Below are 72,089 nucleotides of genomic sequence, written 5' to 3' on the forward strand. Positions count from 1 at the left end.
TGGCTCTCTTACATCCAAAACCAGAGTGCTATTTATTCTTAAGCCCACACCGCCCTTATTTATTCAGGTTTATTTATTTCAATAAGTGAGCTATTATTGGAAAATCTTTTTAGTAATAAAGTATGAATTTGCTACTATGTTCCCTCTAATACAGGGGTAAAAATTTAACGGTGGCGTACCACCTTTCTTACAGTATGTTTTCTGTCACTAAAGTAATGGCAAGTGGAATAAGAGACAGGTGGTGGTATCTATAAACTCCGCTAATGGCCCCATCAACATATGTTTAATGTATTCTAAACTATACTTCACATCCTACTGATGCTAGTACATTTCCTCTGCCACCTCTTCCCGACAAAGAAATTTAGAGAGGAAAGGAAACATTAATAAACCTGAAGTGTTTAATTTAAAAGCAGATATAAAGTTTAACACTGCTCATAGGAAGGCTTATTTGACAAGAGATCAGCTCATTATAGACCTCAATAATTTTGTTGCCAGCATTAGTGAAAGGCTTTGACAAAGCAAAGGCTTTTTAGATACAGTTATGGCCTTTCTGCCTGTGTTTGGTGTTTGATCATGTCATGCAACAGCATCGCTTTCTAATGGATTACAAAAGTTGACCAGTCATGAGACTGCCCTGGGTAAATGTTAGTTGGGAGGAAAAAAGATCAGGTCTACAACAGGTTTTCCACTGCTTAGCTTTTTTAAACATAACTTCCTCTATTAAAAATGTATTTTGTTTTCTAATGCACAGGTATATTTCAGGCTGAATTCAGATCCCCTGCTTTTTTTGGTGAGGCCTTGAACAAGCCTGTGCTGCCATTTCACCTCCAAACTTTCAGAGGGTGGGCTTTGGGTGGTGACAACTTGCCTTCCTCCCCCTCCCTGTGCCCGAGGAGCTGCCAGCACTGCAGGGCCGTAATTCCTGGCAGCGTCACCAAGTGCTCTGAGAGCCCTGGTAACAGTGATGACAGCGCTGATAGTCCTTGTGCCGGCAGTACATATCCAAAACCTTGCCAATGAATTCATAGCAAAATCAGCCATCTCCAGGGTGCAGAGCTCCCACAAAAAAATTATTGCTGCAGGAAAAGTCTCCTGTGAGTGCGTGAAGTCAAGACTCTGGTCATTAGGACCAAATTCTGCCTGATCTACTCATGAAACCGCTACTGAAATTGACATCTGTTGTGGCAGAGAAAGGCAGAATTTGGATGCTATGGTTTCTAGCTAGACCACTGAGGTTATCCTGAATGTGCATTGTGTGACACAGCTACTGCCAGGCAGCCTGCCTTAGCACTACTGTACCTGATGACAGGGAGTAATTTCTTCCAAGGAGTTGTGTTTCTTGAAAATCACTGTAACTGCTGTGTTAGCATGCTTTCCCTGGTGATGTGCTTATTTAGCAATGACAGCCAAAATTCCCAGATGAACTATAGCATTCATAGCATGCCTCTGGTTAGCAGCATCTACCCTAAGCTGAAATCGCTCAAATCAACCTGTTTTCTTATATCCTGCTCAGGATACAAAGCCCTTTCCAAAAAGTGGACACTTGATTGGGGCAAAGAAACAGAGTCAGTTGTAAAGTGCTGGTGCAGGAGAGATGAGGAGTGCCTAGGTACCAACCCCAGCTGGACTTCAACTACTACCTGAACTCCTACATATGTGACCTGCCTAATGTACCTGTAGGAATCAGCTCCTCACAGACAGCAGCCTTGGTCCTTAGCTCCTGCTGGGGTTCAGAAGGAGAAGGAGGTGATGCTTTCTCTTCACACCTTCGCCCTCAAGGTATCTGCCTGGATCAGCTTCCTCCCCTGGTGCAGGAGAGTCCTGCTCCCAGAACTGGGGACTGAGCATCAGGCCCAGTGGTTCTGGGTGAAAGCAGTCATTAAAGAGTTACTGACTTAAACACAGAATCATCCCAAGAGCAGACGTGGCAATTGTGTCCCACATGCACTAAAGGGAGGCTGAGATCTGATACAAACCTGTGGGTGCTGCCCTGGGCTAAGGTTTTTTAAAATGCTGTGACCGTGTCTTATTTCTTTGGATTGATTTCCTAGTTACAAGTACATGCTTAGGGTAAAAAAGGAAGGCAAGCATGAGAATAAAAGAAATCACTAGAAGTTCAGAAGGCCTCTACAATATGCCTTAAAGAGCTATTTGTTATTATAGATAGTAACAAAACCATTTTTTATCATATTTCAGGAAAAAAATACAAATACCTTATATTCATATAAAAAATAATTCTAATTGCTTTGGTATTGTCAGTGTTATGTTGGAGTCATGCTATAGTTTCCAACAGAAAATTAGTTTATGTTTTTTTTCTGTTATTACAGAGGATCAGTTCCACGCTAACCAAATGAAGCACTTTAACCTGCACTTAATTGCAATTGAAAGTCAATGAATTTGCTTTTAAATTTGACAGAGCAGTGCAGTGCCTCGCAGCACTTTGTGCGTAGCGTGGATGGTGGGTATCTTGGACTGTGTCGTGGTGGAAGCAGATGGGACTGGATTTTAGTATATTGCTAATAAAGCAGAGCCGCAATTCCTCTGACTCTTCCGGCTCCATGTTTGAGTTGGTGTTTATAAGGGACACAAGCCAACAGAGGGAGGGTTTGTCACTGTTAAAGAATATATGGAATACATATGCACTCAGCAAAGATCAAGACCAAGGCTCCCAGCTGCAGGAGCACAGCTTAGTGGGACTTTGCTACAACACGCTGTACAGAGTTGCTGCTCTCCCTGCACGCGAAAGGGAAATGGGCTGTCTTTCTCTGTATCAGTAGAACAAATCTGTGCCATTTGCAATCATCCCCAAATTTTCCTTTCCCTGTGTCTTCCCCTGTCCTGTTATTTTTTCTATAAAATCCGTAGTCTTAAACAAAACGTTGCTTATTTCACTGGATTTTATTTCCATTTTATATGTGAATAACTTTACCTGCCCATGTTTTTTACCTCTGTATTCATTCCTGGCAAGATGCTAACCATTGTCTCAGTTGTACGCTTGCGATGTTGGACTTTACATACAACCTTGCCGAGCCTCAGCTTGCAGTATAGTATTGCAGTTTGTTTCCTTAGGGTTGTTTGTTGCACTCTCACAGCCGCCCATTGATACTGAAGCAGAGATGGTTAACAAATACAAGCTGGGAAAATCAGTTGATCTTCCGTTTGCTGAAGGCCTGATGGAGAGCTGTACTGCAGTAGCTAATGCAAAGTTCTGGTTAAATATTGTCCTGCCGTTTGCACTATACCGTCTGTTGTTTTTACACTAAAGGCTTAGCAGAGGTTGGAGGCAGTATTGACTTTGTAATTAAACTATTTTAACTTCAGGATTTTGTAATCACCGTACTTAAACCATCTGTTATGGTACATGGGCGATTCCCCAGCCCCCCTGCTCCACCCCTCCTCTCCAGGAACAAAACGCCATCATGTTTTTAATTGCAAAGTCTCTCTTGTGATGGGGGTAGAAAGGGAAAATGAGGATAATTTTCTAAGACAACGTGCAACAGCTCGTGGAGCTTTCACTCCTTGTGAGGGGAGGTGCACGTAGGACTTCTACTCCTGGCTCCTCCTGTTCCCTGATCCCAACAACAAAGTAGAGGGCTTCTTAGTGGGCCACCTCCATTTCCTGACTGACTGCTCAGCCCAGGGACTTCACTGGCAGAAGTAAGGAAATGGGATGGAGCCTTTGCTCTACCAGAGTAGAGCCTGGCCAACAGGGTTGCTTATGTGCAGAAACCCTGAGCAATTTGTGCTTGGGGAAAGAAATCAGAAGAAAGGGTTAAAGCAGAAAACAGAGCGGCAGATTTTGTGAAGCTGTTTGTGTATGTTGACCTACCTGTGTATCAGCCTTGCTGACCAGGACATCCAACAGCTTTTATCTGAACTTCTCAGTGTTGCTCAAACAGTAGCACCGCTGCCAGTATAATCTTGGACAAATCCCTCAAGGATTTGCCTGTTCCTACAAGTTGCACCAAGTCAGTATGGAGAAAGCCATAGCAAACTGTTCCAGTGGTATAATGATCTGGCATTCCCAGTGAAATGAGCCCTAGCACTTGTCAATACCAAATTCTGTACTTTCACCAGTGTAACTAAGTCAATGCAAGAAAGATGATCTTAGTCAACAAGAGTTATGATAGTAATACTGCTAGGTATTCAAATTGGGGCTGTGTTTCTCTGTATCAGTTGAACAAATGAACAGCATCTCTTCCTTTCTTCCAGTTGTGTGGGATTCTTTTGTTTTGTTTTCTTCTGTTTCACCAGGTTGGTTTAGTCTGCAGTTTCAGGAGATCCAAATGCATGCTGAACGTGTGCTGAGATAAATTAAGGGGGGTTGTATTTACACATATAAATTAATTAGAAGTCTGGATTCTTGATTCCCGGTTTGCTGTTCTGAATTTCAATCACTAGATCAGACATCTTTGTGCACACCTTAGTTAAAAATGTCATTTAGTTTTGCCTCATCTTGCCTCAGTTTTGTGTGTTTACCTACATTTTCTAACTGGCAGTCAGCTCGTCAGAGCTCTTGTGACCAGTGAATGAGAGAAATGCATTTTCACATTTTGTCACATAAACCTGAGGTATTGAAAAAAAAAAGAGAGATATACAAGTGGCAGGGAATCTTCCCAACTGTATTGACCAGAATTCACTTTCTTCTCTTGTTCTGGTTTGCCAAAGAAGAATTTTCTTTCAGGACAGATGAAAGTGCTAAATCAGACAGCAAATGTTCTATATACCTAAATATCAGCTCCAATTGTTCTCCCACATATCATGCCCGTCACGCACATTGTGCAGACTTACACTTTGATCTCAGGCCAAGTGTGTTTGGCATTATAGCTTCTGAAGCTCTTTTTTGGGGGCTGCAGATAAAGCAGTCCTTGAGAAAGACAGATTTTTTGCTGTTAAGCAGTGCAAGCACACCAGGACTCCTGAGGCTGCATCTGTGCGTGTAGGTAGAGGGCTGGCCACCCTTCGAAGTGTCACACATGGCCTGCCCCATCAATGTGCTTCATGAACCTCTCTCAGGAAAGTGGCAATTTCTTCAAAATTCCTGGAGGCTGAAAGAAAAACTGGTCAATGCAGCGTGATTGTAGGTGGGTGAGAAATATCCGTTTAATTCAATCCCATCTGACAGCAATAACCACTGCTATCCATGATACTGCATTTCACAAATTTCTGTGCCCCTTGTAAAGTAATGGCGTGTTTCTATTTATTTCCTTTCCTAAACAAGGACCCTGCTGTAGCTGCTGTGAAAAAGCGTAGCATTTTACCTGGTGCTGCCATAGCCCAGTGACATGAAGTAAGAGCAGTACCCTGCCATGCCCACCCCCACGCTGTGATTTTTGTTTGTGGCTCCGTGGCTCTTCAGCGTGCACTTGGCTGGCAAAGCCATTTTGTTAATGCCAGTCAGCAGGAACTGCTGAGTGTGCAACACTTCGGAAGAACTGTTTACTTACTTGAGAAGCTACATGCAGATGTGGAAGCCTTGCCTCACCTTTCAGATCGTCAATAAGCTGAAAGAACAGAAGTTAGCATTTTCAAGCATTGGACCCACAGTCTCATGGGGTTTTTTACATGTTTTCATGTGTTGTTTTGCTCAGCATTGCAAGGGTGAAGATCTGTTTCTTGAAAGATAAGTAAGTATTGCTATAGAAGTAAGTTTTCTAAAAATTAGATGCCTGAGTATTTTTAGAAGGTATCTTCTATTACAAGATTAAGGATTAGATCCTCGAAAGTATCAAAAGCTCTCTGCAGCCATCTGTGTTAATAAAGCTAAACTCCAAGCGCCATTCTCAAAAGCACTCGGGCACTTGTTAGCTTGTCTCTCTGGCCACCTCTCACCTTAGCCACCAGGACATGTAAGACATAGTGAGATGCTGATTAAACACACCTTCTCCACTGTGCACTATCCAATTTCAGCTGCGAGGCTGTGTGATGCCCAGTTCAACCTGCTCTGCTAAGCGACTGGTATTTCTTGGAGGTTGATATTAACTCTCACTGACTGCAGCCTGAGGCTGGGGCTCACAGAGTAGCCCAAGCAGGTGGGCAGACAACTCACCCTGACCTTGCAGACTGTACTGAGACTTTTCAGAGCCAACAGCCATGAAGGGATTTAACAGCTTGTCACATACTAACTGCATAACTACCACATGTCCTGTTGCCAACCAGACTTCTCAATCTCAACTGAGGCACCTAGGATCCCCATAGGATGTATGGAGAGGCTCATGTTTCACAAGGAAATCATGTGAGCCGCAACTCTAAGAATCTGTGTGAGCAACAAGTGCTAAGCAAAGGGATTTACTAAGCAAAAGCATCCCTCAGGGACAATCAACTGCCAAACTCTATTTTGCCTGGAGGTAGATGAGAGGGACGCAGTTCCAGGCCTAAATAGTTCAGCTTTGCTTGTGTCTGAGTTGTCCAGGACTGAAGGGCATATCACTTATGAGTGATAGATCATGCCTTGCCTGCCAGCAGAAGTGGCATGAACCTCATTCCCAGCTCCTTGCAGAGAGCAGGAGACCTGCAAGGCAACTCTTGGAAGATTGTGAAGGGCTGGGGAGGAAAATTGGTTCACATCAATGATGTGGACCCTGGAGTGGACAAACTTTTGAGTTTTTACTATTTTGCTGCAGAGGTAACTGCTTGGCTCAAGAGTGAAGCCAGGGTGTACTCCAGCAGTTATACAGGATGGACAGTATAATCCCAAGATAAAGACCACGCAGCAAAGTAGAGGAGCAAACCAAGATGACTATATAAATATGTCTTTAGTTTCTGCTGATGGCACTGTTCCACTCCACCTAAACTTTGGAGTGGGATCAGAGATCTGGTTTTATTCCAAATGAGCAAACACCATGATCAGCTGGAATAGCTCAATATCAAACTTAATCTGTGGCTGAGTTCATATTTATTTAAGCAAAGTGCTACATCTCCAGTACAATGGACTGTGTCCATTCCTGTCTCACCCTCAATATTTTACTCTTTTAAAAATAAATTTCCCTAGAATTTTCCACATAACCTTCATTTTGAATGAAATTCACCTTTCAGTTTTAGAAGGAACTTAATAGTGTAGGTAACTTTTTATATTCTTTTCTAAAATTCTTTCAAAATTACCCGTACTATCAATTATGCAATGATGAGAATTTTGGTAGCTTCAGAAATGGAACTGAAAGAGAGCTGTTGCATCTAGGGTGCTGAAGATAGCATCAACTCTTTTCAGGAGCCAGAAGATAGACAACTGCTGTCTTAAGCATGCCTGAAGATTGTCCATGTAGTTTCTAAAATTACAGTACTTACCAAGAATTGAAAGCTGGGGGCTGTCAGAAACTCACAGCCACTGCGGATTGGGTGTGGAGGAGGACAGATCCAGTATATCAGTCAGTGGATGTCACACCTACACGGAAGAAAATGCGTAAAGTAAAGGTGCTGTTAGAGGATGTTGTATGTCTGGGCTGGTTTTTGAGGACTGATCATACTTTGAAGATGGAGCTTGGTAAAGAACATATTAGGAAGGAAGGGAGGGATGTTTATTGTCCATCTCTCTATTATATACATTTGTTAGTTTTACTGTAGTGGAGATTTTCTAAAACATGTCATTTTAATTAGATTTTGAGTGACCTCTATGTATCTTGATGTGAAACAGGTGAGTAATCAATAGTCAGCTTCTGAACAAAACTGAATGGTATAAGAAAATTAAATATGGCAAGAATTAAAAAGGCATATAATGTCAAACTCTAAATGTACAATTTCACTGTATGTCTCTTTTTACTGTAGCAACCAGGGCACAAGGGCAGTATGAACATGTGGCCATTTATTTGATCAAGGATAATAATCAACTAAGCCAAAAGGAAGGGAAGTAGATTTTCCTAGTTCAGCTGCTAATATAATCTTTTACGTGTTTCCAATTGTGTAACCATTGTTCCATGCAGTGTTGTAACATGCAGCCATTGTTAAATGGGGAAGACCTGTGCAAATAACAAAGAACCCAAAATGTAGAGAAATGGTATTTGGTATCACTTATTATGTAATGAGCACAATATTTTGCCTCCCTCCATTTCAGATCCCAGCCCTGTTTTTCGCCTGTTTTGCCTGCTCATTTCTTCGTCGGCAAGCTCAGGTCCTGGTGAGAAGTGATTCTGCAGAGCCTTGTAATTGCTACAAATGTCTGGTGACCATGGAAGTGGCACAGCTTGTGGTGGGATCTCCTGCTTCCCTGATCTTTCACCATCCCAGTAATGTGGATTACTAGAGGTCTAATCATTAGCAATGGTGCAGCATCTCTCTAGAGGCAACAGGTCCTGCAGTCCTCCCATTAAGGATATCATTCTTAGACTGTGAAAGATGCACCTCTTTTCCACCAGAGAGGTTTCAGTTAATGGCTATCTAGACATGCATTGATCCCAGCTTACACAATTACTGATCTAGTTCCAGCCTTTTATTCCAACTTAGTCCTAGCCTTTTATTCCAAGTCTTAGCTGAAGCTAATGACTATGTTAGTGACTTTTATAATTTCAACAATGAGCATAGATCCTTGCAGGTCTTAAATCCATAATTAGTTCAGATTCATTGCTTCATGTGTGTCTGAACCCCAACCGCGACTTTAAATTCCCCAGTGCCAGTGTCAGAAGTATGATTGACAATGTGGTCTCCATCACCTAAAACCCCAAATTAGTCTCACTATATTCTTCTAGACCTGGCTTTAACCTAAATAGCTCATCTTCTTTCATTTCCAAATGTAAATTTCATATCAACTTTAAGTCTACTCTTAAGACTAGACCTTGAAGGAATCATAACTAGATTACCTGGTCTGGCAGTAGGTTCCACATAAACTCAACAACCCCTGCTAAATGCAGAAACAATCCATTTTCACCAGTCCCTGACCAGGTAAATCTTATTTTAAGTTCTGAATATAAAATTAATCTATACTGGTCTCCCAACATTCTGTTTTATCTAGAACTAAGCATAGTTTGTGGGCCCTTCTAAGCAGCAGCATTAAAGCCAAGCTTGATAGCCCCTTCTAAATCCAATATTGACTCATAGTCTCGGCTTCATGTCGACCCAGCCCCTGAAGTTAACCCTAATGCCAAAACTAACCCAGATGTAAGCACCACCCTGAGTACATCACTAAGAAGAAAACAGCAAACTTTCCTGAATTAACCATGTTACGTTAAACATACCATGCAGGCCCTACTGGCAAGAGCCATAAGCCAAGCTCAGGCATTATGCAGGCTCATCCAACATCGTAGCCTGAATACAAGCATGTAAACCCAGGTATAGCTATTCCCAAATCCTATGAACAATGTTCATCACAAAAACTAGACCTGTGACCTGTTTCAGACAAGCAATTTAGTACAGCTTTATAGGCCCTTATTCACAACAGCCATAAGGCCCATACTAACCAGCCCACCCTTGCCCGGACTCCATCCCCAAGGCTAATATCAAATTTAATCCAATCCCTAAAGCTAGATTAGTGATTCCAATTAAACCATAGCCCAAAAATATTCATACAGAAAGCTGTTACTTATAACCTGGGGCCTATCAGCCCTAAAACTAACTAATCTCTCCTCAGTTTTCAAAATGAGGTAAGGCCTCCTGCATTACCTAGATCTGATTGCTACCAGGCAGCCTCAACAATTTCCAGTTTAGCTTGATGGCCCCTTTCATTTTAGCGCAGTAGTATTGGCTGCTGAGGTACTTCCACCCTGTAGCAGTACATCTTCGTCCAGAGGTATGGCACTAATGACCTGCATTGGTTTTCTCTTGCTTTTACAGATTCTTGCATTTCTATGCCTGATATTTGGTTCTGTTCCTAACAGATTTAATTTCTTTAATATCAAATCCCTGGTTTTCCAAGAGTGGTAACATCTCAATGGGTTGGTTTTTTTAAGTGCTCTGAGAGCAGGGGGGTTTGTCATTGTTTCTTCTCTGGGCCACTGGCTCCATAAGCCTAAAATCCACTCCGTTCTGATCCCACACTGAGGGAAACAGCACTGTGCTGTATCATACAAAATATCTGTTCTGATTCAAGCATATCTATGATCTTCTAATAGTCTGCCTTAAATATAAGGGTCTACTAAATGGCTTCTCTTTACACACAGCACTGCAGTCCCTTCCTCTCTGTGACCGGTGGTCACTCATGTATTAGACGGAGATAGCTGGCAGGACGGTGGGCTGACCAGTAAGATGCGTTTGGTATGTGAGATGACAGTGTGATAATCAGGTTTACTTTTTACAAGAAATTTCACTGTGTTTTCACTACACACTTCAAAGCAAACTTTATTTCACTAAGTTTGAGTCTAGAGCAAAATTGCCATGGCCCTAACTGCCTTCAAAGAACCGCACTTTTCTTCCAGCATGAATTCTGTGCTGCTAGGCACGGGCTCATGGCACACAAGACAAACGGTTCTTCTCCAGTATTCTTTGCCTTGGCTGATATAATTTGTATTAGAATCAGGTTTATTTTAGAAATTAAAGCAGATTTGATCTGTTCATCTATCTTTTTTGCCTTTCCTAGCAGCAGTTCAAAATCAGATCCTGGCAAATAAATCAAAAGGATTTAATTTTTCATCTTTTCTTCTCAGAGAAAAAAAAAGGTTTGGTTTTTTTTTTCCTTTAGGCAATATTCATTTGACACTGATTGTATATAATAAGTACAATTTTTTATCACAGACTTTCTAGTATGTATATACTAAACCAAATGAATTAATGCATCCATAAAAATGCAACTCAGCTGAATAATGCAAAACCACCATGTGGCAAGCCATTGATTCTTCATATTATGTACTGTAATGCTGCCATACTACCAAAGGTAAAAATCTTCCCATGGGGTATCCACAAAAGCTATGAATGATTCAACTTCCCACAGACAAAACTTACTGAATTCATCAAACCACACATCTGACTAAACTCATGGGTCCTAAAATGGAAAATTCTCATCTGGTTTTGCTAGTTACGGGTTTGGTTTGTTCTGCAGCACTATGAGAGATTTCTCTTAACTGACTATTTGAATTTAAGAGTATTTTTAACTGCTCTTTGCTGTTGATAATGAACAGCAATTTACAGCGTGGGATACTTCATGTTACTCTGTGTTTTGCAGACATCACCAGAATCTGCACATTTAATGATACAATGTTGTTTCTTATCTCAGATAAAGTGCAGATAAAGTAATTTAGGACAAAAACCCTCAACCCACAATGCAAAATAATTCACATGAAAAAAAAGAAAATTACTGGAAGTGATGCATATGTATCACACATGAGTCACTGTGTATCGCACACTGCTTTTTGTGTAGGTCCTGATGGGCTAGGGGTCAGTACTGGGTCCAGTCCTGCTCAACTTACTCATCAATGACCTGGATGAAGGGACAGTGTACCCTCAGCACGTCCGCTGATGATATGGAACTGGGAGGAGTGGCTGACACCCCAGAAGGCTGCGCTGCCATTCAGTGAGACCTGGACAGGCTGGAGAGTCGAGCAGAGAGGAACCTCACAAAGTTCAACAAATGCAAGTGTAGGGTCCTGCACCTGGGGAGGAATAACCCCACACACCAGTAAAGGCTGGGGCTGACCTGCTGGGAGACAGCTCTGAGGAGAAGGACCTGGGAGTTCTGGTGGACAACAAGCTGACCATGAGCCAGCAGTGTGCTCTGGTGGCCAAGGCGGCCAGTGGGATCCTGGGGTGCATTAGGAGGAGCGTGGCCAGCAGGTTGAGGGAGACTACCCTGCCCCTCTCCCATCTGGAGAACTGTGTCCAGTTCCGGGCTCCCCAGTTCAAGAGAGGCAGGGAACTGCTAGAGAGGGTCCAGCGAAGGGCTATGAAGATGATGAGGGGACTGGAGCATCTTCCTCATGAGGAAAGGCTGAGAGAGCTGGGGCTGTTTAGCCTTGAGGAGAGGGGGAGGGGATCTTATCAATGTCTATAAACACCTTAAGGGCAACTGCCAAGAGGACGGGGCCAGGCTCTTTTCAGTGGTGCCCAGTGACAGGGCAAGGGGCAACGCGCACAAATGTAACACAGGAAGTTCCATCTGAATATGAGGAAAAAATTCTTTACTTCAAGGGTGACAGAGCCTTGGAACAGGCTGGCCAGAGAGGCTGTGGAGTTTCCTCTGGAGACATTCAAAACCCACCTGGACATAACTCTGTGCAACCTGCTCTAGGAGAACCTGCTTTAGCAGGGGGTTGGACTAGATGATCTCCAGAGGTCACCTCCAACCCTGACCATTCTGTGATTAAGACTCTGTCTGCTAGTGGCTGCCTACTTCCTCTAAATTCTGTATGTTGGTCTCGCATAGGTCCAACAATCTGGAAGTTTCTAGCTTAAAGTAATTGTTTATGTTGTGCCATTTGTCAGTAGAGGGACTCCAGCATTTCAGGATAGTGACATATTCCTTACCTTTATACTCTCCCTCCCAGTCTTACCCCACTTGGAATGGGAGGTATCTTCCTTTACTGGCTATACAGGTGACCTGCTTAGATAGGGAACCTGACTTTTACAGGACTAATTTTAGAAGAAAATACATCCTTTTCAGAACAATCATGAAGGAAGAACTCTTTTGCTTATTTCACTTGCCTTGCTCAATAAATATTTGTTTGAACAGCTGTATTACTACTACAAGTCATTGGGAATTTTTATTGAAACCAAAACTTAGTTTCATCATTATGGCATTTTTGATCACAGTATAAAACTTCACCCTGAACTAGGAAGCTATTGAGCTGAAGTCTTCTACATCTCAATACTGAACTATGGTGTCTCATTTCTGCATTAAGTATTTCATATTGGGAATTTTTCATGAGTTATCCTACTCAATGCTCCTTATTACTGTTCTGCTGCAGTCACGCCTCTCATGATAGAAAACACTAAAGTGTAGTTACAACAGGTTTAGAAATAAAAACTTCATCAAGGTATCATCCATTTTCTTCCACCAAAGTACCCTATTACCTAATTCCACCATATCCAGCATATATGGAATGGACTGAATGAGAATATGGACATCACATAACTTCAGAAGACTGGATTCAAATCCAAATCCAAATCCAAATCTGACAATGGGACAATCCAATTATAAAATAACACCTGTTATTTCATGAATGTGTAGCAAGAATCTTGTTTTGTAAGCGTGTTCTCTGCTCTGTCCTCTTTAATACCATTAGTGAGTATTCTCCACCTGGCTTTTCCAGAAACATTTATTTTTCTATGCAGAAAATCAGGCTCACAGAATCAGAGAGTGGTCAGGGTTGGAAGGGACCTCTGGAGATCATCTCATCCAACCCCCCCTGCTAAAGCAGATTCACCAAAAGCAGGCTGCACAGAATCACATCCAGGTGGGTTTTGAATGTCTCCAGAGAAGGAGACTCCACAACCTCTCATGGCACTTTTAAAATACTTTTTCAGTAAATAGCTGATCTGAAGGGTTGCAATATTTTTTAATCACCTTTACTACTTTTGGTCTCACAATACACAGTTGCTCTAAATCCATGAATGTTGATGGACACCTTTTTGTGGATTTCGACCAGTAGAAATTTTGGGCTCATACCACAAGTAATTTTGAAATCCTATGACATTTTGTGGCATACTTTCATTTGTTTCAGCTGTCCAGCTACAGAAGCAGGCTACTGCAATTAGACAGCTTACGGTATTTGCATGTTTTGTTGGTTTTAAGAGAAAGTGGTTTATGTTAAAAGAAAAAAAAAATCCCCACAATATGTTTCATTTATTTCCTGAGGACTTTCACTTACACAAGTAGGCACTAAACATTAGAAATTGAGTTTCCAGAGCACAAGAGTAAAAAACTTGAGAATTTGGCTTAGTTTCATTTAAAACAGTAAAAACTGACCTTGTAAACATTTCCATAGGAGGTAGGATCCATACATTTGACAATACGTCAAATCAAAGAAAGTAAACAGTTACTTTGTGGTCCTAATAAATAATGAGCAACACAGGCATTAAATAAACACTTTTATACAAAAAAGATGTAAGTGAAAGATTAAAATAGGATTTTTAATAAATTAGAAATAGATGTAATAATTTCTTTACAACTTCAGTCTTGCTTGCAAGAGTCACTGGCTCTTTCTGGTTACCCTGATTTACTGACTGAAAAGTTGTCATGGTCAGAACAATCCTGAGTAATTCACAAGCAGGACCCAATGCAAATATAGCTAATTTTTTGTGTGGAGAGCTGCTAATATCTCTAAAATGGCTGTATGTAATACTTTTCTGTTCCACCAACTTGAAGGGGATTGTCATCATAGCCTTAATGTCTGGATTTGGAAAGTAAACTTAAGACTTTGACTTAAGTTTAACTCTCTCCCAGTTAGGTTCCTCCAGCAGCGGCTCCCATGAAGACAGTGTTGATTGGTGGTAAAGATGACACCATATCTCTGCTTGGTGGGCCATGGGACTCCAAGTTTTCCTGAGAAGGGAACTGACCAGATGTTCCATACATACACTGAGATGATGTGGTTTGTATGTTTGAAGCTGTGGAAGAAAAAGGTTACCATCATTCCAAGTTTTCAATCAAATTTAACAAAAAAACCAATCCAATTTCATCTGATGGAAACCCTTATGTGCCAGGCACACCATCCAAAGGACAGGAATGTCAGCGCTTCCATACTTCACTCAATTTACCCATACTTCTGTAACTTTTCATCAGTGGCTCCTCATGCCATCAGAGAATAGGTCTACCCACGTATAAGTGAACTCTGCTAAAAATCCAGCTATAAGCCTGAAGTTTACAGCTTGCATATGATACATCTACGAAAATTGTGCAAAGCTATTTGTGTGCTATGCTCATCTTTCCACGTCTTGCACCATTCAGGTCCATATTCACTGGTGGTACCACTGCCACCACCTGGCACACATCAACACAGAATACAGAAGATACCTGATGGGCACAGTCTGAGTGGTGGTGCTGGATTTTCCTCCCCCTCTTTAGCATCTTTTAAAGGACTGAGCACTGAATTCTTGCAGAGCCTTAATGAGGCAAGTAATGTCTGATCTTCTGTGCAAGGTTAACAGGTAGGTAGTAGGAAGAGGTGATCTTTTGGAGAGATAAATGGTGCCCTAGTTTATATATTCCATGCAACCCTTTTTGGAATGTGAGATCAAACTCAGCTACCATTTGTTTAATGCATATACCAAAACAGATCCTTTGGGGTTAGGTAACTTCACCTAAAATTCACTGTCAGTGGGAGCTCTGCCTAATACACACAGTTGTTGAAGCATAGGACAGGAAGGGACTATATCACAAGAAGTATACATCTGGACATCCCTGACCCAGGGTTCATTCGATCTGTTTGACAGCGAGGATCCTTAAGAGCCCTTAGAAGAGCCCAGTCTATTATTAGCTCACTTAATAGTTAGAAAGTGTTTCCTAACACAAGATTTTTCTGCAATTCAGGCCAGTCCACTCCTCATGGACAATGGACCATAGTCCTCCTTACGGGAGCAAAGAGTTATTAAACCCACTGTCCTGCAATGTTAAGGAAAACACATCTTATGATACATCCTAGGTACCAAGCTATTTTATCTCTATATTGCATCTCATACACTATATATGTGAACTACAGTTTAGTACTCAGCACTTGTTAGAATACTAAAAAGTTTACAGCTCTTCCTCAGTCGTTGGCTATACTTACGCATAGGAGTCCGACAGACAATTGAAGGTGAGGAGTCTGTGTAGTATGAGCCTGTTTGTTTTCTTCCGCTGTCATCCAGGATGTTCAGTGGATCATGTATATCATTGTATGATGGCAATGACCGAATGCTGCTTACGCTGCTGATTACAGAAACATGTTGATCCACCATTGTTCCAAGTCTGTGAGATTCTGGATAACTTATATTGTTTCCATAATATCCTATTGACGGAAGATTGGAAAAAAGCAGAGTGAAATTGCTGTTGAAGAGAAAGAGTAAGGTAGGAGCCTGGGACAACCTGAGACAAAAGATAATTGTTACTGGCTGAGTCCCTTGAGACTAAGGTTATTTATGTACACGTACAGCCTAGTAACATTAGTAGTAATGCAGTGACTGACCCAAAAGAGGGGCAGTAACAAGGCAGTATAAAGATCCTAAGAGTTCAGTCGTGCCTTCAGTACAGAACTGCCCTTCCATTCTAAGTTCAGAATCAAACAGCAGTCTGCAATCCGAGGCCATAAAAGATACCGTGGGGACTCTTGGCCACAGTTCAGTTCTCCCTTCTGAAATTCACAATCAGGGAAAGTATACATGGAAAGCAAATCTGCATGGTAATACATACTTACCGCACATACAAATCCATATAAAAGCAACATTTCTACAATTTCTTTCCTCCAGAAGAAGGAGGTGTTTTTTGCTGACCGTATCTCTGAAGCAGATTGTGGCAATAACTTTATGCTTGAAGTATAAGAAATAGCAGGGCCAAAGTCTCAAACTAATGCTAATACACAGTTTTATACTTCATTTCACCATCCTGATCCTGTGACTAGAATGGTCCATTATGCTGATCCTAGAGGTAAGCTACATTATGCCTGCTCTGTTTAATAGTAGATATTTTGGGGGCTTTTCAAGAGATTGCTAAATCACAGGATCATCCTGGTTCTGCTTCCTTTGTGCAAGACATGATGACGGTGCCAAAGGAAGATTAGCATAGGTGCAGCAGATGCTTTTGAGGTCAACTGAGGATTCACCAGAGGAAAATAAATCCTTAAGTAGCTTGTTAAGCTGCTTTACAATCTCTGTATGTCATCAGAGAAGTGGAAAACAGGAAGGTATAAATAAGAGCTGAAAAATATCTTCCATAGAAAAAAAAAAAATTCAAAGAAAAAGTGTTTTACTCCAGCAAGGAAAGAGAAATAGAAGGGGGAAAGAACATATATATTAATACCGTTGGAAGCATTAGTGGGATATGCTGCTCCTGGGCACGCAGACACCGAGTTGCTCAAGAAATTGAAACTCCCAGTATTCAAAAACTGCATATTGTGTGCGTCCTGAGACATGGGTGAGGGACCATAACTGGAAGGGGATCTTGCATTGTACGGAGACACAGCACAACTGTTGCTGAAGTAGTCTCTGGAGAATTGCTGTTCACTCAAAGCATTGAATCGACTGTGCTCTGCTCTGTGGTGGTAAACACCTGAAGTGGAATGAGCCTGAGTTCTGAACATAGCCTGGTAATTGGAATTGTTTCCATAGTAATTCTGATTAGTTTGTGACAAAGTCTGATAAAGAGGTTCTGAGTAGGAAGAGCACTGTGAATGTGTCGATAACACTGGACCTACACTTGGAGGTCTTACAGCCATTGGCCCCTGGTTGATAACACTTCCCCGGCTGACCATGGCTGGTGAAATGGGTGGAGTCATCAGGTGACCAGTGCTTTGAGACAGCTCCATCTGACCTGGAATAAATAAGCATTAGCCGTGATTACTGTTCATACTGCAGTACTGCTGAATATAGCAGATCTGTTAAGACACTAACCCTTTAGTGAAGTGTGCATTACCATTTCAAACCTTTACAAAGGAGGGCTCCCACCTATACAACACATGTTCTTTAATGCATGGCTTCAGGCTATGAAGCTTCCCACTTCTATTTTCTAGCTTGAAGGCTGCCTCATTCACTGGGAAATTCCAGCAGTTACCAGCCGGGTGTGCTCCAGTTGTTACTGATCATTCTCACCTTACAAGATCGCCACCAAGCCAAAAGGTACAGGATAGTTTTACCGTTGTTCCAATAGAACCTACTACTGACAGGGCTCTACAATTGCTGCCTTCTGTAAATCAGCACAGAGGGTGAGCTCGAGAAACCTTATTTACTAGAGGTTTTTATAAATGCATATGGTCATTTCTCCTACAGCAACGTGTTACTGTGGACTGAAAGACTAACAAGCAAATCGGAGAAGGAGAAACTAGAACTGATACATACCTGTCAGCTGCATATTCTCATTGTCTTCTGTGGTGAAGGGGTTCAGACCAGAAGGCACGCCGCTGGACTGGCTAGCTGACACAGACACATAGGTTTGCTCTGCTAGACACTCATTTTTGACTGAAGTGTCACTGGGCAGAGGAGCAGCTTTGTTACGATTTGCTAGGAAGCAAGAGCTTGGTGATGCAGTAAAGGTGGCTTTGCTTGCATCTGGAAGAGTAAGTGAAAACTCTTGGTGGCTGTTATGTATGCTGATTGCACAGAAATCCACCACTAGCATACAGACAGCATATGAGCTGCCCAATTTGTTTGTCTCTTTGGTTGCTTATTTTAAAACCCAGGGAAGCCTCCATATTTTGCATGTAGCAAATGAATACAAATACTGCTTTAGTCTTGATCTTCCCGGTGGAACTGTTTGTATCACATTCTCTGACCACAGATCTACATCACAGAGTACCGGCTCCTTACTAAAGCCACCGTGGTGAAGGTATGAACCAGATTTATTCCCTTGAAGTAGATGTCAGCAAAGAAGAATTAACAACGGGAATTTTAGAAAGTTTGAATTCTGTTTTCATACTGATATCTAGAGAAAAACATTTGTTATTCTCAGTAGTTCTTCAGTTTTCTGCAGACTATTCATAAAGTCAGTGGAAGTTTTGCTATTCTTCAGCAGAAACCACGACTTCACCTAAGTATCCAAGGATAAGGCAACTGCTACATAGGACAAGTTTTTTTCCTGAAGGCTGAATTAGAAAGGGCAGCATCTACTGTCAGACAAATTCTATGGAAGTTTCTTGCAGCAAACTGTAGACTTAAAGTAACAACAACCAAAAGTTCCGGATTGACTGCTGGTGCTAGTATTAATAAAAAATAATTCAGCAGCACCCAGTCAAGTTTCACAGGATTTTTAGGGATTAATTTGGACCAGAATTTGATCCAAATCAATCTTCATTCATTTTATAGCAAAGGACCTGCAGCATATAACTTCAAACTGTCTAACCTTGAAGAAGCCTAGTAGATGGAAAATGTTAAGGATACTGTTTTAAATTCATTTTGTTTCTCTTCCACATAGTAATACTTCAGCCAGATGCTAAACAGGGCTCCAAACTTGTGTTCCAACCTTGCAGGGATATTTGCATTTTGGAAACATTTAATGCATTCCTAGTTATGAATGTTAGGAAACTCAGGGTGCTTTAAAAAGAAAGAAAGGTGTAATTACTTATCTATTCTTTGGCAGAAAAACTGGACTAGGAATTCCTGCCCTTTCTGCTACCTATACCTCTTTTCATACTTCAGCTTGTGGCCCTTCTGATGTACCTACAAGTGTCTGTTGCATCCAAGATCATTTCAGTGTTCACATTCCCACAAAATATTATTAAGTGAACTATGGCAGGAAGGTGGGAATGAATTGCTGAGTGAATGGTCACAAGCTTTGCAGATGAGTTTGACAATGTTGCATATAACTACATTTTCAAGAGAAGACAGTAAACCTGCTTCTGTTTAAAGTTAAACCAGTATGTCAATTTCTAAAAACACATGAGCACATTCAAAACAACCAAGCTCTAGTTACCTAAATTCTTCATGTATTTGTCCAGTAGATTCTGGAGTTCTTGTTCTTTGTCATTGTTGAACTGTGTCTCCATGGCGAGCAGGATGTACTCATCTAGTAGCATGCGGATCAAATGAAAAGAACCTTTCGGAGGAGAGAGAGAGTAGCTGAGTTATCTTTGTGACCATCTCTCACCACTCTACAAGAAGCAGTGAAACAAACAAATAATTGTGGACTTTAAATGACCTGGCAAGACCAACATGGAATAGTGCCTGACTTCTAGCTCTAATCTCTCTTTGCACTGGCCCACCTAGCTCAATTGTTTACTGTCCTGTAGGCTATTTGACCACTAATTACATCAAAGAAAAATACTGATGAAAGTGAGACATGCTTTATACTTGAAGAGGGCACATAGTGGAGCTAGATAAGGCCGAAGTCTGCCAGAATGCCTCTGCTCTACTTCTGTTTGCCTTGTGCTAAATAACCAGACAATAACTGGTGAAGTCTTTGACCTTATTTCAAGGATATATCACATTAAACACATGTGTCTCCTTACAGCCGTTTCAAATACCCTCTGATTTTTAAGTAACAATGTACCTATGACTAAACTTAGGAAATTATACACTAGATTTAAAGTGAGTTTCACTTTGTGTACCAGCTTCTATTTTATAAAAGGTTCTTCCTGAGAATGTAAACATTCTGAAGATGGACATATGAACCTTAATTTTTAAAAGCCATAAACACACTTGAACTGACTGTCTGCTGATCCCAGAATTAAATTAATGGTGACCTCCTAAATTCCTTTTATTTTATGAAAACATACCATGCATAAGAACTTCCATACAACAGTAATTTTTTACCAAACTGATACACATGTAAAACTAATCATTTAAATCTTCTCTCTCCTATAATGAGATATGCAGTTACAATTCCATTGTCATATCAAACCAAACAGACCTTCTAGCTCTTAAATGGCAAAGCAACGTCAAACAGAAATTAAAAAGTAAAATACCTTCAAAAAATGAACATTGGGATACAGGTCACCAACAAAATGTTGCTAGCATTTACTGTGAATGTTAATTTGAGAAACACGTTACACAGCATTTGTGGCTTTGATCAAAGAATCTTTAAAATAGGACAGGTTCCTCTGCTCAGGAAATGGTGGAAAGCTGGTAAGTGCTAGCACAGATGTACAAAATATGAGTGTGTTAAGAAAGCCCAGGTACCAAAACTTGATGCGTTGTTTAGAGTTAGGTTATGCATCACTCGAGCACCAAAAAAACTCCATTTGAGCAGGAAGTCTTGAGCTCTTTTCTTTAATGACCTCCCATTTTGCTTGCTTGCCTGAAAGAGAATAGTAAAATACTTAATAAGTATGTTAACTTGCTTTCTGCACACAGAAGAGAAGAAAGGAGATATGAATATGCTTGAGAGTTCAAGGAGTCCTTGACTCAGGCAGGGTGCTGCCTGATTCAAACTGTCATCATAATGTGTGTCCTAAAGTGATGAAGAAAAGCAGCATTCACCCTTTTCAGTGCAACCAGAGTAGAGCTCTGACCATGTTAGATGAAGCAAACTGCTTACTGCTACAGCTGTGCTGTGGCCTGAAGAGATATCATTTACCTCATATTCTAATATTAAAGGTACCAAATTGTTCTGTAAATATACAGGTGTACAGAGCAGAAAGAAAGAAAAAAAAAACACCCACCCTCTGGCACTGTTATTCCACATAAACAGGGAAAAGATATTAGTCTTTGTACTTTAATGTAATCTGTGCAATACTGGCCAGACTTCCTCTTACAAAATGGTTTATTTCCTGTCATAAGATTGAGGCTTTCAATGCTGCTCATTTCATACCACTGCTTTGCTCTGGCAGTGATTTGTTTGCGTGGTAAGGTATGCCCTGTTGCTTTCTCAAACAGCAAGCAGAAAGAATCTGTTGTGTGAGTTTGACAGTAACCACAATTTAGCAAGAACAGAAGGCAGAGAGCAACAGAAGGATTACATGTTCTGTAAATTATTAGCTTCAGCTTAGTTGACCTAGCCTCATATTAGGACCTGTTGGTATTTCTCACCCTTAACTACAGGACAACAACGCTAGGAATCGTACCTGTTAACTTTAATAATACAGTATCACATAGAAGATGCTGAATGGGGGAGTGCTTCACCTTTTCTGCCTCGCTTGTTTATCAGGAATTGTCTTCTGAAACTGTGGAATCGATTTCAGACCATAACCATTCTGCTTTAAAATAAGTTGTGATTTCTCAGCTTCAGTGGGACTTTTGTGTCTAGGTGTGTATGAGGACTTGGTTTGGTTCTGCTGCCCTGAATCATCCAAAGCTCCTCACTGTGCTGCTCACATATGACAGAAAATGTTAGGAAACTCTGAGTGCTTTAAAAAGAAAGAAATCATCACTATCTTCATTGATATTTGGGAAAACAGGTGAAGAAAGGTAAAATGACATGCCCATGGTTATTCTGTAAGTGGCAGAGTCACTCTTCTGCAAGCCAGTCAAAACTAACTGCACTGTCTCCTTCTCTTGCATCCATATATATTGAGATGCTCCCTAAAATTACGGTTAAGATACTGCATTTCCAGATAGAACAAGACCGGATGAGAAGACCAGTGTTCAGCTACTAGCAAGCAATGTGTAACATTTTATTCTGCTAGTTTACATTCATTACAGTCACAAACTGGGTAAAGATCTCGTGAGCTATAACTCAGAACTCAATTATTTTGTTCTGCGCTATAGTGTAATCATTCCTGTATAATTACATGCATATAAAATACTTGTGATCATAGAGCATCTTGTAAATCGGGGGTGTGTGTGGGGTGATATGTGTGTGTGTATCCCATCAAAACCATCAATTACTCCATTAAGAACCTTATAAAGCTACAAAACTGTATCTTCCATCCTGTTCTGTAGAAATCCTTCTACAGGTTAGCTACTTCTGAATCCATCCGCTACACTAACTTACACCACATACAGTACCGTCCAAATAGCAGGAAAGAAAGAATTGCTTCTTTAAGGAACAACTTTTGCTCACCTTACTCACTGAACAATACCCCCGTGATTCTGCACACACAGACAGATAAGATGGATGGGTTTCTTTCACGTACAGTTTATGACAGCACTGACTGTAATGTTTTTAATCAAGATACTTATTAGTTTGTCACACTTAAAAGATGGCTCAACAGCACTCCACATGATTAACTAGAACTAATGGCACTGGAACCTTTCACACCAAATTAAGAACTCCCCTGTTACAATAAGATGGGAGCAGAGATGATAATCCCATGGGGGAAACCAATGGGATGGCATAAGTAAGGGACTGTGTAAGGAGTAAGGGGAGTAGGATTTAATCTTGAGTCAGGCAGAACATTTGAAAGGTACCTTGATAACCCTTTGCTCAACCACAGTATCCAACCATTCAATAAATGATTCCACAGTGGCATTCTTCTTTAGAAGGTCCTTCAGTTCTTGGAACACTGTAATAGAGTCATCTACCATATAAAAAGGAGAACATATCATTGCACACTATTCTGAATGTGAGAAAAAGCCACTCACCAGCCATATGACAATATTGTAGCATGGAAAGGAAAAGCAAAGAATTAGAGCAGTGAAGAAATAAAGCATTTCCCCAGCAGAGCAAGCAGACACACATCCATCACATATACATGTTTTAATTACTTAATCATTACAATGATTCAGGTTGTAAATCAATGAAAATTTGCAAGAAACTAAAAGCAAAAAACAATTCTGATATTTTCTGTTCCTTTTAAGATTCAGTCTTGAAAACCTTGCTGTTACTAAGTTTAGTAGTAAAGCTTTATCTGTAATGTGGCAGATTTGTAAACATCTTAGGTTTCCCTTATACTTTACAAATTTCTCAAAATATAATGTAAAGCTAACTTCCTCAATTCCTAATTTTAAAAAAAGGCCTGAATGACAGGTTATTTCTCTTCTAATTTTCTTTTTTTAACTAGTGTGAGAGAAGACAAAGAACAAATAAAAAACAATTACACAAGGAGTAGGAAATGGGCAACTCAAATGAAAATGTGAATGGGATTGTGAACCATTACAGAGAATAAATGTTCATGATAAAAGTAGTAATATTTAGAGGACAACACACTGTTATTTCTTTCAGCTCTCCAAACTCTGATCAAATGGTTCCTATAACAGAAATTATATTTTTAATAGAGAAAATGGCTAATTCTTTTTTCAGCAACAGGTATGTATATGTAAATGAACACCCTCAAAATCTGTACTTTATTTCACTGTATTCTGTGTATGAAAATAGTTGTTATGCTTTATAGATATGAATTTTTTTAAAGATAACTTTCAGGGGGAAAAAATATTCATACCAAAAGCAAAGTAAACTAGCTCAAATATCCATTAAATTAAGCCATGTTGATACAGAATTTTTGAGACATCTTTCAAGAATTGATTGGTGCCAATATTCCCATATGATTAGGACAAAACTTCAGAAGAGATTTTATTACACCTAGCAACTGACATGTAAATGATTTTTTCAGCGACCATTTAAAGTCATTTAGCTGGGATGACTTCCCAGCACAAGCTTCTGTTCTTGTAGGAGGACATGCTAGGGAAACCAGTTGGTTTTCTTAAACTACGGAAGTTAACACTGAGACTGATTAGAGAATGCAGTGTCTATGTGTGCCTTTTCTCAGTCTATCTCCAAGTCGACTGGTGCGGCATGGCACGAAAGAGTGAGTTACTTTTAATGTTACAAATATATCACCATGGACTTACATTCACTGTAGACCTCCCCATCAGAGTCTGTGCTCCCTGAGACTGCAAGGAGTGCCTGAGAGCCAATACTATTCAAATCAACTTTTTCAATATCCGACACCATGGAATTCACCACGTGCTGATCAAAAAGGGCTGGCCGAGCAATCTGTGAGAGAAGGCAAGGTAAAATACTGAATGTGTTTTAACCACAGCTGGTAACTAAGCACCACACAGCTGCTCACTCGCTCCCCACCCTGCCATGAGATGGGGGAGAGAACTGGAAAAGCAAGAAAACTCGTGGGTTGAGATAAAAGTAGTTTAACAATTTTTTTTTAAGAAGTGGTAGCAGTAGTAGTAGTAGTAAGGGAAAGGGGAAAAAATAATGAAGGGAAAGATACAACCCAGGACAGACACGTGATACAAACAAAACCAATTGCTCACCACCAACAAACCGACGCGCAGCCAGTACCCAAGAAACAGCCTCCCCACCAACCTCCTCACTAGTTTTATTGCTGGACATGATGTCATATGGTACGGAATATGCCTTTGGTCAGTTGGGGTCAGCTGTCCCAGCTATTTCCCCTGCCAGCTTCTTGTGCACCTCCAACCTACTCGCTGGCAGGGTGGTATGAGAAGCAGAAAAGGCCTTGACTGTGTAAACACTGCTCAGCAATAATGAAAACATCCCTGAATTATCAACAGTTTCCAGCACAAATCCAAAAGCATAGCCTCATACTAGCTACTGTGAAGAAAATTAACCCCACCCAAGCCAAAACCAGCACAGACCTACACCTGAAGATCACCTGAATAACTCACAGAAGAATCACATTCTGTTTAATTTTCTTATCATGGCTGGGCTTTTCATAGATCAGATGAGATAATGTTTCCCACTCATTAGACTTCTACTGCTTTTCTAATGTGCCTTCCTATCAGATCATCTTCATGATTTCACCCACATGCTACTCCTGTCTTAATATTTATGAAAGAGAAAACTAAATGATTATGAATATATGGTGCATCTACAGTTACTCACGAGGACTACCATCTCAAAACACAAGCTGTTATCACTTAAATTCCCCAGAAGGCATTTTATCCTTTTGTATAATCTACCAAACCATGACACGGAAGTGCCTCCTAATTGCAGATACCTGTATCCTGTCAACACAGCCTTGGAGCCCTCAGGTACCTGTCACTCACATGTTCCCCTTTCAGTCAAAACCCAAAAAGAAATAAGCTCTCCAAAGAACATCATGGACAAGACTGAGAAACTTTGCTAGGCATGAAGGATCATCTGATATTTTCCCATTTGGAACTAAAACAAATACTGATATATTTCACTTCATCATTGGATTGCCAAAAGTTCCCATGATAGTAGTTTATTACAACCATGGTCTTTTCTCTCTTTTCTCCTACAAAAGTTTGAAGTTTTGGTCACATCTATTTATGGCTGCTTTAACATAGTTAAAACTACAAGTTGTAAGTCTTCCGTGGCTGATGTTGAACCTTGAAAAAATAATGCATTATATCTCAGAGCCAACAAGGTGCACTGAACATAACTGACAATTTTTTGATGTATCGTCTTATTCTGTTTACCTGTGCTAGGTGTAGGAATGATGTCTGTCGTTTCAGGGAGGAAACAAATCTTCGTGCAATAGGCAGTTTCTTATCTGTTAGGTTTTCTGGCAGATTTTCCAAAGAGGAAATAACCCACTGTTCCCAGTTTTTTGCAAAATTTCTTATATCTGCCAGTAAACTATAGGAAAAAATGGGTTTTAGAGAAACATCAATAAAAATTATTTTGCATTAGTTCAAATAACTGCATTTCAATCTATAGCTAACACACTCCTGGACATATCTGTGAATTATTCCTCAGGTGTCATCAAAAGGAAACAGGAAATGACCAGTCAGCAAAAGGCTAAAATGGTCTATATATTGATCTGTACCTCCTCTGAGAAAAACTGTAAGCCATCTGCAAATTGAAATAAATTGAAAAACAGTGGCTTTCAGAATAAAGCATAAGAAACACAAGAACTGTTAGATACCTGAAGCTAAAGGCCTTAGTCAGACATAAAATCCCAAACAAGATGCACTTCAATGGAAAGGAAAGATGAGAGGATTCAGAGGTAATTTGTAATAATTCTCTTATTAATGTCTTGTTGAGAAAATGATTAGATATTATGGTGATGTCTAGGATACAAAACCGAAAAGTATTCTGAAAACCAACTATTTTTCCTTAAACAACACAAATACATTTGTTTCTTTTTTTCTCTTCTAGGGCTTTAGTGTAGAAGAAATCTATTTCAAAATATCCAACAAGCCAGTAAAATGGGCCATTGAAATACTGTGTAGTATTTTAAGGCTATTATATAGCTGTCCTCAGAGCTGACAGTGTTTTCCCATATATACTCTACTGTTCTAAAAATGAACATAAACATTGTGAAAAAAATCCTTTAGGATATAGAATTTATGCTGTTTACCTGAAATATGCCTAACAATCAGAATTAGCATTATTATTATTAAATACCTACCTTTCTGGCATTTCTTGCATTGTTGCAGGGATAAGTACATCTGTAAGGACCTTCAAAAAGGTAACAGAAAACGATATCAAGCTTCCACTGGCCATTTATTCATTCATGTTCATCTTGTCTGCTTAGATTGCAAAGTGATAAGGGCAGGAAATCTATACAGAATAAAGCCATTCAACCTATTGTCTGGATATTTATACACCTAGATTTCTCCCATCACTATTAGATAGGAACTTATGAGATATTTATATCACTAGATAGCTCCCATTCTTAATGTATGCCCACATGTCAGTAAAATAAGACAGTGCTATCACTCATGTCTTACAGAAAGGAAATCAGAGAGATGCATAAACACTCTGTCTTTTTTATCATCACTGTGAGTTTCAGTAAAGCAGATACTGAAGTATCTCCTAAGTCCTCGGGTGCTATTAGCCAGTTTACTCTTCTTTTTGCCATACCGGATGTGGCACTGAAGGTGTTCAGAATTTAGGACAAATCCCCTATAGCTAAGCATGGTGTGAAACTGTTTTGGCAAAAAAAATGTGCCATCTGGCAAGGCTTCTGGGAAACATTATGGCAGAGGGCAAAGTTGTTAGCCTACATCCCAAAAATCTGTTTCCACTACTAAGGTAAATGGTTTGATAACACAACAAAATACCTCCTCCCTTCTGCCAGCTGTGCTGTCAAGAGTACCTAACATGATTATAAGCAACAAAAAGTGAGAAACAAAGAAAAGGAACAACAGTGAATTTATGAAATTTTGAGAAATCCTCTTATTCAATTTATAATTTAGTGCTCCTGCAGTATTTCCTCTTCTGTCACATTAAATATTTATTACAAACAAAGTTAATATTGGATCTGTTGAGACAGCATGTTTAAAGCAGGAAAAGCCTCATAAACTCAAGGTATAATATAACCTTTACAGGTAAATGAAGCTTAATAGCTCATCTCCAGGGTGGTAATTATGATCTTTGATGCTAATCACCTTCGCGTCTGTCTTTCTTACTTTATAGCTTGATATACTTCTAAGAAATACGTAGTTTTGTCTTTTCTGGATTTTTCCCCCCATGTTTTTGTACAGTAAAGAATGATGAATAGATGACAATATGGCACTCATGCTGAAACAGCTCCAAGTGTCTACTTTGACTGCTTGGTGTTTACTGTTATCCCAATAGTTATTTCCTCCCATCGATACCTGGTTGTGTAATGTGTTAAGAGAGAGGATGACAATCCTTTTCTGTTTACATACCATGTTCTATCAGAGGAACTTAAAGTATTTGCAGCTATTAATTCATGATCCGATTGGATTTTCCAAATTAAAACTCAGGAAACTTTGGTGGCATTACTTTATTTTTTACCCAGCACTCTATGCTTAATCCTGACCTTGCAATACTCTTTGTTTTCACTTGTTTCAACTATTTGTGTGATCATGCTATGAACTAAATCAAAGAACTCGTATGTCACAAGAACTGCAAATGTTCCATAGATTTTTTTTTAAACCCAAACCAGTTCAGAGTGCAGCAGTTTTCTGATACCTCGAGCAGCAAAAGAACAGAAATGAAGTGTAGCAGGCAGGAGAGGCAGGAACACCTTAACCCAGTATTGTTCGAGTTTTGTAACATGAAACCATGGCCTGACATAACCTGTAAGTAGCAGATTCCCATGTGGAATCACCTCACTCATCTGCCACAGACACTCTTTGCTGGCAGAAATTGCAATAACCTTTTAAGTAAAAACAAGGTTTCAGTTTCATCCAGGCTTAACTTACTCAGCCTTGTCAGCAAAGCATTTCCTTTAGCTACACTCAAACAAGTAGGTCAGGATTTCACCATTAGTGTGCTGCCTGTGGTCACACATCAAGTGTGCAGCAGAGCTGAGACTGGAGTTCAGCTTTTACATGTGCCAGTATTATGCTCTTGATTTTAATGGAATCCTTGCTGATTTACATACGTAAGAGGCAGAAAGCAGTCATGGCATCCTGTTATTCTAATGTCAACACTATTTTTACACAAGCAAAAGCTGTAACGTGATTAAGACTATATATGTAGCTAAATGCTTACCTTATACAGTATCGAGTCACAAACACAGAAGATGTCAACAATGATGGGATTTTCAAGCAAGGGAAGAAGATGGTCAGGCATTCCTTGCCAAAAATGTAATAAGAAATGCTGAATCTAAAGGAGTAGGAACCAGATTCATGAAAATAAATAATGCTTTCTTGGCTCCCTGTGCATATATACCAAGAATGTGTGTTTAAACAACCTTACCTCTTCAAAGTTCCCATTAATTGCATTGTCAAGGACACACTGACAGTGTGTTTTATACATCATGATAAGAGTATCTACCTGTTTTGGAAGAAAGAAAGATTAAACAGAGTTTCTTAGTTTTCTTCTTTACTGCTATAGTGATCTAAGTTTCTGCTTTCTGTAGCTAGTATTTAAATATAGAATATAAACTGTGTTACAATGCATATTTACAAATGGGCTGTCTGTATATCCAGAAGTGATGAGGAGGTCACTCCTCTCTAGTTTTTACCTACATCTTTAAATCTCAATGCTGTTGTCAAAAATGTACCATCTGAATCTGTATACACTGTGAAAATGTGGATGTCAAAGTAAGGCAATAGCTAGATCAGCCAGCGATGGTAAATTCACATTTCTGAAGTTGAGATTAATCCCAAAGAGTAGTGCAAGTTAATCATTACGCTACTATAGGCGTCTATGAGTGTTCTGAAACATCATCTAGTTGGACAAATGAGAAAATAGCTGCCAGTCATTTGGTCAAAGTTTAATCACTGCCTTACATGAACTGAACTTTAAAAGGCAGAACTCCCTTTCATGTCATCAGACTTATTTTTCTGAGTGTTCCATTATTTTAGTAACAGTGCAGAAGTATTACAAGACTTTGTAAAAAATGGTAATAAAATTTTAAATTTGTAGCAAATTATAGAACAAGAAAGTATTTTAAGGAAAGAAAAATGCTAGCAAAATCATTCGTACAGTCCAGAATTACAGAAAGTTTGTCACAGCTTGTGAACTTCTCTGGCAAACCAGTATCAGATTTTGAATTAACCTAGTACCACATTATTTCAGTATGTTTAGCATAAAGATTTCTTTGAAAACAGACCTTGCTGACTTCACTGTTGAAGTGGTAAAATTGAGGTTTGTTTACATGGCTGTGTCAGGTCTGCAAGGAACCTGAAATGCTCTTCAGATTTAAATGTTATGAGAATGCTGTATATATGGGAGATGCCAATTCACTACAGCATCAGGTGATGCACACTGCTGAGTACATCAGTTCTTGGGCCTTCTTTAGGAACTGTAAGATTTCCGGTGAGGATCTCTGAACTACAGACAGCTCCTTTTGTTAGCCTCTCATAACAGGAATCCTAGACTTCACTACTTTCACAGAACAAACTTAAGAGGAAGGGCTTATAAAACAAAAAGCTTTAAAGCAACCTATGTTAAGACAGCCAGCATCATGACCTGTACTGGAGGCTAAACTGGAGAATCCATAATGTGTATCAAAAGGTTTCTAGCACAGTTCAGGGACATTGTAGCCTGTAATGTGACCAGAAACAACATAGATATAACACACAGGCTAGGAGCCAAAGACATAAAACATATGCCAGCTATACTTCTATACTGAACAGTTACCCTTAGGATGAGCAATACTGAACACCGATTTGAGGAATATGATTTTACTAATTAAAAAAAAAAATACATATATGCTCAGATTTTCAGTGTCTCTTTTCAAACAATTAATGAAAGCAAGTAAAATTTAACTAATTATTTGTTGTGAATTATTTGTTCTGATCTAATCAGAGAAAAATTTACCTTAAATCCAAAGGCATTTGGAATGAATACAACTCTCAGTTGTTTGTTTGTTTTGCTCTCCCCGTCTTACATACCATCAGTTTGTAAAATACTAGGTCAGTTAATAGGTAAATAATTCAACCACCTTTCCAGTGGAAAGCCAGTTAATCGGTGTTAGTAAAGGTTTGCCCCCTCTATAAATCAATCACCTCTGTTTGATTATGGACATTTCTGGCTCTTTCATGTCAATACCTCAAAGGCTAAGATACGAAGAAACATTCTGTGGTAATTTTTGATCTGTAAGTCAGAAGAGAAGTAGCTCACATTTTACCTTGTCTTCAGAAATACATCCTTGAAGCAAAAGGTGTTGAGCACTTGGAAACTCTGGGAGGAGAGTTCCAGTTTTGGAACTCAGAGAGTATTTACGAGTGAAGCCACCCTGAAATGGAAGGCAAAAACCAGAAACATTGACATAGCTCATACAGATTCATGCTAAACTTGTATATTACCTCACAAGTCTCTCAGTGTTCCAGAATATTTACATTCAGATAAACCTTCCAAAATATTGATGCTTATCCACATCCGGATTCCAGCTCAGAGAGGTAATTAAGTATGTCCCTAGATCTAAACTCCACCAAATACAGTTTTCAGAGTGATGCAGCCTTTGAGCCACATTACTTCATGGAATTCTACAAACTTTGAATTTAATCCATGTTTAAAAACTAAAGTAGAATACTACTCTCCTCTACAGTATGGATTGTGATGCCCTCAGGGAGACCTTAAGTTCTATTTAATATGTATCTTTCCAGTGCAAGGGTCTAGGGCAGTGGAGATATTATTGTTCTTCCTTGGTCTCCTCCTGCTCTAATAGCATGGCAATAGTGATTTCTGCTGTTTTACTATGGTAACCATTATTTTAGTTTATCATAAAGTTTGATCATATATTATGGTGTTATCAATGTGACGGTATATAGGATCTACAAACACTTCGGAACTAAGTATTTATTATATACCTCTTAGATTGTGGAAGACTTGACATGAAGCCCCAGTTTCAGATGTATCAATAGGAAAGATATTCCCAGCTACTTAGTGTTCTCCAGTTACTTTGTTGAGATACAGTCAATACTGATCTGGAGGCAAAATAAATTCCTCCTGAATTATGCTAAATTCCGCTGATCTGAGAGTTTCTTTCAGTTCTTAGAGTTCACTTCCTAAGCCTCTTTAGCTCGTGACATCTGAAATATTGTAGACACATTTTGTACTAGTTACAGACTAAGAAAAGATCTTGAATAATTATTTGATGCTAGTTTTTGGAGAGATGGAATTGAAGGATGAAACAACAAGCAGCCTTGTATGTGTGGATACTGACCGTGAAGCGATATATGGTAAATCAACACTTGTTTAGACTCCTAACCTAGAACTCTCACCAAATCTGATTCGGTCTACTCGGTAAAGCTGAGCAGTAACATTCTGTAGCAATACAGTGTTGCAATGCTCATATTTATAAAGCACACCACATTATGCTTATTAAGCTCTCAAATGGTATCATTAAGATGAAACCCTCATCCTCAAAAGAAGCAATAAAATCTGTACTATGATTCTGTCCTTACTGACTGAATTGTACTTATTCTTATAGGATTGCATTCAAACATTGAGAAGACTATTTTGCTGAAACCTTTTGTTCCCCACAGGCCTTATGTCAAGTCAGTGTACAGAGCCTTGAGCAGGCCTTCTGCAGACTTCTGCAGTAAATCCAATATTTCTGTGCAGATTCCATTTATACTATTGGATGGAATTTATGACCATGCATGAGACATTTGAATGGTACTTGAAGCAGCCTTTTCCTACCCCTCTGCACAGTCAGATTTCACTGAAGTGGGAATAGTAGGAATATAGTGTAACATATAATGTAAAAGTGTGCAAAGGAGAGTATTTTCCTATAGATGTTGACTCATGAATTAGATGCCAGTTTCAAGTGAAATTCTCTCAAATACTGAATTCAGAAAACTATACCTGTAACTGACTTATTCACTATATATACAGATATATGTCCCTATTTTTATAGGGTTATATGTCTGCCAAAACAGACAGCAAGGGACGAAAGCATACATTATGTAAACACACTTTGCTTGTGCTATCTACTATTCAAATACATATAAAGCTTTAAGTCAAAGAAATTGTAGAAATTTAGAAACATTAAAATTTCTTCATGTCAATACTATTGTGTTATAATTGCCTATCAGTAGCAAGAGGTTTGTTTTTTTTAATAACAGCAGTAATCTTAATGATTTTATTATGCAATTACCCATGAAATGTATTAAAAGCTCTGATTAAAAGGAATTAGTTCATTTAAAAGAAGGCAGTGATGGTGGTGGGAGGTTTAAGAGAAGATAATCTGCAATTTTTTACCTTGCTAATGGACTTATATGACTGTGTCTCAGTTCTAGGCTTAATATTTTAACCCACTGCCACTTGCCCTTTCAATTTAATGCCATCTGTTTCTAATGGCCATTTAACATTAAGATAATGACAGTAATATTACCTGCCTAATTAACCATGCAGACTCTAATGGTGCACTAACTGGTTTAGATAAAAGAATTTGCTGATATCTCCCCCTACAGAGAGAATACTAGAAAATGTGATAAAACATACCAGAAGTAAACAGTGTCCCTGGCACTCAATAAGTGTTCATTCAAATGCCATTTACTCAGTATATTTAGACAATCAGTGCTTTAACATCTTTTCAATGTCTTTATGTTCCTACTGAGAATTACACCTTATGCAATCATTGTAAATCTTTCTGGAATACCTAATTGCATATACTTTCAAGCAAATGAATAAGCATATATCCCCTGTTCACTTTAATGGAAAGTATGATGCCAAATTTTCAGTATGTGAAGACTGTTAAAATTCAATTTTGACCATGAAAGATGTTTTTTTTTTTCTTTTAAGACCTGCCTGCCTAATTTCAGACAGCACAGAGCTAGACAATCAAAAACTCATACTGTGTGCCCTTTCTTGTTTATTTCCACCGACTTCTTTGTGACTCTTTTTCTTGGAGGATGAAGGTCTTGAACTCTGAGGCAGAAACAAGACAGGTTTATGAGGCTGTCAGTTCTCAAACAGACTGGGAATGCCATCAGAGATGGAAGTAAATGTGCATTCATTTCTGCCAAGGGAACCAGACACTCAAAACTGAAAGAATGAATGCTGTAGTAGTGCTCATGAATCCTTGAATATGTTGAAGATATCCCATGGCATAACACTATCTTTTTTTTTTTTTTTTAATAAGATAGCTGATTATCTGAACAGGGAAAATACAGCACATATAATCTATATGAACCTCATTAAAATACTTGATGTGGTGTCACCACGGGAAGTGACTACTTATGCTGGAGAGAATGGGGATTAGTACAAGAATGTAAAATGTTTAAGAAACTGAATCCAGCTGAAATGCTAACAAGTTGCATTGACAGGGAAACTACTGGGTTGAAAAGGGACTGAAGTGAAGATTCTCAACGACTTGGGACTGCTCTCATTGAACATTTCATAGATTAAACTGGCTGACATGAGCTAATGAAATCATCAATAACGAGGAAGACCAAGAGGTCATGTAGAAAGATCTGGATGGCTTTGAGATAATGGCAATAAAGGGGATGAAAATCAATAGAGCAACACCTCACTCTCAGGGACCAGTAAGAATTTCTGCTATCAGCTAGGAGTTGCTTATCTGGAAATGAAAAAGGAGAAAGACTTGCTATGTATCAGTTGATCACAGAGGGTATATTTAGTCTAGTAAATTAAATGGTGTCAGGAAACATTCCCAGGCAATACTGGAACAGTATTACTCAGAATGGCCCCTGACATTCTTTTGGCCCATCCATGCCAGTCAGCAGTCTCCCAAACAATTCCTAGTCATGCTTCAACAGTTACTGCATGCTAGGGACTTCTCTCCGTGGCAATGTGGCTGAGATGTGCCTATGCTGTTTTGTATGTTCAGGAGTTTAATAATATGGATGCAGGTTATTCCATGCCAGTTGAACTCAGTGTCAAAGAACAATCCTGGGAGCAGTCCTTAACCCTTAATGAACAATAATCCATAATTCACTAGTATAAATATGACCAGAATGACAGTGACTATACCATAGTATATGTTTGTGAAAATGTAGGCTACTTGTGGAAAAAACAAACAAAAAAAAACCAAAACAAAAAACCAAACACAGTTCTAAGGTTCATCCAAAGTGATATTTCCAATAGAAATCAATGATGTGCCATTTACAAGACTATTGGTTTTTTTCTATAAAGATATTCAAATCAGAACAAGTACAGTGAAAGGCTGTGAGGCTGATCAGAATGGAATAAAAGCTTCATCTAGCAAGCAAAAGCAGCAAAAAGACATATCACAGGAAAACATCGCAAAGATCAAAACCAGAGGAAGACAATCCTGACCAGGAGGTATAAAAATAAATTTATAAAAAAACCATATTTTGGCTTCCAATCAGACAAACGAGATTCTGAAAAAGCCCTCCTGCAAAACTAATGGATGCAAAAAATTAAGCTAGATCTTGATCCTTTGTTTAAGAGGGTCTATTATGAACCTTTGGTTATGGGATACCGGATTGGAACAGGAACCCCAGAAAGTCTCTTCCAATCTTACCTGTCTTCAAATACTTAGAGGAGCAAATACTCAGCTTCATTAAAAAGTGTTATGCAGCCTAAACTTTAATGGAATATATTGTTGTAATTTTCAAAGAAATGAATGTGAAGAAAACCACAGGTCACCTAATATTTGGATTATAACAGAAGTGAAAGTAAATAGACTACAGCACTTACCTCATTCTTTAACTTGCTTCCAGAGAACCTTTGAAAATAAATATATTTATTTTTTCATAAGCAGAGTTTGTATATATATATATATATATATATAAATAGATCAATTACAAAAATGAGCACATTTCTTCAAATGTAATTATAATAAAATTCATGCTTTTTTCCTAACTTCTTCCACTGGTTTGCAAGTGCCTGAGGATATCAGGAAACCTACTGATGTCTTCCAAAATATGAAGATTCAAATCAGTGACCAAACAGTAAAGTATAAAACCCAGGTTTCATTTTTTTTCTGGGATCTTTGCAACTTCACAACTAAAGGGCAGCATAGGTGCAAATCCATAAGGTCTTTTACTAGGAATATAAAGTTTTTGATATAGCTGAGTAAATTCAGAGTAGAAAAAATGTATGTAGAATTTAAAATTCTCAGGAAAATGAAGAAATCATAGTGATTTTCCACTCTTTTTCACCGTAGAATTATTTAATGCAGGTGAAATACATTTCTGAGATCAAAGATTCATTAACTGGCAAAAATGTGTTGCAGTATAGTGAATGTCCTATTAAGAGTCCAATTGAGAAATTCTCAGTGAAGTGAAGACTAGCAGGCAACTCAACTGTGCAGAAATCAGAAAGCACGTTTAAAATTATAACTACTAAACTAGAAAATGTATAATGATAGAGATTGTCATGGAAGTATAATGATAAATGTTGTTTGATTATTGTTATTTCTTGTTCTGCTAGCTGCCAACTGATAAGATACTGTCGACCACAACGCCTTATAATTATTAGCAGCAATATCGTGATTTCATGCTGTTGCAATGCTCTGCTGGCAGGACAGAAAACCAGGGGCTGAGTGGTTGTGAAATTCCTCCTGCTCAGGCCAGGCACAGGTGGTGTCTGACAGTTCCCATGACATGATGATCCAGCATATGTTACCTACAGAGTTCCCTTGGTTGTTGATAGATCAGTATGAAAGAAGTCATCAGTCAGTTGATTACAATGTTGAGCTAATTAGCTTCATAGCTGGATGTATTTGTTATGGACTGTGGATTTCCACATGTGCAGAAAAATATTCACAGACTGTAGAGCACAACCATGAGGCAGCATCTGCTAGCATTGCTCCTCCAAAGCCTTAACTGCTAGCTAAAGCTACCCCTTACACAGCACTGTGGATACTAATTATTTTTTGTGTTAGGTATGCTCCTTTCACAGTGGCAAGGCTTGATGTTTAAAGGAACTGAGGTCAAATTTACAGCGGAATGTAAGGATTCAGGCACTGGCAACCCAGCATTTAAGGACCATTGTACTCAGCTCAATTATCTAAATATTAATACATGAATGCCAATTAAGTTTGAAATGGCAGTGAAGGCCTATATTTAGGCAACTAAACCAAGGCCCATTGTCCCTTCTGATCTTTTGACAAGCTGCCATCTAACATGCAAGCCTCGTGGTAAAGGACTCCATATGCCTGTATTTGTACGTGGGCATGGTGTAATCTGGTACTATTATCAACACATATATTTCCCCTGCCTATTTCTGCCCCAGGCTTGATCCAGGAACCATTTTTATAGCTCACCTATCAGAACAGACATCAGACAAAGGACAGATTTTTTTTTGAAGGATCATTACATGCAGCAGCCAGCAACTGGAAGATTTACTCTCAATTTTGAACCCCTACACTGCCTCTTTCCTTACCCAGAAGCTTGTTCTTAACCTCAGGCTACTTCATCATTCTTTTCACGCAGAGAAGTCCAACCACGGTGATGGCCAAGACTGTGCAAAATGAGCATAGGAGCTTCTGTTCCAAATCAACTAAGGAGGCAATTTGACTACTGGACCCTGAAAATTCAACATCTCATACATGAGAGCACAACTGCTAACAAAAGAAAACTAGCGAATCTAGTGAGTAATCCTGAGAATCTTAATGGAGTATCTATTCCATCTTCATGTGAGTATATACTGTCAGAAATCCAGCTGTGGGTATTTTGCAGAACCCTCAGTTTGTTTGCATTCATTGCTGCTAGATTGCCCAAGGACAGAGCTTTACATGAAAAGAGCACTGGCTGACATAAAGCTGAGGACTAAGAGTGATTATATTCCCTTAAATGAAAATTGCTGTCTTTTAGTCAATTAAATAAGCCATTTGTTCAAGATAATTCTGTATTACGAAAGAACTCATCTCACTGTGTACCAGCAAGACCTCTGCAGCTCTGAATAAACACTGGACAAGGAAATGGCATATTCTAGTCTGTTATACCTTAAGTCCTCAATGGAGAGATCCCTCCTTTTAAGCATCACTGGCAACGTTACCCTCAATTTTTATACTTGTCCTATTGTTTAGAAAAAGCCTATATGGATATAACCTAAATCTGCCAGCAGTTGAATTTTCTATGTGTGATTATAAACTCATTTATTCCTTTCCTTTCTCCACTTTTACAGGTATACTGCTGTAGACAATGAAAGCCGTCGTTCAAGCCATATGTGAACACAGACATTTGTTTTACGAACTATTAATCTTTGGCAAACCAACAGGCAGCTATCGTAACGTATTGATCCTGCTAGCTGTCCCTTAAATAAATATAATTAGAGCTTCCTGGGTTAGGTTTAAACTGATATTAGCGAGTCAAAAGACCTGTAAATATTAATCTACACTGACCCCTCCCTCCTGCCCACAGGTGCCAGCTTCACACCATTCTCCAGACGTTTCATAATGGGAAGCTGTCCTGGGGAAAGAACTCAGAGGGTGACACACAAGCAAACAAAATGAGACAAGTGTTCTGGAAATGGTGTTTTGCTGCTTCACATGAACAAATCATCTGCTGTTGTAAATCAGTGCAGCTCTACACTGACTGTGGTGAGGCCATACTGGAAGTCACTAGCAAAAGATATACATCATCCTCTTAAAACAAAATCAGTGTCTTCAGGGAAAAAATTGGTACTTAAAGCTACAAATGCCAGACATTGAGATATGCAGCAACACTGGTTATGGTACCAACAAAAATTGGTGTGCTACAAATACCTTCCAAAGGGAAGTTAAAGTAAGACCTTCACTAAGTCTCCGAAGTTATGTTATTGTACCTGGTTAAGCCTTTTCCAGAATACACAGAGTGGTAGTACGCACTGCTTTCTTTAATGCCAATTCCATAATAGTGATACCTGTAGAAAAAGAAAAAAAAGAGGAGAGTGTCAAGTAAAGCAAACTGTCAAATTAATTTTCAATGCTTTCTGAAAACTTTTCTTAACAGTGTCTGTCAATTCCTTTCACTGACACGGAACAAAATCTGGTCTCATAGAAAACAGTATTGCCATGATTTAATGCAAAATTCAAGGATAGGATCTCCTTTAAATTTAAAATACTTTCTCTCTTACAAGAATGTAGCTGGAACAGCACATGTCCTAGAAAACATGTTACACCTCTTTTCCCTAATGTGCATCCTCTTTCATTTTACTTCATTTGTTGAATGGGTCCGAGGTTTGATCTACCAGGTTTATTTTATCAGGCTTACGTATTTAGACAATCCCACAGAGCACTTCTCAGCTGAAAGTAACTTGTCACTGTAGCCTATATAAGGTAGTGTTCAGCCTCTTATGACTAAAAATGCTACCACTTCATTCATTCATTCATTCTTCTCTCAGGCTGTAGGCTGACCAATTCTGAATTATCTAGCCACGTAAGCAGTTGTCATCCACATTTGTCTCCCTTGCTGCTGTCCTGGAGATTATTGCTCCCAAATAGAGCTGGAAGAAGGAAACACGTGCCTACAGTTCAGGCTTTGCAGTGCTGAGCCCAGTAACTTAATCAAAGACACTAAAGAAGGTGGGCTGGTGCTAAGAAAACTGGCTATGCAGTAGAAAACTGCTTTCCACTGATTTTGCTACAAAAGAAGTGACCTTCAAGACAAGGGCAGGAGAGCAAGCTGGGGGCAGCCCTTTCTTTACCCGTCATAGCAAAGTTTGCTTGAGTTCATCTATCAAAGGTGATAGGCCTTGTCTAATAAACTCCACTCAACAGATTTAAAAACTGATGTGTGTTAAACCAGATTTGTCTAAGGATGTTATGTACAGTATACTCAGGTTTATTCGGTTTTTACTAAAATTAGCTTGAAAATACCCTGGCAGCTGGTTTAACTGAACTGGTTCAAAGTAACACTTGCAGTTCAAGTACACTGCAAGTAAACCAAGACTAACAGAGAGGCAACACTTCGCAGTGCATTGCACTGATTTCTCTGACACTTCTCAGCAGTTTGAAGAAACACAGTCTTAAGACACACACACAGCAAACAGTTTATAGAACACATAAACAAAAGGTTTCAGCTCATCTCTGCTGTTCCTGGTGATGCCCATTAAAAAAACCCCACAATCTTACTGTTTGGTTTTGTATGGGATAGTCACAGAGAAGAACAAAAACCTCAAATGCTTTATATTTACAGACCTGACTAAAGGCATTAGATACAAATGATATTTAAGAAAATGTTCATTAGGGTGATATATTTGCTTAGCCTAGGTAGCTTTGAAAAATCTCAGCTGAAATAGTCATTCTGTTTCTGGACAGTCTGTTGCATGCATTCGGGATTATACAGCCAAGAAACGTGACAGAACGTGTCTGCTGTTAAAACATCATAGCTTTTACTGCTTGCCTGAAACTAAGTCTACATAATGCCACTAGACCGCAGTGGTACCTGGCAACCCACAGGAAGGCCAAAAGTTTCTCCGTTAGTTTTCTTGCCCTGTAAGTGTATTTTTCTGAGGGATGGTGATATGGTGAACTGACCATTTTTAAATAGCTGTTAATACTCAGAAGCTCAGACATAGGACCATCTACTCATAACAGTTCCCTTTTTATCCATTAAAGTCAGCATTGGCTGATCAAAGCAAAGTGACACACGACACCTCAGGGTGGTTTAGGATGCCAATGAGATCTTTCATTAAATGTCGTAACATTAGACTGTTGTCCTTCAGTTCACATACAGTATTGTGTCACTTATGTTGTGAGCTACAGTCCTGAAAGTTTTCAGTGGCTACTTTTGGCTTAGGAGTATTAAACAGATAGACATGGTCCAAAGACCTAGATCTGGAAATTCCTAATATTTGACACATTTCTGACACAAATGCTAAAGGCATTAACATTTTTCTTCTTTCATGAGAATGAAGTAATTTAAAATATGACACAAGAGGTATTGAAAATATACGTGTATGGATTCTTTGAAGTAACAGCATTTACTTAGTCTGGACATTGCAAAGGTTGTGCATTGAACAGCATGAAAAACAAAATAGAGCTCTGACTGCTTCTTTTATAATGTTATCTGCACATTTGTTATCAGCCATGTAAGCAAGCAGTTGCCTCTATCTCATTCCAACACCCTAATTCTCCCAGTTTCAATCACATGCCATTTTTTTAAATTCCGAAAATAAAAACTTCACACTTTCACCACAGATTTGGAATTCCCTCCTGCTGAAGTTGGAGCGGGCCAGAGGCAAGGAAAAGCATTACTTCTTTACAAAATTAGCATTCAATATCCAGGTTATTCAACATCTAATTCAATATCAACATACTTGGGCTAGAAACAGGAACTGTTGTATGATTTGGATTGTCAGGTTCTAGTGGTAGGCAATATACTTGTTCTTTCTCTGGAACGCCCCAAGATACCAGAATTTACCATTGTGACATTTTGTTATGTAGAGAACAGATAGTTTCAGTACCTATTCTGTGTGTATTAAAGGCATAGCAGTTATCATTCTGCTTTCCTTCAACAATTTGCGTAGTTGATTTTTTAGCACTAAAAGATACAGCTTTCCAGTCATGACACAAAAGCAATTAAAAAAATTCTAATCTGCAATTTTCAAGCTCTCTCTGGCATACTTCATAGAGTAATAAGGTATGAAGATTTTTATTCTCTCACAGCCAAAGTCATTAGCTGAATAGCTTATTTTAGGCTCCCTGTTGAGAGCAGTATACCCATCCCAGACACACTGATAACATCTTTAACCTACAATTTCAAGTCCTTCTTTCTGTCTCTATATGCATATCTGTATGTGTATGTGCATTATATATGTACTTTACTATTTATATTTCTATTTTATAATTAACAAAATTAAACCAGCAATCATAAGGAACTTATTCTCAATTTCTGTAACAAACCTTTTAAAAACAAGCTGAACTGCTTTCCTTTTTTAAATTCAGTGGGTTTTTTGCAACATATGTTCCTATGCAACTAGTAGCCCTGATTTTAGCATACACTGACACAAATGATAGCTGATAAGGAAATGATAGGCTTAAGCTGTTCAGGGACTCGCAATAAGTTGTTATCACAGGGCCAGCTGCCATATCAGTTTTATTAACCCACTAAATCACTCCTAATAAATAAGATAATAGTTTTCAGACATGATGGATAAAAGTTAAGATTCATCATTGATCAAAGTCTACAAAGAAATTAAAATGTAACTTGAGCTCAAACAGTATTCTATGTGTATGGACTGAGCAGTATGTACATTTTCCTGAATAGCTGCTCCAGGTAATTCATGTACTGAGAAGGTTGTAACTGAATTCTAGCAGTGAGCATAGTATGTTCAACATTACCTATGCAAAGAGGACCTGCTGCACAGACAACTGTTGCTTGTGAAATACTAATCTTAGAGAGCAGTTTGCAGTATTTGTTGTGCTGCATCTTCTTTCACTCAGCAGGAATACAGAGAACTTCCCCTACATTCAGCAATCTGCAGTGATTAGCATGGGCACGGGAGATGAATGAACTTTGTTAACAAAACCATGTCCAATGTATTCTACCTTCTTGGCCAAATATTTAAATGAGTGTTTTAGTACTGACACTTTTGTACAAATGCGTTGTTGAATAGAAACACAGAGAGAGAGAGATTCTGACTCAAAGTTCTAGGATTTATCAGACCCATTTTTAAGTGTCTCCTCTGCCTAGAAATGGAGATGACAAATGCTGCTTGGAATCAGACAAGGAACTAACATTTGTATATCTCACATGTTAGAACAGCACCTGTATCCCACACCTTAGAGCAGGAGTGCTTTCTCGAATCTAATTCATGATCATGAGAATGCTAGAAAGAGCTTGGCCTTGTCTCAGTGGGGGAGAAAAATAATTTCTTGAAGTGATCTTGAAGGTGATGGAAAAGGGAACTGGTTTTCTTTGCTTTCTTCTGACCACAGCCAGGCTTTATTGACAGATACTGTGTATGTCTGCAATGTCCAGTAAGGCACTTTATTCCTGAGGAGTTAGCTTTTCTTTGCAATGTAAGAACAACGGTACCATTGGAGAGGAATTTTCTTTTTCATTTCACATTTTTGCAGCGTCTGGCTCAGAGGAGTCCTGGACAATGGTCAGAGCTCCTAGGCAATGCTGGCATATGAAACGTCACTGTCAGGAATAGTTAGTACTATTACTGCTCCTACTAACACTATCTCAAAATAATGATAGCAACAACAGAAATAAAACAATTTCACTACACTGCCATTCTTAAAAAAATAGGGTTTAATTGCTAGTATGAAGTGTTTCCTGCCAGTCCCAGTAACCCAGCTTTGTTCCACATTTAGAGTCCATGCTGACATAAAAGCAGAGGGTAACTAGTAATTTACCGAAATTGATGAACAGTCCCTTAATTTGCTTATTAATTTAATGGAAATAATTCTTTAAGTTATACTGTGTGACTGCTACCTGGTGAAAGCAGAAATTAATTCGCCCCGCAGTGAATCTATGGTTCTGAGGTCAATATGGTCCACAACGTCAGAGATAGATAAACAGATAATCAGAGCTCATTATTTATACTGCCATTTCTCTATGACTACTCGCTGCTGTATTCAGTCTCTGAACTGGAATTATTGTCACCTGTGCCTTTTGTGAGGCCCTTTTTTGCACAGCAAGATCAATGTAAATGTATCTTAGTGGAAACGAGAACTGCAGAGGAAAAGTCTGAGAAAAACGCTGATGAAAAAAAATGAGGAGAAACAAATGCCAGATGTTCAAACAAAACCTGCTGATGCCTCATCCCTTTGAGGAAATTGTTCAAGAACAGTTAATCCATATGAAAATATGGCACATAATACCACCAAGGTCAGTAGGGATATGGGATCTGCTGAAGAAATGTTGGGCATGAGGTATTTCTGCGCTAATACTATTAAATGTCTTAGTGAAAAGGGGAATATGTGACACGTCACAACACAATTAATTTTGCAGCTAGATTCCCATGTCAAAAACCAGATTTGATACATACTCCTTTATTCAATAGAGGTTGACTTACTGTGCTTTAAATTATACAGACACATGATATGTTTTGGAATTTTGGATCCTGAGCGGATCTTGTTTATCAATTCATTAGGTATGTCACAACAAAAATGTAATGATCATTGGGGAGACTTTTCCCTTTGTATTATCTCATTCATTGTAACTTGAAAGTGGTTCTCCAAATACGTTGGATCATGAACCTGACTAAAACTTAACCACGGCACTGATGAATTAGTAGATTGTCAAATATTCCTGTGCAGATTATGAATGCCAGATCTCCTAAAATATTAAACAAACACCAGCAGCAAACATCCATCTGCAGAGCTAAGTCTACATCAGCTCATGCCCATAACCATAGCTGAACTTCACCACAGCAAACAATACATGAGATCCCTCTTTTTCCCTATAAATAAGCTTTCTAATAGGAGCTCTCCTCAAAACCCCTCTATTCAGCATCTATAGGTCATCTACAAAAAGAGAAATGAACTTCAGTTCCAGTTTTTCTCAATACGATGCAGAATGCGTACTCTCTCCTGAAAACAATCCATGGGTTATGAATTTGTAAGACTGACAGAAACTATGCAAGAAAAGTCCTCTGTTAAGAAAGGAAAAATATTCTATGCAGGCTTTATTTCCTTTGGATTGTATTTTTATCAATTATTATTTAAAATAAATAATTGAGACATACTCAAGAAATAGAATGTCTTCGCAAAAATTTGGAATTGAGATTCTTCCTCACCTTTGCTTATACTGCAACAAACCCTAAAATTCATAAATGACATCTACTATGCTTCAGCAAAACTAAGGTGGAATCGACTGGCTATTTCTTATATTTCTAAGGCAGGAAGAAAACCAAGCATAACAACATGAATCAACCCCCAAAAATTATAAAAGTAAACAATGCATCTTTCAGACATTCCTAGTATATTGCAAAGCACTTAGGAAAACCAGTGTCTTGCAGGTTTTTTCCTTTTCAGTCTCCTTTTGTTTTGAGTTTTACTTCTAAATTACTGAAAGACAAGAGTAACTTTGTCTTTCAAGACTAAGTCATTCAAAATAAAAAGTTTTCTCAAACAAACAGAATGTTTGAGCTTCTTCCATTACTACCAGTATTCTGTTTTCTTATTCATTAGCAAAATGTTTCCTTGCTGGTTTTCTGGATTTTAGTTTTGTTTCAGTAAACCATCAACTCTTTGTGCTTTGTTCTGCAAGTCAAGATTATTTTCACTAATCTTATCTAGTAAGTACAGAAACACATGTGTAATTTAAGCATGAGAAAAATCCTAGGGCTACTCACATATTTAAAAGCATGCATAACCTAAAATATAGTCATTAATAATAAATGTTTAATTTCTGGGTATACACAAAAAAATGGACACAATACCTATGCTAATTTGTTCCTCACAGCAATGTCTTATTTTTAGGAAAAACTATTTTGAAATCAATAGAAATATACAGATAAGGATCTGGTCTAAATGTGATTTGAGATTGAAAACCATTAAGTTTTTGGAAAGTTACTTTAAAAGAACAAAATTATTTAATTAGTCCTATTTTATGTTGAATGGTATGGGCACAATATTTAAGGTTTAAATATTTTTTTAAGCCAGATATAGATAAACACTGAAGTAACAGTTGAAAGTGCAACACTCAGAAAAGCTCAGAGCCAGTCTTGGTTTCAGGCAATACAGAGAACTGTTGTATTTGTGACCCTCAAAACAAGGATAGAAGTTTCCTAGAATTGCCTAACTCATAGCTTGACACTAGTAATATCCTAAAGCATTATTTTAGCTTCTCTGCATTCCTTACATCAATACACAACACGGTTTTTCATTTCCTTAAGAAGTAGCATTCCCCTATTAAAAACCAAAATAGACTGGGGACAATTTATCAGTCCTTCCTCAGCAGTCTTGCTATCAGGACATAGAAGGGAGGGTGAATGGAAGCGAATATGTTGTTACATTGTTCACCATAGTTTTACACTAACTTTATCATGGTCAAAAGCATAATGCTAGAACCAGAACTAATAAAGATTTCATCACAGGTGATATATAATTATCTGTGATTTATACCTACAGCCTAATATTGCACAGATCAAATATACAAATTAATTGGATACATTATTAATGAAATGACTGCACTATAGGTTGTGTACATTTCAGAGTTTTTATAAATTATCCACAGCAAAGAGCAGATGTATACCTTCTTCTTAATTTAATACAATTCTTTTTTCTAGTGTCTTTAAAATAATCCATATTGTTATGTAGAGAACACAATGAAAGTTGTTAGGTTTGCAAAAGGCAAATAAAAACATTGCACGTTATTTATAGAAAGACAAGCAGCTGTAAAAAAGATACATGTATTATATGATGGTTTTCATATATAACATTCTGACATACATTTTCAATAACTGCATGGCTCTAAACATAACAAGTTTTAGAAGCTTATTCAGTTTAATTTTAGAAATTGTGCCTGCAGTAATATTTTCATACTCAAACTCTATCAGTTTCATCATGTCCATGGAAGTTACCACTTGCAGTTTGTCATCTGAACAACCCCCCTGCCAATTAGTATATATTATGGAGACATGGAAATACATGTCATTTCTAGAACGTATTCTATACATGGATACACAGACAGTTGCGCCTTACTTTGAATGGCCCCTTGTTCCAAGCCGCCTTGTGGTAAGGAGAGGGAATTTCTGGCGAATGGTCTAAAAGATAAAATAACTATTAACTTCTAACACTGGTACGCTTTCTTAGTAATCCGTTCGTAGGAAAATGGTAGTGTAAATATATGGTCTAATGTAGTCCATGGATAAATATTTGTGATACTTATGTCACAACATAAACAATTAAGCATGGTTTACACTGCAGGGGTCCTTCCACCACCATCCACCTTGCTTTGTATCTCCACTATTCCCATCCATAAACTCCTTCCCACCCTTCCCCCCTGTTCCTCCTTTCTGTTTTCACTTCTACAATTTAAAATCTAGTTTTCTTCACCAGGATCCTGTTACATTCCCTAAAGTACAACTGTATCCGTTTCTTCAGCGATCTAAACTGAACCAGGGAAAGCAGTGCCCTCTAGCTATTCTTTTTTCAAAGTCAAACAACTGAAAATAAATTCATTTTTTATTTGAAAAGTGTGATCTGAAGGTTAAAGCAAGCAAATATTTACCTCACAGGTGCTTCTGTGTCCTCCGCTATCAAAGAGCAGGACAGTCTTAAACTTATTTATGCTTACTGAAACCCTGTGAAAGTTTCTGTTAGCTCTATGCTGCACATAAGGAATTCACGTTATGTCATTTAATCTAAGTCAAGCAAAACATTCTGTCACTGGAGTCCTGAGATGAGATTAGTGCCCTAAAAACATCCTACTCTTCCTGTAAAAAATTACGCTTACGGCAAAAGGTTTATTAAGTAAAATAATAATTCAGTAATAGGGACAGCTCTTAGATACATCTAATAGACAGATCACTGTCAAAACAATGTATAAATGGAAAGCTATTGTCTTCCTCATTTATACTGAAACTGCGTAATGAAAATTAGATATATACTTCCTCAGCATATCCAATTCAAGAGGAAAAAATTAGTAAGTGAACGTTTTATGAACCAGATTTTAAATCCATTATTATTATTTAATTAATGCATTTTGCAATGTATGAACAATGACTAGATCAACAGTGTTTAAACAAAAGATGATCCTTGAAGCATTTTTGGTTTCCTGTTTCACTAACTACTCAGGATTTAATTCGGAGAGTTCACATCTCCCTTTCATTAAATGATTTCAGGATTAATTGTAGAGAAGGGAAGAAAAGAGGATGAATCAACAATTCTTCATTCAGGAGCTCTTTGTGTTATTAATTTTTACTCCCTTTCTTGTATTGCTCCTTGTGTCACATCTCACTTTACACTGCCTTTAGTATAATTAAAAGTGTCTTGCATGTCAGATCTGGTTTTGTGGAAAGAACCCTATTAATGTCACCATCAAAAAGGAAAAGAAAAAAAGCTCTCAGAGAGAATGCCTTTTTTTGTATAAAATAACAATAAATCAAAGGGAATTTCAGTTTCATTTTCCTAAAGCTGATGTCATGACATCCCTTCATATGAAACAGTGTAGTTAGTCTGATTCCATGTACATTAGCAGTAGAAAACGTGAATTTGAGAGGAATTTTGACACAGGTGTTCTAAATTGTGATTCTATCAAGGAATTAATCTAGCAAATTATGAAGGCATTTATTCTTTACCTTCCCAAAAGTTGCAGCACAGGCAGGTTCCAGTTTCTCTTTTCTGCAGAAGTCTAAATAATGTGCATAAAGGATGCATCTTGGTAAACAAACTCCCTCACAGACAATATAGTTTTCTTCCAGCCTGGATAGAGAAAGAAACTGACAGAGTAAGAAGCAATATGCCATGTCTCCCGATTTTATTTCCCCCCTGGGGTTTGGTACTGCCCTCTTTTTTTTTTTTAATTTTACCAAAGAATTTCACAAGAACACACAGATGGGTTTCTTCTGAACAACACTTGGTGCTTAGGTTAGTTGCAGAATACAGAAAACCTGGGACCAAGTCCCTTTTCTTAATGAGTCTTTTTCAATGTCTGGACTTTTAGGCTTTATACAAATAATTAAATTATCAACACCTAAGAGCCAGCTTTGCTCTGAAAATAAGAGCACTAACTAGACTATGTAAGACTTGGGTCTAAGACTGTCCTTTGAAGAGAATAGGGGCTTGAACTTGTATTTTTGTTCCCACTGTATCTTTAACACCTGGGCTAATGCCACTTTTCTTCCTAGTTTTGCTTTTTTATTTTCACACTGGACCTGAACCTGTTTCTTGACCAAACCACACTGAAAAGCAAAGAACTGGCTTTTTCTGAAGGATGTGCATTTTTATGTAGCTTCCCAATCAGTTTACAGAATACAACTGTTTAGTGACGGTCATTAAAGTAAAATACTAAAAACTGAAGCAAAAAATGGCTGCCTTTACTTGAACTGAACTCTTGGCAACAGCTGGGTATCCACTGTTGTCCTGTTTCTTTTCTTTATCAGTTTACACTATTTGCTACTCCTGGGATGATGTGCAATAAATTTATTTCTTAAATTACATACATCTGTAGGAAAATACCATGTAGTAAACACTGCATACTGAATAATTTTGCATTGACTCACCAGACTCAAATCCTTACAATTTATACTCAGAAGTCAGATGTAAACTAGACTAAGAAACTGGGCAATATAGATTGCTCTCGTTTTTCAGTTAGATGGAAAAGTCTAGATTTACAGTCTGCATTTGGTAACTAAATTCCCATTTAATACGGCTGCATTCCCCCCTAACTTCAACTAATATCTGCAGAATTTGACTTCTTATTTGGTTAATTCTTGCCCAGATAAATGAAGTAAAGTTAGGGCTTCCATGGACAGTAGAATACAATGCAAAAAAATATAAGACAGTGAAAATCTAACAGTCATAGCCTTAACGGATAACTAAAACATCCATTCACAAACGTGATGCTTAAGTAATGTTTCACTTGTACATTTTTTCAATACATTTCATCGACAGCCATGTACTGTGAGAATACTGTGACAGCCTGTGACTGTGACAGAGATTTCGGTTAACAGATAAACCTCTGCTAATTTAAAAAATTCAGAAATCTGGAAGCAGACGTCGTTATTTGTAGGCGAAGCTTTACGGAAAAAAAAAAACCACCAACTAACAGAACACCCCAAAACCTCACAAACGACAAATGTTTCTAGAAGAATGGGAGAGATAACCCTCCTCGCCGGCTCGCTCCGCTGGGGCCCGGCGGACACCCCGCCCCGGAGCCGCCGGTGGCCGCGCAGGGCAGCGGGGCTGCCGGCCGGAGCCCTACCATTGCAGGGTAAGCTGCGTCTGCTTCTTCTTGTCCTTCATCATCTGCGTGACGCTCTTCTTCGTAGACGGGCTCCGGTCCGCGGGTTTTAGTGCGCCGTCGCGGGTATCTGCATCTTCTTCCGAGGAGAGGCCTTCGATGTTAAAGTGTGTTTCTGAGCGGGGGGGGGGGGGACGGGACAAGAAGAAAAACCCGAGGGCATCGTTACGGCCAGGCAGCACGCCGCCTCCCCCCGACGCGGCCGCGCAGGCACCCGTTTAACCGGCCGCCGGGTCCGCCGCTGCCTGAGGGCCGGGCCCCGCCGCCCCGCGGCCGGGCAGCCGCACCCGCCTCCCCTCGAGTCCCCGCCGGACCCAGAGCAGCAACGGCGCTTCTGGCGCCAGCCGCGCCTCGCCCCGCCTGCCCGCACCTGCCCCGCCGCGGGCTGGACGGGAGCGCTGCCGGCACCCCGTCCCTTACCGGACTTGATGCCGGCGGGCAGCGCCGGCTCCGGGTGCCCTCTCTCGGCGCCCGCCGCGGCACACAGCTCCTCCTCGGCGTAGGGCAGCAAGCCGCGCCCCACCAGGTCCGCGTAGCAATCCTCCTGCGCGGCGGGGGACGCTGCCTGCGCGGCCGGGAGGCGCAGGAAGGCGCCCTCCGGCTCGGGTCCCTTGGCCATTCTCCTCACCGGCACCTGCTCTGCCCCGCCGCGGCGCGGGCGGCGCCCATGGGCGGCGGGAGGGGACGGCGCAGGACGGGGCGGCGCGGCGGCCTCAGGGCGCGGGGGACGTCGGCTGAGGCATGGGCCGCGCCCGCCGTTTCTGCGGGGCTCCGTCACCTGCGAAGCGCGGACGCCGGCAGCGTGAAGGGGAGGGAGGAGAGGCGATGCGGGGGCGGCGGCGGCGGGGGACAGGTGTGCCCTACGGCGCCGTCCAGGGACACTGCATGGCTCCCGTGCGGGCTGAGGCGGCCGAGCCCGCGGGGGCCTCTCCCTCCCTCCCGGCAGCTCCCCCGCGCCTGCGGAGGGGGCTCTGCCGTGGACGGGGTCCCGCAGGTCGCTGTCGGGCGGCAGCGGGGAGGTGTCCCCGTCCCTGCCTCCCGCCCGCCGCCGCGCTCGGGCGGGCCGGGCGGGGCGGGGCGGAGGCGCGGGCGGGGCACCCGATGACGAGCTGCTGCCCGCGGCGCCCCGCGCCCGCCTGAGGCGGTAGCCCCGGGCCCGTCGCGGCCGAGGCGGGGGGCGGCCGCGGGGTTCCCCTCATGGCCGCCGGCTGAGGGCGAGGGGCGGCCCACGCCTCGCAGCGGCCTCTCGACAGCCACAAGACCCCGCGGGGGAGCCGGCCGGGCTGGCAGGCCGCGGGACCCTCCCGGGCACCGGCGGTTGCTGTCGGTATTTCGTTATTTCCTCGTGTAATCTCGTGGGTGTTGGAACAAAACATCTAGATTTTGTACAAATAGGTCACACAGAGGAATAAAACATCTAGATTTTGCACAGATAAGTCACGCAGATCTGGCAGGCGTGTCTTTGCTCCGTTCCAGCACGCTGACTGAGATAGATGACGGGGGGTGATCACAGAACCATGGTCTCTGCTTTTTCCAGAGAGCAAAGTGCTCAGTAGGATGGAAAATGAGCCTGATCACTGCAACAGCCACTGTTTAAATACATCCCCGTTAAAGCAAAATCTTGCACGTCTCCTCCCAGGTAAAGGCTGGGAAATTGTAGTATGGCTTGTGGTGGCAAGCAGCCCTGAAATGCTGTATCAGATGAATGTTAGTCATTCATCTAGCCACCAAGTAGCGTTGGGCTGTCACAGGCACAAAGCTTGTGAAGAGCTGTTCTTCCTTCTACTCTTCCAATCGCCGTTGCACCTCAAGTCATTGATCCCACCAGCAGTACAAAGCAGCAGAATGTTACCACCTTGACTCGTGCACAGACGCATTACCAGACCAGCTATTGCATCTATATCTAACAAAATGCCAGGTGTGCCCATATCTGCCAAAAGGCCCAAAACCACGTCATAAGTATGAATGACAGACTTCAGAAATGCGGCAGACCTGTGAGAGAGGCCCAGAGTCAAAAATGGCATTTAGCCTGAACTTCTTGCTGCTTCTACTTGCACCTTTTCCTTTTCCCTTAACTGTGTAAAATATATTTCCTTCCTTACTGGTTACTCTATTCAATTCCTTACTGGTTACTCTATTCAAACATTCATTCACTGTTCCCATGTCCCCTTCATACATCATGTGTGATACTATACATGATGTTGTCCATATGCCTGTGTCTATACATGACTTTGTCAGTGCATCAGTTCTTAGTACAACTTGCTGAGATAGTTCAGCTTCTGGTTTCAATGGCTTTGTTTTGAGGTTATGGTAAAATTGCGTTTGACCCTCTGACTTCTCTGTGACTTTTGGCTGATCCCAGTATTTCAGAATTTGGCCCACAAGGATCAGTACTTCTACAGTACAAGCAAACCTCCCAGCTACTAACTGTTGTGTTGAATCTTTCGTGAGCAAAACTATGTGCCATTGTCTTTTTGGTAATATGGAGCTGAATGGAGTTATAAATGTTCGTATCCTCAGTGATGCTTCTGAATTCTAGCCATCACCAACAAAGGGATTAACAGAGTGAGGAGTCTGGTCCAGGGACCAGTTAGTTTCCACCTTGGGGCAACAACCATTTGTAGTGCCTTCCTGTCCCTTCTGAGGGCCAGGCACTGATTTAATTAGCTTTACCTAAAACTGATGATGATTTTAGGAGTTTTTTTCAGTAAACAGAAGTTCTCCTTGGACCTAGTAGCCTTTCCTGGCTCATACAAACTGTCCCCTACTTGCTCTTTCAAAGCCAGTGAAAGATTGTTGTGCAGTGTTACGAGCTTTGTATAAAACTTAGCTTATGTTTGCAGTAGTAAAGAAAGAAGAGTGTATAGGCCAGTGCTCTTAAGTAAACACATATTTAAAGCATGCATGAGAATCATGTGTCATGGTACAGGTACATCATCCAGTGCCAATACGTGAGCAAACATAGGTACTCTATAATTAATAGAAATAAGGGATTTTTTAAATAAGTAGCATACAATAAATTAAATATTAAAAAATTTCCTTTGACAGGGGACCGACAGTGCTCTTTAATAAATTCAAATTGTTTTAAAAGGGTTCTATATGAAATCATTGGCAATTAAAGTAATTTATAGGACAGAAAGATAAATTCTGGCAAGCAAAAGGAAATTGTGGTATCACTCATGCAGCAATAAAACAGCCAAATCCTTTTGCTTCATAGAAAATATTTTTCTATAGTCAGAGGTTGGTGCTGTGTCTGTTTCAAAGTCACAGGGACTGCTACTCAGCTGAGCCAACCTATGACTCTTGTCATTATGGGCCTGTCCCTCCTATCGATACTAGTGTTGTAGGTGTGCTTGGCCATGTGGACAGACTTCAAGTTCAGTATCTTATTCCTGGTGATGTTCTTGAAACTTTTGCTTATTCAGTTTCATTTTCACAGTCATAAACTATAGTGCTGAAGGACTTAATGGACTGATAGAGATCATCTTGTCCACCCCACCGCATCCAGTGGAAACAAGGCAGGATTACAGAGAGGTATCATTATACCTGTGTGATTCCCAAAACTGTTTGTTTCACTTGTTCTTAAAAATCTCCGGTGATGGAGGATCACATCACACCCAGGTCATCTGGCAATAAAAAATATTTATTGGTGTTAATCTCCCTTCAGCTTGTGTCCATTGCTTCTTTTTTCTGTCTATTTAAGAACATGATTACTGTTATTATATTTTCATCACTTTTTCAGTACTTGAGGACTGTTACCATGTCTTCTGACTCTCTGTAATTTCATTACTACAAACAAACCAGTATGATTAAATTGACTGTACCATTTTCTTGTATCTCTTTGTGTCTTCCAGTGTTGCTTCTGCCTCCCAACCCTTTTCAACTTATTTTTCACTCTTTGCTTGAACCTATCTCTGCTGGTTTGTATCACCACGGAGGATTTCTTTTCCATTCCTCAGGGTATACCTACTCAGTAGTCACATGTCATGCTTTGCTGTCAGGGAGTTCTCAGAGTAGTTTGAATCATCATATTTCTGGTACCTGCATGGTACATCTGTAGTATTTTACTTGGCACTGTGGAACTCCCAAGATGGACTGCCAAACCCAGCCAAAAAGCCCAGGGAGCCGTCCACAGGTTTGCAGTCTCAAGTAGTTTTCTTCACACTTAACAATTTTCTTTAAAGCATGATACCTTCATGATGTTGGAACTCAAACCATTGCCCTAGCTTTCGTTCATCTTCTGTCTTACTTATTTCGTCCTTCATTACCTTCTTTCAGACCATTCCTGCTTCCATCCGGTTCCTACCATTCTCTTTGTACCATGTTGCTTCCATTTTGAAGTCCTTTTAACAGTCTGCCAAACCAGACTTCAGCTCTGCCTTCAGTGACACTTATATTATTTTTGTTTATTTACCTGACTTCCCTAGAGCCTTTGCCTCACTGATGCATTCTGAAGTATATTCCAGCATAAGAGAGTCACCACGAGTCCATCTTCTGTTTGCTGGACCTTCAATGTGAGTTGTCTCACCTGCCTATTGAAGGTGTTGATTTGAGGCAACTGAAAAGATCTCTTACAAAATAACTAGCACACTGTGTACTACTCTTTTTACCTCAAGAAGTTAATTCCTAGTTTTCTGGGGTTTGGTGTAATCTCAGAAGCATTCATCCTGATGGAAAGGTCATATTTCATATACACAAAACGTACTGCTTTCATTATTGCTTAGCATTCTTATCCTTGCACTCTCTTCCAAGGCTAGTATAGCTATGAAAGTGCTCTGAGTCCATTTTAGCAAACATCTCTAAGCTGAAAACCCAAAATTTTCAAGATGGATTCCATGCTAGAAACAGATTTTGGGGATCTAACTTAAAATAGATTTGAAGCTATTGTCCATCTATTGCCTCAATGTACTTAGAAGAATGGACTCTTGGACTAACCTTCCTCAGCAGGGACTCCTTTTCTCCCTGAACTGTGCATGAATCAGTGCAGCAGCATCTAGAAAGTAATGCAGCAGATGCGGAGAATATCCCCATACTTCAGTTGATTACAGGTAGATTTTCTATAGGTGTCTTAGGTATCAAAGAAGCAGTAATTTTACAGCAAGATATTTCATATTGTGCCTAAAAAACAGATATTTAAGCTAGTAATGCCATAAGAAAGAAAAGGCTAAATCTGATTCTCATCTGTGTTTCAAACACTCGCTGCTGAGAAGAGGTAGCTTTCAAGTTTCCCAGGAAGCTGTAAACACAGCTTCCATGCTGTCTTAGTCAGGTGGTTGGTTTCTGCTGAGCGGGGCCTTAGACAGGGTGCTGGGAAGCACTGTTTCAACATTTCCTGACACTAGATGAAACAGTGCTGTGCGCTGCTGAACTGTTGGGAGATGAGTCCAGGGAGGCTCAGGGTGGTTTGTGTTTGTCTGGGATATAATTTTCTTTTTTCTCACTATTAACTATCATTTGAGCTCTTGTTGACTGTTGTTTGGTACAGGCTGCAGAATAAGCTGAACCACAGGGTACTGAGACTCCTTGTCCTGTTCTCCTGTTCCCAGGATTAAGACACTGACTATCCCAGCACAACACCGCTCCTTTGCTCAATCCTCTTTTGAGACCTACAAACCCCCTCTGAGCAGCAGCTCTGTGTGCTCCAGCTCATTGCTGGACAGGTGGACAATCCTGCCCCACATTTATGCTCCATGGTGCTGGAGTGGACAGTCCACCCAAGATGTATGGTCTCAGCTTTTGGGAGATAGAAGGGAGGTTGCAGATGCAGAGCTGGGCTAGCTGGAGCCGTAGGTACCGTGGACATTACAGCATTGCTAATTCCTAGGAATTTTTATTATCATTTTGTGGTGTTTCTGTTGAGAATTGTGATCCTGTCAATATTGCTTATTACTGAGTGAAATCTAAATTATGAAGTAGAACTGTTGAAAGATATATCTACATATACCTAGCTTTTTATTATATTCCTGTTCAAAAATTGCACTTGTATGTATAAGTGTGTGTGTGTGTGTGTGTGTGTGTGTGTATTTAATTCCAATCATTGCCCAGAGAGGTGGAGGATGCCCTATCCCTGGAAACATTTGAGGTCAGGTTGGACAGGGCTCTGAGCAACTTGATCTGGTTGAAGATGTCCCCATTCATTGCAGGGGGTTGGACTAGATGATCTTTAAAGGTCCCTTCCAACCCAAACCATTCTATGATTCTATGATCCTGTGATTCTGTGATTTGTCCCTGAAACACGGGATACCTCTCGCCTACCTTTGTCTCTGAGTTCGTTTTCTGAGTCTACTCTGGTCACCTCAGTCTCCCATTATAGGCAGTGGAGAAGAAAAGGTGTCTCCCAGGAATAATTCATACCAGGCACATTAGCCACAGAAACAAATCATCCTTTCACAAATCTCCTTCTATTCCTTGTCTGTACTGAGAGTCCAGGGAGTCTTGCTTAGTTTTAGGTGTTTTTTGTAAAGGTGTAATCCCACCAAAATTCAAAAGATTCTGCTGTACAGTCTAGAGTAAACGCTCAGATGCATGTGCCCTGTAGCACAGTAGAATTATTTTTCAATAATTTACATGTGAAATGTCTTTTATATCAGCACTCAGGGATTGCATCATTTCATCTTACTGCATCATTCCTTTTTTCTTGTTGCCAACACAGCACATTGAAACAAAACGTTTTCAACTTCATTTATGTCAGTGTGACTTGCCAGAAACAGCAATCTGCTTGAGGGATTCTGTGTGTTGAACTGAAAAATGTTGGGAAGATAAATGCAGCAGTAGAGATACAATTTGTTACTGATCTGTTCCTGTGTAACTTCACCATGTTTCCCTAAGTATTGGAAACTGTTTCACCTCTTATCCTCCCCAGACATGTGAACTATACAGAAGCTCTGATGCTGTGTTGACCTCAGGACTATTTAGTACACTCTAACACCTATTTCTTTCCAAATATGCTGACAGTACAATAATACAGTAGGGTACGTACCAGTACTCCTCAAGGAAATAATAAAGTAATTTCTCATTATCGTCAGTGTTTGTCATTCTCTCTGCCTTGACACAGCATGAATCCAGCTCCTTCTGAAGCCCCATTTCTGGTTTCCTGTGACTCGGTACAATGAACAGTTTTAGCTACCAACAGTTCAAACCAGGCAGCTTTCCCATTTGTTTTAGTCCTTGCCACATCTCGGTGTTTAATTCTTGAGAGTATTTTGCCCTTGACAAAAAGAAGTAACAGTGCACTAAGCTAAAAGCCCCTGTGCATTTTGCCCAGTCCCTGCCAATGCCTTTTGAAAGGATATAACCAGGAATAAGTTTTTTAATCACACAAAAGTCTTTCAAGAAATATGTATCTATGAATTAAAGGGAGAAAGCATTGAAGAATCCTCCATAATCTTAGGTTTATTGTTTCCAATAGCTATCCAGTCATTCTTTTTGATAAACTAATTGTAATGATGGCTTTAGTTCATCACTCACTATAAGGAAAAAATTCTTTGCCTTTGCGTGTTTATTGCAGCTTTTTTCTGAGCCCTTCTCAAGGTGCTTATTCCTCAGCAACTTTTTCTAAATAAATTGTTTAGTTCTGGTGGTTTGAGTCACCAGTTGTGTGAATGCAACCAAATGAAACCTTAGAGAAAGCAAAGGGAAAGAAAGAGGAGGGCCCTCAAAGTTTTAGCACTTCTCCATTAGATGTCTCTTCTACCACAAAGGAGGATACTCATATCATCCATTGCTTCCACATAGCACTGTGACTTCTAGGAAGCTTGAAGAAAAGGAAGTTGGGGAGAGATGCAAAGAGCTGGGGGGGGGGGGGGGGGGGGGGGGGGGAGGGGAAATCAGGGAAGGAAAGGGCCACCCTTAACTGTGGAGCCAGGGACTTCTGCTCTCGGTGGGGAAGGGAAGGAGCACCCTTCACTGTCCAGCTGGTCCAGCCCAGGAGCTGTAGCAGGTGAGTGCAAGCTGCACTGGTGCCTTTTTCCCTCTAACAAGCTCTGTGAGCCTTGCTGCTAGTCCTGATGCTGTAAAATCACACAAATACAGCTAAACTTGCAGCCAAGAGTGAGCAGATAATGTTCAGAACTATGGATGCAGTCAGCACAAACTACCCAGGGGGACAGCCATGCAGCTCAGTGGTGGGGGCTGTGGATGGGTGGGTGCTGGTGTGGGTTTTTCCCAACTTGGTGCTGAAAGGGTCCACAAACCTTGGCTTGCTTGACTATATGAGCAGTGTCAGCACTGCGAAAGCAGAAGTTTGTCTGACAAGTCAGTCCAGCATAGAAGCTTAGAGTTCCTTTTGTAAGAAACAAATGCTGGCATCCAGTAGATGGTGATGTTTAATAATATATTCCCTGCTCTGTCTCCAGCTGATAAAGCCAGACTGTCTGTCTGTCTCTTTACGTTTAGGTATTTTACTTATTACCTGGGTTTATGATCCTTAAATGAAACCCCATTTCTGTTTTGTATAGAAGTGGACACTTCTGGTTTTCTCTCCAAAGAGCAAACTTCAAAATAAATGAACTATCATTATATGTTTGTATTACACTAACTCCTTCACTGCTCACATGTCTCTATGCTCTGCAAACACAGGGAAACTCCACACTGTAAGTCATCAAGGTAAACTGCAGGTGGAGACTTCATGGTCTGACCTTATGTAGCTACATGGAAGTAAAAATTTCCCATGCTTACCTCTCTCTCAAGGTGATGTTAGACAATTATCTCAGGTTACTTATCTTGATTTTAAAACACTATTTTTCAGTACGTATTCTTTTTTCCTTTGCCAAACTGGGAGAAAATGTTTGTATTCATATAAGTATGTGCTCCTACAAGCTTGCAGACTGAACAGCCACTTCACTATTCATGTATTTGCACTGCGCTTTGGTGGGCAGCATCCAGGAAAAGAAAAGTAAGGAGACCAGCTGAGTTTTTCACTGGGCAGCTATACAAACATCTCCAGTTTCCCTGTGAATGGTCCAAGAATAGAGCTGAGGGTAGACAATATGTTCACCCTTGAAGAAGTGGTTTTGAGAGTTTCTGCAGATACTCCAAGCAGCTCTATTAGCAACACTTGTTCTTGTATACCTAGCCTATCTGCAAATAACTGCCGAATAGGTGTTAACAGAAGCAAACCACTAAAGTCAGGGGACTATTCTCTTTATTTAAAGCTGAGTCCTAAAGGCTGTACCACCAGTTGGATACAGCTCCCTAAAATGCTGTATTCACGGACAGCTCACCACTGCTGAAAACAGGTTGTTTTCCCCTTGTGTCTCTCTGTCCACCCTATACCTGGCCGCACACTCCAGCTGCTAACCTTGTGCCAGCTTCAGCACCTGTCAGACACTTCTGTGTCAGTTTAATTCACTGAAGTAACAGAAAAAAAGACCAGGAAAAATCAATGAAGAGCTTTCTGACTTTTTAATGACTTAAATCAGCAAGGGAGTGTGATGAGAGCCAGAATATGGGTTGGACAGTATAGCTGGGACTGAGGGAAAGGGAAGAGGGATGGGGTAGGATAGAAGAGGGAGAGGATATGTGAGAGTGGAGGTGAGCAAGATTTCCTCACTTCTGCAGCAATAAGATCTGCTGAACTGCCTGTGGAACCACAGACCTATTCATAGTTGTCATGAGTGATGTGCATCTGACAAAAGGTGCTTTTTAGATTTACGTAGCCTTCTTTGAACAAATGATCTCACACAATTACTGTGCAACTTTACAGTGCTGTAACTGTAATGTATATATATATATATTTTTAAAATCCCAGGCTTGACTTTCTGTCTTCTGTCTTTCATGGAATATTACCAGCGTACTTCCTGCTAGATGTGAACAGAATCATGCTGCACTAGGAATCTGCTAAGTGCTAATGACTGCATGTAGCTGAGTCTGGTGTTCTGTTGCTTTGGATAATTCTGTTTTTCACTCCATAAAATCTTTTTTTTTGAGAGAGAGGTTGGTTAGCCACAGTCTACAGAAAGCCTCAGAGACAGATGGTGCCTTCACTTGGGAGTTGCTCAGGCCCTCAATTAACCTGGAAACAAGATCACTGCTTGCCCTTTTGCATTCCCATTGATAGCATATGCTCTGTATTGGGATGCAGGGGTGAGGCTTTGCATCTCAGTTTCCTGGATGGAGAGAGATTCATGCACTCACTCATCTCTGAGTTATAATAATTCCTGCAAGAGTTTTCTAAGGTTAGGAACCAAGTGTCTGCAGTCACCTGTTCCTGATTGTCACTGACAAAATGGTGCTTGCCAGAAATGGGTATATTATAGCCAATTATTTTTAAATTCTGGGACAGAAGAAAAAAAATATGGTATTTTTTCTGCATGATATATTTGTACAGTATTTTTTAAAACTTTCTTTATATGTATTATACTTAATGACAGACAATGTCAGAGCAATTCAATGCCTGATCCAGAGGCAATAGTATTCTTCCCACTGGCTTCAATGGGCTCTTGATTAATTCCTTTTTTTTGCGAAATAAACAATAGATAGAAGTTCAGTTTGTCATGTGTACACAATCACAGAAATATTGTGCTCTAAGTAAAATCATAGGTTCTTTCCAGTAACAGATTCTGGAATCTGTTCAGGAGGAAAACTAACTCTGTCGTCTGTGTCAGAGGAGCAATGTTGCTTGATGTCAAATGTCTCTTATCTTCAACCACAAAGCGGTCACACTGTTTTCAGAGCTTCTGAGTGTAAATGCTGGCCAAAAACAAGACCTTGGGATAGCTAGGACAGTGGACAGAAACCCAGCCGTGCCCTGGAGAAGGCACACTGTGAAGCCCCACATGATGCAGAGGATCTGTGTGTATATGGGTTGCTTCGTAAAGGGATGCTAGATATGCTCAGTAATGGTCAGGTTCCTGGTGGGAAGGGTGCTTTCCAAACCACTGATGTTTAATAAACAAGTTTGCTTATTTCCTACTCTAACACACCAAGGCAAAGGAGGCTGAGTATCTCCTCAGCCCCAGCCAGCCTCAGCTAGTCCTTTCCTTCACCGAAAACACCTTCAGCACCACCTGTTCAACCTGCTACATGTTTTGAAAACATCAGGAAGGTCTTTGCTGTGTGTCTTATCAACAGATTAAGTGAACAGAACATTTGTGCAGGATTAGCAGTACATCCCACTGCAATCTGAACTAATGTGTGCTCAAATTAATGGTGTACTGAAGTGATGGGTGGGTTATGATGATGGTACTCAGAAAAGAGTGCTATAAGAGACAGGTCTTATTGCTTGCTTTTAGCAAGTCTGATTTGCCTTTGGAAAAGCCACCTGCTCTGTCTGTAAAATGAAGTTAAAGGGTTCCTTATCTTCAGTTAGCCTGTAAGTCTTTGGGGGGGAAGAACTGTTTCTTAGTATGTATAGTGTCTAGTATGCTATAGATGCTTACAGTCTCAAACTATGAAACTATAAAAATAATAGTATATGCTGATATTTATAAAAAGGACCATTAAAATAATCTTGCACAGGACAAAGAAGCTCTTATTTTTTTATAGGCAAAGTTTTTTCTGACTTTTCCATGCAGCCTTTCTATTAATCTTGATAGTCTCCACAAAAGATTTTCTCATAATATTTGTATTTCAACAGTTAGAGGAATCTCACAAAGAACTTTGTTGATCCCGTAATGCTTCCTATTTTGGGGTGAAAAATGGTAAGATGTGGTAACAAAGACCAGCCTTTGGTCTTTATCTAGCTACATTATCATTTTTCATATACATGCCTATAAACTTGAAGAAAAAAGACATGGATCAATCTGCTCATTTATCTAAATTCCAATCAAATGTTACTGCTACACTTCATTAAAAACAAGGCACTTGGACGTGCACTGTTTACAAATGGGAAATAACATAAATAAAACAGACTGAACAAGGGCTAGACCTGGTGAGAACAGGAAAGCTTTCATGGGAATGAAATTCATTATGAGAAACTCTGGAGATTATGTTTCTTCAAAACACTTTGAGTTGGATTGATGGTATTAAACAATTCTGACCCTAAAATTCACATATGAAACTTTTGTTGAATACCTACATGAATGATTTTTTTCTCTGATATTTTATATAAGTCAAAGCAGGCACATTAATAGCTACTGAAACAGTAGCAACTTCCTCAAACCCTCTATTAATGTTGTGCTGGAAAAGCAGTTCGAAGAAGTACTTTTGAAATGTCTGTGCCTAAGTTAGTCTTCAAACAAGGACATTGTCTGTAATGTGAGCACAGAGGAAGCTGTGTACTTCTGTGCAAAAGGGTTTAGGAGAGAAATTGCCAGTGGCTGTGCATCTGTGTTAAATCCTCTGAAACATAATTTTCCAATTAGTGAACATGAACCAGGGATGTTTTCCTTTCATCCTCTTTGCTTATCTCACAGAATAAAATTGGTTTTAAAGTGAATATTTGTTTGAATAGATCCTCTCTAGATAAACTTTGAATGTCTTTTCAATTTTTTGTTTTCTGATTACTGTGTGGTTACTATGCCAGAAAATGCAGAATGACTTCAACCCTTGAGAAGCAGAACTATAGGCAACCTCCTGGCGGCAGAGTTCGGGATTTTCTATGCAAAACTGCTGTAGAGAATTTTACTTTTCTCTGTGTAGATCACTGTCCAGAGCTGAACAGGCCCAGGATGAGTGCTCCTCTTTCTTATCCTATTATAAAGGAATTTTTATGTTGTTGATCAGTGGTAAGGTAGGTGATACAACAATCATTGTCTGGCTCAATGATATCTAGTGACATGTTAGAATCATAGAATCATTTATGTTGGAAAAGACCTTTCAGATCATCAAGTCTAGCTATTAACCCAGGACTGCCAAGTCCATCACTAAACCATGTCCCTAAGCACCACATCTACGTGTATTTTAAACATCTCCAGGGATGGTGACTCAACCACCTTCCTAGGCAGCCTGTTCCAATGCTTGACTACCCTTTCAGTGAAGAAATTTTTCCTAATATCCAATCTAAACCTCCCATGACATAACTTGAGGCAATTTCCTCTTGTCCATCGCTTGTTATCTGAGAGAAAAGACCAACACCTGCCTACAGCCTCCCTTCAGGTAGCTGTAGAGAGCAATAAGATCCCCCAGGACTCTCCTCTTTTCCAAACTAAACAACCACAGTTCCCTCAGCCGCTCCGCATAAGACTTGTGCTCCAGACCCTTCACCGGTTTCATTGCCCTTCTCTGGACACGCTCCAGCTCCTCAGTGTCCCTCTTGCAATGAGGGCCCCAAAGCTGAGCACAGTATTCAAGGTGCGGCCTCACCAGTGCCCAGTACAGGGGGACTATCACTTTCCTAGTCCTGCTGGCCACACCGTTTTGGATACGTGTTAGGCAACTAGGAAAAAAATTGGGTCAAGTTAGCAGGTTCATCCATCTTTTCACTCTGCCTCCCTTCAGAGACTGCACTGTTTAAAAAAGTTCTGTCATTAACAAGTCCATTTAATTTTAAAAGTACTTCTTGTCAGTACTGGTAGGGAAGGGGATTTGTTTTGCCTGTCATTTAACAGTGGACTGGTCAATTTAGGTATCAAAATAAAGGTTGTATAATAATTACTACTAAGAAGGCTCACTTGCAATTATAGTTGATTTTTTTGTTGTTTTGAGTTTGCGTTTTGTGCATGAGAAACAATAATGGTGCTATCGTAGTCTTGGGATATTTAAATACAAGAAGGTAGTCTTTTACTGGCATTCCAACTTGACACCTCATTGTCTACTGCTCTTTAGGTTTTAAGTCAGTCCACCAGCGAGCACTGAACATTAGCGTATGATCAAAATGCATGATCTGTGCAAAGACAGGGAATGGGAGGGGTAAGGAACAGTTTTTCATACATATACTGAATGCTGTGCCAGGAATACTATAATATAATAGACAGTCATACTCATGACAAAATAATTCTGTGATTGATTTTCTTGTTCTAGCTGCTTGCTTTTGCTTGCTACTTGCATACATATACAAAGCTAGCGTTTCTTGCAGATGAGCTCTTTCCATTTCTTTTCTTTCATTCTTCCATTAACATTTATATCTTAATAATGCAAAGCATATGTTACATTGCCATACATTCAAAAAGCTGTCTTCAAAGGCCTTGGTAGCTAACAGATTGCATTGTGTTTTGAATTTGAAGGTATGTAGTGCATTCCTAAATATGACAGTCTCACAGTTAATCTCACAGATCTGTCATGGTTCAGTCCTTGAGGGTACAGATCTGTCTAGTGTAGCCAAAACACCTCTGCAGAATTAAGCTGTGAATTACTTTGGTGCAATTCAGAAAGTAATTTAGTTTTCTGTTTCCTAATTTCTCACTAATGAGGTAGGACTAGATGTGGTACCTGTGCAGAGACCTTTCTTACTGCCTCGTCTCTTGTAATCATGTAATTATGAATCACCTTTCATTAACCTACAGATATATTCTCAGATTTTAATGGGAGCTAATGGAAATGCTACCTACCATCATCATCATCACTGTCATCATGTTTTTATTGTGCCTGGTTGATGATTTATGAATATTTGTATGTGGAAATAATGACATTACCTTTTAAAAGTCAAACATTGTCTCAAGAGCAATGAGAAAATTTTTGTGGCCTTTCAGTATAAAAAGGGGGCTTACAAGAAAGACAAAGAAGGACCTTTTACCAAGGCCCATAGTGACGGGACAAGGAACAACAGCTTTAAATTCAAAAAAGGGTAGATTTAGTTTGTATATAAGGAAGAAATTTGTTACGATGAGAGTGGTGAGGCACAGGCTGCCCAGAGAAGCTGTGGATGCCCCATCCCTGGAAGTGTTCCAGGCCAGGCTGGATGGGGCTGTGAGCAACCTGGTCTGGTGTGAGGTGTCCCTGTCCATGGGAGGCAGGTTGGAACTGGATGATCTTTGAAGGTCCCCTCCAGCTCAAACCATTCTATGGGTCTAAGAATCTGCTGCCCACATACAACTTTGTAGACAAAAAGTTAAAGAATTCTGCATCCATGTAAGCAAGAACGTTTATTCTACAGTTTCAGAGAAAGTAATACCTGCATTTCAATGTATTTGAGGTAGAAAAAGGATTTAAATTAGTTTGGATTTTAAAGTTATTATTAGTTCACAGTACAACTTCGGCAGCCATTGGTTATGAAATCACAGCTGCAGTTTCCTTAAAATCAAGACTTTTTTAAAGTTGATGTTTTGGTTTACTGAGGTACCTCACAAATACAATTTTTCTTATTACTAGGAAAAAAGCAAAAACAGAACTTCCCTAGTCAGTGATGGAAATCTATGTAAACAAGTTGATGTGTGAAAAGATGGAAACCATACTGATTTAAAAAAAAAACTAAGAACAAACAGATGGGAAAACAGTACACGCACTGACCTCAAGCTCCTGATGTTCTATTTTTTTTCTCTGCCCCTCTGAATTATGAAGGTGATTCAAAACCCGTTTGCTGTTGAAGGAAGGGAAATCTTTAGAGCAACTTATAATACAAGGTTTTATGCTTATCCTTTCAGATTTTTGAGTGGGCCCATGTAACAGAAAACACAGATAAAGATATATACAGTTATAAAACCAAAGTACAGATATTTAAATATACCTCTAGGAAAGTGCTAACTTTCTTTTTTCTTTTTCATATAAAATTTCCTTGCTTTTATATGAAATCACACAATTTCTGTCTTGTGTGGCAATAACCATTTCATCAGCATAGGTCACCGTGGGAGTACCTGAAAGTTGCAGGAAATTGAATGTATTAAAATACTCTGGAGGGAAGTAAAACAAAAAACTGAAAAATTCACATAGCTAATGCCTTTTTCTTTCTGTCCTTGGTTGATTCTAGTCAATTCTGTCTGTCTTTTGGATAACTGCTGATATAACTTGTTTCTTCTTCTAGTTGATGAAGGCAATGGTTGTTGTTCTACCATCTCACCTTTAAAGGCTGGGTGACTGCAAAGAGATGTAATACCAAACTTAAGATCAGTCATGGGTTTATGTACTGTTAACTGCTTTATATTGTATTTTGAAAAGATGTGGATAAGTAGAATGCTTGGGGAAGTAACTGCAGATTAATGATTTTATCCATTCTTGTGATATATCTTCAAAAACAATTTCCTGTCAAGGAGCAGAAATGCCTTAAAGCAAAGTCTTGTTTCCTATTTTCGTGTTAGCCAAAGTTAGTAATGCAGTATTTTTGTGTATGTGAGCTATCCTTAACCAACAATGCACAATATTCTGTAGGAAGTGTGTAGAGTGATATGTTATACTACAAGGTTTTAAGTGAATTTTTTAGCAGGAAACATTCCCAATGTTTTTAATTTGTGAAACCTTTCTTTTTTTCAGTCTTTCACTCTGACGACTGAGGTCAATCTCCAGAGTGACTCCTCCAGATCTGCTGCTTGGGGTTCTTTTCCTTATCTGAAAGGAATTTTTATGAGTGTCACCTGTTCTGCCTGTACTCTCTTTGCAGATGTATGTTTACTTCTATAACACAATCAGTTAAACCTTGTAAGGTGAGCTGAAATCTTTTAAGATCTCAAAAGTAAACCAAAATAAATAAAAAGTCCAGAATAAGGGTGACAATGACAACCTTGAATTGATTCTCAAAAAAAAAAAAAAAAAAAGACAAAATAAGTTGAGAGCTGAAATCCTAGGGTCCAAAAAGTTGGAGAGTCTATTTTAAATGTATTTAAGCATTGAACATGAATGGAGTTAACTAAGGCATAAAATCTATCTACCTTCATAAATCTTGTCCCTTGCCTGCAGAGTTCCTTGCAGCTCAATGAAGAGCTTCTAACAGCTTACCTCCTGTAGGAACATGAGCAGTTTTAGATTCTCAAAAATAGAGTTCCCCAAGACCAGCTGCCTGAACTCAGGACTGCCTACAATAGCCTGTACTGAGAGGAGCCTTGAATCCCACTCAGCTCTTCCTCAGTTTGGCAGCTATGGACACCAGCTCTTCCCCCCAAAACACCACTGCAAGTAGCATTATCACAGCATCACACAACAGTTGAGGCTGGAAGGGATCTCTGGAGATCATCTAGTCCAATCCTAAATTAACTTTCTCTGTGCCAAATAACTCAGTGTTCAGGGAGAAGGTAAAAAGGTATGTATTTGCTCAGGTGTGTGGTTTCAAGACAGTGACAAGATGGGGACTTGTATGAAACCAGGGCAAGTGAAAACCAGCCCTTTCCCTGGTATGCCATTCTAGATCCCGTCAGTCAGCACATTTGGGAGACACGGACTCGATTTTCTCTTCTGTCCGAAGAGGTTTAAACCTGTGTTTTCCAAAAGGTTCTTGATAAAGTGTGTAAGAGAGGGTTTCCTATGCTGATATTTGCACATAGTAATTGAAGGCTTAGGCCAGGAACCCAGCGAAAATTTCCATGACATATTTTAGTGTTGAAAGCATTCTATTAAAATTAGGGTCCACCTGACTTTCAGTTCCTGGTCCCCAAACTGAACATTTTTTTCATTTGTCTTATTCTAATTACTGATTAATATTACCAGTTCTGTTTCAGCTACAAAATGACTGAAGAAAAGTGCTTACATTTTTAAAGGCATTTATGTGGGACAAGTACTTTAAGAGTTAAAAAGTCAGTAAGTACTATTGCAGAAGTGGTTTAATGAGAATAAACATAAGGCCACCAAGATGGCTATTTGGATTTGTGTAGCTATCTGTCCCTTTAACAGCCTATATCCAAAACTAATACACTCAGTTCCCCCACAGTCCACAGCTTTGGAGATGTCTAAAAATTACAGCCACTCATATTTTTAAATACTTATAAGCCTAATTTTATTTTAAGGGGTGTTCGGTATTAATAATGTTGAGAGGTTTAGTATCAGCTTCATACCTGCTTGACATCAGCATTTTCATGTGAGATGATCTCCAGCCTGACTTTCTTGCAGATAGGCATTTCCAGAACGTGCCAAATATACTAGGCAATACACCCTCTGGAATTTCTGAATATACTGACCCTCTGAGGCGGGTTCTTAATGCTCAGGCTGGAAGGGCTTTCTCAAACAAATCGTCAGTGACATTCCAGTGAATAGAGGGCACTGGGAACAGAAAAACTTGAGTCCCCTCCTTTATGTAGCAAAGGTCTCACTATAGGATCACAAACAGTCTTTGCAGAAGGATTGGACACCCCAGCCTCCAGCCTCTCAGGAGAAAGCCCAAATACCTAAGCTAGGGGTTTTCTTTCCATCTGAATGGCCCTTTCACTACAGGTTGGGCCCAAATGTTTGCATTGTCAGTAGATTAATGACATTTTTGCTCTCTTGTTTTCCAATCAAGAGTGGAGGAGATCGATCAAAGGGAAGAAATAAAACCTGCTGAAGAATTCTGAAAATGGCATCTCGATCAACTGGGTCATGCTTACCACGCTGGGTTTTGTGAAAAATTGTTCTGTATCCATCCTGTGCAGCTCTCTATCTTCTTGGCTGTGTGGGATAGGAACAGCCTTGCTAGATTATTTTGAAAAAATGATTCATTTACAGAGAAATTTGATTTCAATTACAGAGAAATTCAATGGTTAAAAGTATTTGTCCTCAACATCATAAAACTCAAATCCACCTGATTTTTCATGTCAAAATTGTATTTGACCTGTAATTTATTCTAAGTATAATAAGATACCAGAGAAAGAAGCTAAATGAAACAAACATCTCTCCTCTGAACTCAGAAAAATGTTTCCCCTTCAGAACTCTGCTTTAATTTCTTGCAGTTCTACTGTAGCATAAACAGCAGAGGTGCACTCAATATGCACAACACCAACTATGGACTAAAACACTTTCTGAAAAAGAAATTACTGTGGGGCTGCCCAGGACTGCCTTGGCAGTCCAGGCAGGACACTGAAGACACAGTCACAGCCCTGCTTTAGGCGGGTGTCCCAGCATCTTAGTTTTTCACCAGAAGTACTCCAAAAAGGCCTTTTGCATCAGGGGAAATTCAGCTTTCGGAGAATGTGAGGAGGAACATTGTAATATTGTGACCTGATAAAGAAAAACGGGACTCATCCTCCCCATCATGCAGCTCAGCTGACACCCTCTAGAGGACAAACCCAATGAACTTGAAAATTAACTTAGTTTGTTTCTCAGGAATTAATGTGACCACTTGGCTTCCATCCAAATTCCATTGCACTGTTGATGTGTTTTTAATTTTTAAGGTTTTTTTTTTATAACAGACCACAAATCAAAGTAATGGCTGTCCTCCTTGCCATTCTTTAATTTTGATATTTAATATTAAGCTGTGTAGGGGGCCAGTAAATAGAAGAATTTTAAAAAAGATAATTAAAATTAAGTAATGCAATAGCTGCTGCTTTTTTTTTTTTTCTTCTTCTCAGTTGTTTAAACTTCCTTAAGAGAAACTCTGTAATCTAAAATCATTGGGTTAAATATAGTGCCTCTTTTGGCCTAGAAAGCTGGCAATCCTAACCAATATTTACTCTTCTTAATGTTTTGACCTTAACACTGTCTACTGTCTTTATTAGTATAGATGTAGTCTATCATATTGAAAGGAAATGGCTCCATAAACTGGTTGCATGGAAAATACAATGATTTCGCAAGGGACAGTTCCTTCTTCCTGGCCTGGAAGGTGTTGGTGTACTCATTTGTAATGGCTTCCCTGCTAGCAGCAGTGGTTGCTTCCAATTGCACAGGCTTTTTAGTGGTGTTTTTAGAGAGCAGTTCCACACATTTTGTCCTTGGTATTTCTATTTTTTTAAATGTTCTCAAATTATTCTTATAGTCAATATATATACAGCTTCACATTGACTCTCTGGTTTTCATTTCAGTAGAGTAGCCGTCAGCTGGCCTTTCAGCCTCGGTTGTGAGGCACAGCAGCTCTCATGGGATTCAGTAAGACCATGAGTGAGCAGCTGGGCTGCATGGAAGCCTTCCAAGCATGCTTCTTGCTGCCCCAAAACAAACTGAGAAGTGGCTTGCTGGCCAAAGCAATTGCATACCACATCAGCTTTTGAGTAGAAAGGAGATGGCAGCAGACAGAGGCAATTTGACTGAACAGCTTCCTGGTGGATTACAGCTTCTGCAACCACAGCATTTACAATATTTCCAGGCTCAGAGTTAAATGAAAAGTAATACTCTTTTAAATAGAGGTATGTTCCTTTATTGCAGCACTGATTTGCACTCTTACTTGGCTTAGTTCAGCTTGTTTTATCTTGCCTGTTTGTTATGTTATTATTGCTTGTATCAAAATACCTTATATAATCTGGGGGGTCACCATAAGTGAAGGACAGTAATTATTCTAAAGAGCTTGTGATCTGAATGGAAAGGCAATATTGTTCTCTGCTTCACAGATTTGAATCAGAAGGTTAAATCTAGAGTTTTAAGGCATTTTGGCCTACTTAATTTGAGACTACTACTTAATTTGAGAGAGAGCACCTTTCAGAATCCTGGCTATGAGTCCCTGACTAGGGCTGGGAAGTCATGGCAGAAATCTGTGCAGGCACAAGAAAACAGTGGTAGAAGTGGGAACAAACCACTCAGTTCAAAATTCTGGGTCATCTTCCTTTCTTTGTGGCTCATGTCTTCCCCAAGAATAATTTGAGAAGGGGCAGTCACTCCTAACTTACACAAACATCAGCTTCCCCGCACATGATGGGATTTTATTTAAATGCTGCTGAGTTCTCCAGACAGGGCAATCTCCCTTGGATCATAGTAGGTCCAGCCTGAGGAGGGCTTATCCCAATCTTTTGAATAACCAAATTTCTTCTTTCTTTCCTTAACTTTTGCATATGCCTAGCAGAGTATTTAGCTCTGTGCTGTATGTTGGTTTGAAAACAGCACAATTAAGATCAGTTTAAAAGAGAAAGTGATGAAAAACGTCTTTCTCCTTTAACAGTATCTGACTGAATGGGCTTCAGAGAAAAGATATTCCTGTTGGAATCTAACTCATTAACTTCTCCATGAAAAACAGCAGCTAGGACAAAGAAGTTCAGCCAAAATCTTGGTGTTTGTTTCCTGCATGGTATAGTCTCTCTTTGCTTGACCAAGTTACTGACAGTTACAGAACTTCCTTCTGCACAAAAGCCATAACTTGTCCATGTCTAGAAGCTGTGAAGATGGGAGAGGCAGATGGTCCATTTACAGGTGTCCACTGCTTTGAGGGTACACTCAGTTGGTCTCATACTCAAGTCCCCCAGCTTCTCTTGCACGTCTTTGATTATGGATCCCTTCAATAGGTATGGCACTGTTGCAAAAAATTTATTAACTGTAAATTTACAAGAAGTCACCTGCAGGATTAGTGCTGAGCTTGACAGGGCCATCTTCCAAAACCCACCTATTTCAGTCCTTCTTGAAGGGAAGCTAAAGAACAGGTGGAAGAAGTAGCCATTTTGGCATGGCAGCAAGTACCTTTGGGGCATACAGAGATACTAACAGAGTACCTTTGTCTCCAGCCAGATCCTCCAAAGCCTCTTAGAATTTATCTATGGCTCTCAGAGTAACTCAGGTTTGGTAGGTCCTGTTTTCTGCTTTTGCACCGTCCATTAAAGGCTGCTTTCTACAGATGATGGTACTTCAAGAATTCTTCTGAATCATTATACTTGATTCTACCTGCCAGGAAATAGTCCTATGCAGACAACTGTGAAAATCCAGTGATGCTACAATAATACGTCACTAAATTTTAGGCAAAGAACATTTCGTACTATACACTTATTTTCATTGGTATTTAAGTGTCAATTAAAAAGGATATTTGCAAACAGTTCCAGTTAATTCTGCAGTACTAGATGAGGCTGAGCTATCTCAGTAATGCTTCTAAGTACTTCTCGTCACTAGCAGCATTTATGAGATACATTGGTCTTGAAAACCAATGATAACAATAAAAACCTTTCCCTGTGAAAATACTCTACACTGTGACATAAACTATGTCATTGAATCTGAAGCATGCCTCATTTCATGGTGTTTTTATAAATAACATGAAATTATGCACCAATTATATGTGATGTTTATTTTGTCAACTTCCACTTTCGAGAGAGACCAAGTAAGGATTTTTGTTTGTAGGTAAAATGTTCTATAGAAATTGATAGTTTTTTAGAGACTGGCCAGAGTAAAGTTTCTTTTCTGCTTCTAAATTGTAAATATAACAAATTTGAAATTTGAAATTATCAGTGCTGTATTTCCATTGAGTCCTTAATGCAATACTTAGTATCAGGTCTTTAAAAGTTACTTTTTGTACTAAAGGCATATGGCTGAATATTTCTTGTGGCTTGCTTGAGGAAATTACTAGCTCCAGTCTTATGCTTTAACTATATCTAAGTATACACAAGCTTTGTACACAAAACTATATGCAAAGTCTGCATAAAGGAAACACCAGAGTATGTGGAACTAGGCTTTGGGGTGCATTACATGGATGGTAAGGAATGACTACATGAATATTTGCAACTGAGTGTCTCCTAACTCAGAGCCAAAGTCTGACTACAGTTACGCTGCTATAAGTCAGGAGGAAAACCTTTGAAGTAACTGGAATTTGCACAAGTCAGTGCAGAAGCAGAATAAATGGATATTATCATGTGCTCAGAAATGCATGTGATCAGATACATGAAAGAAACTGCAGGCAGCTGTTTACTATATGCCCTGACGCAGCAGTGAGAATGCCACATGGAAAGAAAGAAGGCAGATGAAAG

The 72,089-nt window shown here is 39.7% G+C and overlaps 1 protein-coding gene across 1 annotated transcript; it reads right to left on the bottom strand.

The window, feature by feature from the left end:
* Window positions 1-13,931: 13,931 nt before the first annotated feature.
* RFX6 (regulatory factor X6) lies at window positions 13,932-50,128 on the bottom strand. Its single transcript, XM_056343933.1, has 19 exons — window positions 49,930-50,128; window positions 49,471-49,624; window positions 47,846-47,969; window positions 46,248-46,309; window positions 38,432-38,509; window positions 35,360-35,387; window positions 30,858-30,965; window positions 28,979-29,056; window positions 28,772-28,885; window positions 26,715-26,764; window positions 25,780-25,939; window positions 24,208-24,352; window positions 22,828-22,937; window positions 20,659-20,776; window positions 19,454-19,576; window positions 17,884-18,093; window positions 16,850-17,359; window positions 15,624-15,842; window positions 13,932-14,463 (listed from the first exon to the last, which is right to left on the bottom strand). The coding sequence occupies exons 1-19, from the start codon at window positions 50,126-50,128 to the stop codon at window positions 14,300-14,302; spliced, it is 2,754 nt and encodes a 917-aa protein (XP_056199908.1). The 3' UTR covers window positions 13,932-14,299.
* Window positions 50,129-72,089: the final 21,961 nt, after the last annotated feature.

This window comes from Falco biarmicus, chromosome 6, assembly GCF_023638135.1.
Source record: "Falco biarmicus isolate bFalBia1 chromosome 6, bFalBia1.pri, whole genome shotgun sequence".
NCBI classification, from domain to species: domain Eukaryota; kingdom Metazoa; phylum Chordata; class Aves; order Falconiformes; family Falconidae; genus Falco; species Falco biarmicus.

Coding starts and splice junctions, on each gene's coding strand:
- RFX6 (XM_056343933.1), bottom strand. CDS start 50,128: ATGGCCAAGGGACCCGAGCCGGAGGGCGCCTTCCTGCGCCTCCCGGCC. Junction 49,625..49,929: donor GCCCGCCGGCATCAAGTCCG/GTAAGGGACGGG, acceptor CCCCCCGCTCAG/AAACACACTTTAACATCGAA. Junction 20,777..22,827: donor TTGAGCAAAGGGTTATCAAG/GTACCTTTCAAA, acceptor ATTCTCTTTCAG/GCAAGCAAGCAAAATGGGAG.